This window comes from Heterodontus francisci, chromosome 24, assembly GCF_036365525.1.
Source record: "Heterodontus francisci isolate sHetFra1 chromosome 24, sHetFra1.hap1, whole genome shotgun sequence".
In the NCBI taxonomy this organism is placed as follows: domain Eukaryota; kingdom Metazoa; phylum Chordata; class Chondrichthyes; order Heterodontiformes; family Heterodontidae; genus Heterodontus; species Heterodontus francisci.
Window position 1 is genome coordinate 25851301 of NC_090394.1, and position 72089 is coordinate 25923389.

Sequence of the window (72089 nt, forward strand, 5' to 3'; positions counted from 1 at the left end):
AACGCCTTACTGAAATCCATATACACCACATCCACGGCTTTACCCTCATCCACCTGTTTGGTCACCTTCTCGAAAAACTCAATAAGGTTTGTGAGGCACGACCTACCTTTCACAAAACCGTGCTGACTATCGCAAATGAACTTATTCTTTTCAAGATGATTATAAATCCTGTCTCTTATAACCTTTTCCAACATTTTACCCACAACCGAAGTAAGGCTCACAGGTCTATAATTACCAGGGCTGTCTCTACTCCCCTTCTTGAACAAGGGGACAACATTTGCTATCCTCCAGTCCTCCGGCACTACTCCTGTCGACAATGACGACTTAAAGATCAACAACAACGGCTCTGCAATCTCCTCCCTGGCTTCCCAGAGAATCCTAGGATAAATCCCATCTGGCCCAGGGGACTTATCTATTTTCACTCTTTCCAAAATTGCTAACACCTCCTCCTTGTGAATCTCAATCCCATCTAGCCTAGTAGGCTGTATCTCAGTAATCTCCTCGGCAACATTTTCTTTCTCTACTGCAAATACTGACGAAAAATATTCATTTAACGCTTCCCCTATCTCCTCTGATTCCGCACACAACTTCCCACTACTATCCTTGATTGGCCCTGTTCTAACTCTTATCATTCGTTTATTCCTGATATACCTATAGAAAGCCTTAGGGTTTTCTTTGATCCTATCCGCCAATGACTTCTCGTGTCCTCTCCTTGCTCTTCTTAGCCCTCCCTTTAGATCCTTCCTGGCTAGCTTGTAACTCTCAAGCGCCCTAACTGAGCCTTCACGTCTCATCCTAACATAAGCCGCCCTCTTCCTCTTGACAAGCGCTTCAACTTCTTGAGTAAACCACGGCTCCCTTGCTCGACAACTTCCTCCCTGCCTGACAGGTACATACTTATCAAGGACACGCATTAGCTGCTCCTTGAATAAGCTCCACATTTCGTTTGTGCCCATCCCCTGCAGTTTCCTTCCCCATCCTACACATCCTAAATCTTGCCTAATCGCGTCATAATTTCCTTTCCCCCAGCTATAATTCTTGCCCTGCGGTATATACCTGTCCCTGCCCATCGCTAAGGTAAACCTAACCGAATTGTGATCACTATCGCCAAAGTGCTCACCTACATCTAAATCAAACACCTGGCCGGGTTCATTACCCAGTACCAAATCCAATGTGGCATCGCCCCTGGTTGGCCTGTCCACATACTGTGTCAGAAAACCCTCCTGCACACACTGGACAAAAACAGACCCATCTAAAGTACTCGAACTATAGTATTTCCAGTCAATATTTGGAAAGTTAAAGTCCCCCATAACCACTACCCTGTTACTCTCGCTCCTGTCGAGAATCATCTTCGCTATCCTTTCCTCTACATCTCTGGAACTATTCGGAGGTCTATAGAAAACTCCCAACAGGGTGACCTCTCCTCTCCTGTTTCTAACCTCGGCCCATACTACCTCAGTAGACGAGTCCTCAAACGTCCTTTCTGCCGCTGTAATACTTTCCTTGATTAACAATGCCACACCCCCCCCTCTTTTACCCTCTTCTCTGTTCTTTCTGAAACATCTAAATCCCGGAACCTGCAACATCCATTCCTGCCCCTGCTCTACCCATGTCTCCGAAATGGCCACAACATCAGGATCCCAGGTACCAACCCATGCTGCAAGCTCACCCACCTTATTCCGGATGCTCCTGGCGTTGAAGTAGACACACTTTAAACCAAGTTCTTGCTTGCCAGTGCCCTCTTGCGTCCCTGTAACCTTATCCCCTACCTCACTACTCTCAACAGCCTGTACACTGGCACTGCAATTTAGGTTCCCATTCCCCTGCTGATTTAGTTTAAACCCCCCCGAAGAGCACTAACAAATCTCCCCCCCAGGATATTGGTACCCCTCTGGTTCAGGTGAAGACCATCCTGTTTGTAGAGGTCCCACCTACCCCAGAAAGAGCCCCAATTATCCAGGAAACCAAAACCCTCCCTCCTACACCATCCCTGCAGCCACGTGTTCAACTCCTCTCTCTCCCTATTCCTCTCTTCGCTAGCACGTGGCACAGGCAACAACCCAGAGATAACAACTCTGGGGCCTACTTTACTGAGAGCCGTGGTACATGACTATTATATCACAAATGATGCTGGCAATCTGAGCAACCTAGGGTGACTGAGTGCATGAGTGTGGGCACAGCTGTATAAACTGTTAGCACTCAGCTTGTTTTCTTTCTTTGCAACATCAAAACAAGAATCATCAGTGGTACAGGGTGATTTGGCAAGTTATCACAAACTAAACCATAGGAGATACAAATGCACACTGCCAGCATTTCACAGGTTTGAATATTTAGATACAACTCCTAACTTGAGCTGTGTATTCAAGCAAAGAAGGAAGTTACAAATTTACATCTACCAAAACAAAGAATTACTGATATAATGAAACATTCTAGGAGAGATGTGTGAATTTTTCACAGTGAGTTCTAGTATGAATTTTATTTTCCTAACTGAAAGAATTTGTAACTAAGTTAAGATTATTTGAACTCTACTTCAAAAGCCCAGAGCTCCACAATTTCCATTTTCTCATTTTAATCTTATGATCATATTCTAGCTCTAGTGAGCTGTGATTAGACCAAGTTAGGGGGATGAACATGATTTCCATGGAATTTGTGTCCCAATATTGTCCCTCTCTTCCCCTCACCTCCCCCTATCCCTGCTTCCCGTCCTTCACCTTGACAACACGATAAGATTGGCAGAAAAGTAAAGGTGTTTAAATATTTAATGTAATACAATGACCACCTCCAGGCGCGTATCCATTGTCTCTCGAGATAAGGAGGCCCAAAAGAAAAGAATGCTTGTGATCTGCAAGTGATGTCAGCACATCAATGACTAGGAAGGAGTTTGAGGAAGCGTTAAAAAAATTACCTACTTTTGATCAAAATTTAAATGACATTGAAAGATGATTCTGTAATTCTTCATCTGTTTCTATAGAATCTCGAGGCATTTTTTTTTTAAAAGGTACATCTTCCAATTAATAAAGTTCATGTTGTACTTAAAGTGCTCCTACTTCAGGCAGATAGTGCGGCCTGCTCGCAGTGCGGGGTGGACCACTGCTTGTATGATGCTGAGTGTACCACAGCGCACTTGTTGGATCTCCTGAAAGAACGAAAGACTTGCATTTATATAGTGCCGTTCATGACCACTTGTTGTCCCAAAGGGCTTTGGAGCCAAAGAGGTACTTTTGAAGTGTAGTCACTGTTGTAATCTAGGAAACGTGACAGCCAATTTGCACACAGCAAGATCCCACAAAGAGCAATGTGATAATGGCCAGATAATCAACTAATGGTGATTGAGGGTTAAACATTGGCCAGGACACTGGGGATAACTCCTCTGCTCTTCTTCAAAATAATGCCATAGGATCTTTTACCTGAGAGGGCACACAGGGTCTCGGTCTAACCTCTCATCTGAAAGATGACACCTCTGACAGTACAGCTATAAAGCAAGGTCAGCTAATTAACACCATAAATCCAATGCTGCATTGGGAATGCACTGGAGTCAAAGGAGGGGCTATCTTGGGACAACAGCTTTTAAAGTGTTGCTGCTAATGTTTAAAGTGAGTGAACGATCAGTCAATATGTTTTCAGATGCAGGAAGAAAGGCTGGCTGAGGCACCGGAAGAACTCCCTACTTTTCTTTGAATATTGTAGCGGGACCATTAACATCCACTTGAACCACCAGGGTCTCTAACATTTACCTGAAGCATCAGGTCCGGACTTTTATGTCTCACCTGAAAGGCGGCAGTTGGATAATGCAGCCCTCCCTCAGTACTGCGAGGAAATCTCGGCCTAGATTCCGTGTTGAAACCCTGCTGTGGTGCTCACGTATAGAAGCTTCTGATCCAGAGTGCGGTGTGTTACCAGCTTAGCTAAATTGATGTTAAAGAAAGAATCTGAATTCATATAGCACCTTTTACAACTCAGGATATCCCAAAGTGTTTTACAGTCAATTAAGTACTTTTGAAATGCAGTCATTATTGTAATAAATGAAATGTGGCAGCCAATTTCCACACAGTAAGGTCCCACAAACAACAATTTGAGAATGATCAGATAATCTGTTTTAGTGATGCTGGTTGAGGAATAAATATTGGCCAGAACTCCAGGGATAACACCCCCTGCTCTTCTTCAAAATAGTGCCATGGGATCTTTTACATCCACCAGAGAGGGCAGATGGGGCCTCAGTTTAACAACTCATTGAAAGAGAGTGCAGCACTGGTAAGATGGGGAGGGGGATCTACAAGAAACATAAGCAACCTAAATAAACAAAACAGGGAAGAAGAGTAGAGGAAAGAATAAAGTAAGGGAGCATATTGATGGCAAGGGAATAGAGTTATAGAACAGAAGTCTAAAAAGATGGCTAAACATAAAGTGAAAAGAAATCTGATTAAAAATTAGTTAAAATGTCTGTACAGTATTGCACAAATGTTTGTAATAAAACAGCTGAGCTGGAGGCAATCATGCATTGGAAGGAACCAGACATAGTAGGGATTACTGAGACGTAGCTACAGATAAATCAGGACTGGGAATTGAACATTGTAGGGTATAACATATTTAGAAAAGATAGAGAGGGAAAAAGGGGAGGTGGAGTAGATGCACTTTTTAGGGATAACATAATGGCAGTCGAAAAAAGGGACGGATCTCTCAGCAGGTCAAAAATAGAATCCATATAAAAAAAAGAAAAGACTTAAATTTATATCGCGCTTTTCACAACCATCGAACGTCTCAAAGTGCTTTACAGCCAATGAAGTACTTTTGAAGTGTAGTTACTGTTGTAAAGTAGCAATGTGGATAGAGATAAAAGATAACAAAGGATCAATCGCATTAATTGGTGTAGTCTACAGACCACCTAATAGTGGATGGCAGGTGGAGGAAGAAATATTCAGACTGTCACACTCACGAGAAATGCAGTGATGTAAATACAGAAACAAACTGAAGAGTTTTTAAAAATTAGAACAATTTTAAATCCACATCCATGTCTACTAGAACTAAAACCTATGAACCCAGTCTATCACACATGGATGTGAGCTAGACACAAAACAAAGACAAAGGCACTTCCAGACTCTTAACGGCTGGATTTTGTTATTGCGCCACTTGGAGCAAAATGTTGGCCATCCCACCTGTGTCATTTGCGGCTGTGTCACTGCAATTACACGGCAGGCGGCCACTTAGCATAATGGCACCAGCTGTCTCCCGCAATCACGTGGTGGGGGTGGCATTGGCTGGACGGACGGGTCCACCTGTTCCAACACTGACTTCCTTTTTGTGTCCCGTGCTTTCACGGTCAGATCCATCGACACCAAGCCAGTGTTCATAGAGTCATAGAGTCTTCTCTGATCACAGCCTACTGTCACTTACAGGACGACCATCAGGCTGGCAGGGGGACATGGAAGCTAAAAGTAACACTGCTGACCCCAGAGAACACTGAGGAACTCAAAAGGGATTACAAAGGTTGGAGAACCATGAAACCCCTCTTTGAGTCTCCGGCACACTGGTGGGAAGTGATCAAGAAGAACATCAGGAGGTTCTTTATCCTCAAAGGTGTTCAGAGGGCGAGAGAGAGACAGAGGGAAATGTCCCAACTCCAGAAAAGAATGCAAAATCTGCTCCGGCTGCAGTCGATGGGGGTCGAGGTCAAGGAGGATCTCCAAGAGGTGAAGAGTCAACAGGCCTCACAATTTGCCACGGAGGCCTCAAGATCATCTTCCAGTCCAGTGTCCGCTCCATTGAGCAGAATGAGATGTGTTCGCATTTCTTCTTCCAAAAGGTACAGAGAGAGAGCTCTGTGAACAGCAGCCTGAAGGAAGAGGACGGCTTGGTAACGTCTTCGCAGTCTGACATACAAAATCAGCAAATCCTTTTATGCTGGGCTGTACGACGTGAAACACATGGACAGCATGGCCTCCCAGTCCTTCCTGTCATCTATCACGGAGGTCTTAGATGACAGTACGCGGGAGAGTCTGGTCAAACCGCTAACACTGGATGAGCTGACAAAGGCCATCAGATCCTTCAAGATGAGTAAAGCTCCAGGAAGCAACAGCTTACCGGTCGATTGTATTTGACTGTATGGGAGTGGATCGGCCGGGACCTGCTGGAAGCATACGAGAGTATGCTTCTGGCCGGCAGCATGTCAGAATCCATGAGCAAAGGCATCATCACCCTCGTCTACAAGTGGAAGGGGGAAAAACATACCCAACATCACCCTCATCCTGATGGCCACTTTTGTGTGCGGCTGCATCAAGCTGTGCATAGAACCCCAGTACGCAAACACCAAGTGTCACAACGTACTGAGGTTCTATCTGTCCCCAGTGTTGCAAAGGATGGGTCCGGCCACATTGCTGTGGAACGCTCCATCCAGTTGGACCGAGCTGTACCACCTATCCTTCATGGAAACGTTTGTGTGGAAAAACGCCTTTGACCACCAGTCCATCAGGCAGTGGTCTGCACGGAATGTCCTCAAGGCCCTATGGGAAAAGGAGATGGTGGATCCTGTCGGATAGTTCCCCGAGCAGACTGCCAAATTCATTAGGCAGAATGCCTCATCATCAGAACTTTCCAACAAGCACCAAGATGTAGCTTGGCTAGTGACGAGAAGGGCCCTCTCTGTCAGATCCTTCCTGCATGCCTGGAATCTCACCGCCTCTGCACGCTGCCCTCGAGGTGGCTGTGATGGGGAAGAGACAGTTGTCCACCTCCTTTTGGAATGTGTCTTTGCAAAGCAGATGTGGAAAGAGATGCAGTGGTTTTTGTGGAGGTTCATCCCTAGCAGCTCTGCAACACAGGAGTCTGTGCTCTACAGGCTGTTCCCAGGGACGCACACCAAGACAAACATTAACTGCTGCTGGAGGACCATCAACTTGGTGAAAGACACTCTTTGGTCTGCCCGAAACTTGCTAGAGTTCCAGTGCAAAGACTTGTCCACGACCGAGTGTTGCAGACTGGCATGTTCCAAGGTCCAGGACTACGTGCTGAGGGATGCACTAAAGCTTGGGGCAGCTGCCACAAAGGCTCAATGGAGAAAGGCCACTGTTTAAGGTCCTCCCACCATAGTGAACTGAGGGGCTGGACCCATGGGAAACCACTCAAGCTGTACGCACCAACAATGTGTCTTGCTATGTCATGCAAATATACATTGCATATAAAATGGAGTGGCAAGAGTTGTGAGGCACCTCTTGTTCTGTATAGATGGAATCTGATCTCTTGCACTTTCTGAAATGTCAATTTTGAACGGTTTTGTTCTGTATTTTTTGGACATTTTTATGAATAAAGTATATTTTTGGGAAAAAAAATGAACTGGTTGCGTCTCTATTCTCTTGAAAAAAGGCTGTGGGGTGACCTAATAGAGGCCTTTAAAATTCTGAGAGATTTTGATGGAGCGGATACAGAGAGAATGTTTCCTCTTGTGGGGAAGAGCATAACTTAGAGGCCATCAATAGAAGATAGTCACCAAGAAATCCAATTGAAAATTCAAAAGAAACCTCTTTACCCAAAGAGTGGTGAGAATGTGGAACTCACTACCACAGGGAGTGGTTGAAGCAAATAGTATAGATGCATTTAGAGGGAGACTAGACAAGCATATGAGAGAGAATAGAGGATTACGATGATAGATTTAGATGAGGAAAGATGGGACGAGCCTTGAGTGGAGCATAAACACCGGCATGGACTGGTTGGGATGTTTCTGTTTCTGTGCCATATATCCTATGTAATCACTCCCTCAGTACTGCACACACGGAGTGTCAGCCTAGATTTTGTTCTCAAGACTCCGGAGGTAGGGTTCAAATCCACACCTTCTGACTCAGAGGTGAGAGTAATACGACTCAGCCACTGCTAACAGCAACATAATGGGCTCAAATTTATGAGTGCATCGCCATTTGCGACCGCGCTCCAATATCACCAGTCTTCTCCTGCGGATGCACCATCGCTGATTCCCCGCGATATTTTGTGCGGGGCTCATTTAAATGTACGGGGCGGAGCGGCCGCCCCTAATGACTTAGAGGGAGCGGCCGCTGCATCCCCGGCAACGGCGTCTGGCGCCACTGCGCAGGCGCTGAAGCCATTTTTAAAGGTCTTCAAGCCCTTAGATGAAATTTTAATTTTTAGACAGACATTTCTATAAATTTGAATTTAAAATTTTAATAAAAGCTGGAGCCCCCACCCTTTTCTGTTTTAGGGCCACTGACCCTAAATAAACTTTATTGCCAATGTGAACTCCACCCCCGCACCCCCCCTGCCTAACCTCGTAACATTTATCCTTCAACCCCTTTCCACCATCCCCACAGCCAATAAAAAGTGTTTTCCCCGCTTCCCCCCCCCGCCCTGAAATTTTCACTGCTCCCTCCTCCCCACCAGTGTCACGCCTAGGAACTCTGAACGGAGTTACAAAGGCGGGTGAGTTGCGTCTGGCAGCCGGGACAAGGTACGTTAATTTGCATTTATTTTACTTTATTTTAATATTGAAACGAAGGCCCTGCTGCCGAGTGGTGGAGGGACCGCACCGAGGTATCGCCACTACCTTCTTGGAGTCGGGGGTCGTGGCAGGCCTCTCCCGGAAGAATTTTCCGGGACCCCCGCCTCGACTCCCGAAGCCAGAAACTTCATAAAATTCAGCCTAATATAACACTCAGAAATATAATTGTGAACCTGTTTATCTCATACAGTCTTACATCGGACCTTTGTCCCAGATATTTGAGTTTCTCTTCTTTGATTTCCAATCCTCCTTGCTTATGCGGCTGCAAGAGTAAAAAGATAAAGTGCACGGCGGTGTAATGATATGTATTATTTACATTTTCTCAGTAGGTCTTTCTTTCTAGCGATTCTTTGCCTCCGCCCCTTCTTTTGCTCCATAATTTATATTCCACTATTTAGCCTCCCTTGGAAGGTTAATTATTGGGTAGTAAAGTCTATGTTAATTAGTTATAATTTTAGTTTAATTGTAATCCTCTCTAAAGGATTTTAAATTTAGATGAACGTGTGCTGTGTTGTAATTTGGGGCTGGCAGCAATATTCAACGTTAGTCAATTCCTGGTGAAATTTTTCAACAAAAAGAATTATCTTTATTATTCCCTAGACCCAGTATCTAGTGTATCTAGTGTACACCCAACTCATGCCAACATGCCTATTTCCCAAAAGCATAAAGGGCTAAAGATCTTCAGACCCGTTGATAAGTTGGTGGTGGAAAGCAGGCTTCAGAGACTTGATGAAATTTACACAGGACACAAAATTCCCAGGTCCCCAGAAGCATTCCAACAGTCAACTTCCACTGTGGCCTGGGGCAGACTCAACTTCTGTTTGCTCCAAACACTGTCAGAGGAGGTGGGGGCCAAAGGGAGAGATTTTCGGCACTGCCGCAATTTCCCCAGCCTTGGCAAGCAACAGCCCTTTAAGAACAACTGCACAGCCAGTTTCTATACGATCAACCAACTGTGCTACAGGCCAAGATCTCTGAAGAAACTTTCCATGTGACAGCAGCCTATTCAGACTGGGGGGCAGGGTGGTGGTGGGTGAGGGAAGGAAAGGAGGTGGACTCCTATTGTAATGTTTGCTGCAATTGAGCTGCCAGTGAAAGAGAATCTGCACCCAATTTTTGACAAAATTCAGGACCTTGAGGTATTGAAACATTGGTGGGACTTTTAACCTTACCTTTCCATAAGGAAACAGACAAAATCAGGTTCAATGGTGGCTTTATAACCCACCTGATTTTGCTCTCCATTAAGCTTGATGTTCCATCTTATCCCATGGGTTTTCCACCTGACAAGTTAGATTAAAATTGCTTCCAATGGTTCCAATATTTGGACTGCACTAGGAATACTTTACAATCCACTCCAGAGAATGATGGTATTGTGTATAAAGAAGCATATGTGTTGCTATGGAAGATGATTAGCCGAAAGGCCATGGCATAGGAGAAATGGAGAAATGGCCAGTGCAGGATGAGATATGGGTTTGCCAGGCTCTGACTGAATAATTCTTTTCTTGTCATAAACCATTTGTCGGTAGTGCTGTTGATTTGGAAACTATTCACTTTCGAGCCATCTCTCAACACTCTTGAATCGTGCTCCCCATTAGCAGATCCATGCTTCTTATGGCCAGAAACAAACCTCATACGCATTTTGCCAAAGACCTTTGCCCTCACCTTGGAGCTTCCTGTTATCTCTTTCACCATCTTATACCATTTTTCCTGTCACAGCAGCAACAAAAGGAGTCCCAGATGTTTGCCTCAAAGTGACATCATTTATACAGTGCAAAGAGGAAAACAGTTAACAGATACAGTAAGAAGACATCCCATTGACCCACTTAGTGCTGCACGAGATGTTGTGGGCATTGCGTTTGGCTACTCCTATGTGGTACTCCTCTCATGATCTCGGAGGAGGTGGAGGCAGTCTACTCACTTGCCTCAGCTTGCAGTGGAGATCAATGTGGCGGTCATCCTTGTCAGGGAGTTGCCCGTTGAGGCATCTCCAGGGGCTGCTGCACTTGCATCACTGCAGGGGCAGCTTCTTTCACTTGACCCTGCCGCACAAATGGTCCCTCAGTCAGAGAAGCCAAGAAGGTTAAGGATGATGAGGGCGCCCTGTGAGGGGCGGCACACTCATCCTCCTCCGTGACATCTTCAGCCCTTGCCAGGCACTCCGGATACCTGGCGGAGGACATGGACTGGGGCACAGCTGGTATCCGCTCCAAAGATATCTGGGCCACTAGCGCCACTGACCAGTCCATGGATCCTGTGGATGTCAGTGTACAGTTCCTGCATGCAGTCCAAGTGCTGCTGCATATGGTTCTCCATGAGGTTGGCCACTCTCTCAATGGAGGAGCTCATGTGCTCAAAACCCAGTGCCATGGCGGCACACATGAGCTGGAAAAACTCCTCAATCCTCTGCCCACGACCCCGCACTGTTTCAGGGAACTCTGACATGCAGGCGCACAGCTCCTGCTGCTGTTCAAGGTGGAGCCTCCTTTCCAGTGACTCCTGAGGCCTCACACCTGTGGCCAGCTGAGCAGGGCTGTGTCTGTCCTCCCTCCTCCGAGGGGAACTGACCTCAACTTCCTCTGCCTCTGGCACCACCTCCTGCACACTAGTGTCAGGATCATCACCCTGTGCCACCATATCTATATGCGCACTAAGAGGTGAGAGCACCTGTGCTGGTGGTTAGTGCGCTCATAAGGAGTGATGGTGCTTCTTCTTCTTCATCATATTGCTCTGGACCCACAGAGGGAGGGGAAGAGTGTGTCGTGGGTTAGGCATCTGCACCTGTGGGAGACACAAGAAGAGATGATGAGAGCTAGCCTAGGAGAATAAAAGCCACAGCAATGCTGAGGCTACCCAGTGTTACTCAGTGCACAACATGCTATCAGAAGGGGTGGAGTGTAATGCACCCTGTTAATGACCACATTCCCCTCTGTAATCACCAGGTCCACCAAGAGCTCCCATTTCACCTGGCCTGACTGCCTCCTGTTCCGCCATCCTGGCTATCTCCATCGCTGCCTGCTCCATTGGGGTGTCATGCTCATGAGAAGTACAGCAATGAAAATACTAAAACAAACTGAAGTGTTAAAAAAAATTAGAACAATTTTAGAAGACTGAAATAATCAAGAGTGCCAAGCCTGCTATACTCTCAGCACTACATGAACTGCTATGCCTGTGCTGGGACGAGGGAGCAGTACCCCAGGACATGCGCGATGCCAATATCATCACCCTCTATAAAAACAAAGGTGACCGCGGTGACTGCAACAACTACCGTGGAATCTCCCTGCTCAGCATAGTGGGGAAAGTCTTTGCTCGAGTCGCTCTAAACAGGCTCCAGAAGCTGGCCGAGCGCGTATACCCTGAGGCACAGTGTGGCTTTCGTGCAGAGATATCGACCGTTGACATGTTGTTCTCCCTTCGTCAGATGCAGGAGAAATGCCGCGAACAACAGATGCCCCTCTACATTGCTTTAATTGATCTCACCAAAGCCTTTGACCTCGTCAGCAGACGTGGTCTCTTCAGACTACTAGAAAAGATTGGATGTCCACCAAATCTACTAAGTATCATCATTCCATGACAATATGAAAGGCACAATTCAACATGGTGGCTCCTCATCAGACCCCTTTCCTATCCTGAGTGGCATGAAACAGGGCTGTGTTCTCGCAACCACACTTTTTGGGATTTTCTTCTCCCTACTGCTTTCACATGCGTTCAAGTCTTCTGAAGAAGGAATTTTCCTCCACACAAGATCAGGGGGCAGGTTGTTGAACCTTGCCCGTCTAAGAGCGAAGTCCAAAGTACGGAAAGTCCTCATCAGGGAACTCCTCTTTGCTGACGATGCTGCTTTAAACATCTCACACTGAAGAGTGTCTGCAGAGACTCATCGACAGGTTTGCAGCTGCCTGCAATGAATTTGGCCTAACCATCAGCCTCAAGAAAATGAACATCATGGGGCAGGACGTCAGAAATTCTCCATCCATCAATATTGGTGACCAGGCTCTGGAAGTGGTTCAAGAGTTCACCTACCTAGGCTCAACTATCACCAGTAACCTGTCTCGAGATGCAGAAATCAACAAGCGCATGGGAAAGGCTTCCACTGCTATGTCCAGACTGGCCAAGAGAGTGTGGGAAAATGGTGCATTGACACGGAACACAAAAGTCCAAGTGTATCAAGCCTGTGTCCTCAGTACCTTGCTGTACGGCAGCGAGGCCTGGACAACGTATGTCAGCCAAGAGCAACGTCTCAATTCATTCCGTCTTCGCTGCCTCCGGAGAATACTTGGCATCAGGTGGCAGGACCGTATCTCCAACACAGAAGTCCTCGAGGCGGCCAACATCCCCAGCTTATACACACTACTGAGTCAGAGGTGCTTGAGATGGCTTGGCCATGTGAGCCACATGGAAGATGGCAGGATCCCCAAAGACACATTGTACAGCGAGCTCGCCACTGGTATCAGACCCACCGGCCATCCATGTCTCCGCTTTAAAGACGTCTGCAAACGCGACATGAAGTCCTGTGACATTGATCACAAGTCGTGGGAGTCAGTTGCCAGCGTTCGCCAGAGCTGGCGGGCAGCCATAAAGGCGGGGCTAAAGTGTGGCGAGTCGAAGAGACTTAGCAGTTGGCAGGAAAAAAGACAAAAGCGCAAGGGGAGAGCCAACTGCGTAACAGCCCCGACAATCAAATTTTTCTGCAGCACCTGTGGAAGAGCCTGTCACTTAGAATTGGCCTTTATAGCCACTCCAGGCGCTGCTCCACACACCACTGACCACCTCCAGGCGCTTACCCATTGTCTATCGAGATAAGGAGGCCAAAGAAGGTACATTTCCTATCAACAAAATGAAGGACAAGTCACATGACCCATACCACCACCTCCTCTAAAATCCACATCCATGTCGACTAGAACTGAAACCAATTAATCCCATCTGCATGGAAATGAGACAGCTTATCACACATGGATGTGATCTATACACAAAATGAACTAAGACAAAGGCAGTCCCAGTCTCTACATCTCCAGTACTCTTCACCACAATAGAGTGTGAACAGCTCATGTTATCAAAATGGGGCTATCAAAAGCTATTATAACAACCCATCAAGAACAGAAACCTAAAGTCACATGGGCGAAATGAACACTTATGAATTCACCTTTAAAGGTAATCATTTTGAAGAATAAAGGGGTCTTTCCATTTCAGACCATCAGTCATCAACATCAGTCTGGGCTCTCCAGCCACATGGTCAACATCGAAAGCCATCTTGAATTGCAGCTTCTGAGAGGATCCCACAGGTTTTTCCTGAAACAACAGACTTTTACACCTTGAACTCGTAACACGTCTTACCCTTTCCCTTCTATTTATCTTCTCTTGTGTGTGCATATGAGATTGAATGTGTGAGATTGAATGCATGCATAGGTGATGAACTTTTCAGGTGATGAATATTGTTCAATAAATATTTAATCTTCTGTTTTAAAACTATGAGAAAACCTGTCACTGTCTGTTTATTTGGCATGGCAAACAAAACACAGGGGCTGAAACACATGTAATGCAAAAGCACTGCCTGTGGTCAGTTGGGAGGTGACCAGTGGAAACCAGCCACGCCATTTCCCAACTGTCCATAACAAGGGAAATCCGGTAGAAGAACAGCCCCCTCCTCCTGTCTGGGACCTCTCCCTCGCATTATGTGCCCGTTTCTCCTGCAAGGACAAAAGAGAGCAAGAAAAGACACTGCTGTCCTCTGTGTCCAATGTTATTTGCCCCTATGCATTAGGAGCTGAATGCCTCACTGGTGATAGGTCCTCAGCAGCATTATGACTCTGAGCCAGTCTGATGACTTGGCACACAGCCCTGTCAGGTTCAGGAGGCTACTCAGGTGGTGTGTCTGCTGGACGGTGCAAGCCCCGAGACCTGCCTGGAGGGCTGGGGTTTGCACTCACCTTGCCAGAATGTATGAGGTCTTTGAACCCTTTACAGCACTGGATCTGGGTTCTTCTAGACTCGCATCTGCTGCTAACGGCGGCCGCAATCTAGACCTGAGCCTCTTTAGTTTTGGCTGGTGTCCTTATCCTGTCACCCTCTGGGAAGCGGACCCCCCTCCTCTTCCTCACGGCCTCCAACATTAGATCAAGTTCAGCATCAATGAAGTGAGAGGCAGCCCTACCCTGGATGCCAGGCCTCTGTCTCTCCTGACTCATCTCGCTTGCCTCTGGTGCAGTGGAAGGCTTTGGCACAAACCACAGATCTCTCCCTCCTGACAATCAGCAGCCTCTGTGATGTCTGCCGTGAGGAGTCTAAATCAGTCCCACACTTTACCTGACCCACCTCCATTTCAGCCCCCACTGGCTCTAATTGGACAGGGAACCATATCAATTAAGGGCTCACCCCCTGTGATAATTGGGACGTTAACCAGTTTCCCACCTAGAGGCGGGTTCCTGACCCAAAAATAGTCCCGACTCCTCTTTCCTGCCTCCGTGGTGACAATCCAGCCCTTAACTCTGTTTCTTTCTCCACAGAAGCTGCCTGGCCTGTTGAGTATTTCCAACATTTTCTGTTTTAAATTATGGCACAGCCCTTGATAATGGAGTAAAGAGAGGGAGGGATGAACAAGAGGCAGAAGTCAGAGGAAGGGAGAGTTTGATGGGGTTGTATGGCTGGAGAAAGTAACAGAGATGTATGATGCCATGGAAAAATATAAACACAAGGGTGAGAATTTAAAGCAGCCACATTTGGGGTTCCACAACATACCTGAGCTTCTGCAAAATGCCTGTGGAAAAAGAAGGGGGCAAAAATTTAGCTCCATTTAGCATGCTGCCTATACCTAAAGAGCAATCCCTCTCATCCTCCCTCTAAGGATGGAGAACTATAAAGACGGACATGAAACAGTAACCTTGAACACTGGTATGTGACCTGGAGACACAACTAACAATGTAACATTTATTTTAAACACCAGAGCAAACATTATAAAACAGCAGTCAGACAGACATCTCATTCTGATAAACCCTAGCCATAACAATAAGTACAATTGTAGTAAGTTGACCCAACTGCTTATTTTCACATTTTATGACTAAGGTATAACATTCTGAGGCTTTTACTCTGAAACAATGGGCATTAACTAATGATTACTGGCAGGCTACAGAACAAAGCTAATTTTAGGTCACTGAAGTATGTTCTAGCTGAAAAATCCCCATCAACAAAACGGCTTTTTCCGCAAAGAAAGAGAAAAAGCTATGTATAATATGTAATATTCCCACAGGGAATTCTCATGTTTAATTTCAACATCAATGTGACCCCAGTTAATGGCAGGAAAGCAGCAAAATCAATAGCATGTATCCAAGATGGCCACTAAATAAGGACACAAAGCTGGCAAGTAGGAATTTAGTTGGGTAAAGATATTCAAATTCAATCTAGAAAAAGAAGAAATGCGAGGGAGATCTACAAGGAGAAGCAACGAGGTGTTACATGTTCATCTTAGCCCACTGAAACAAGAATGTTAACAGCCTATGCAAAGGTTACTAGTGTCTGTAATGCATATGTGAAGAATACTTGGCATAAAATTTCCTGGCAGAACCCAGTGGCTGGCTTAAAAATGCAAGCAAGAAACTGAGTCTGTCACAAGTATGAAAGCAGTGTAACATTTCAACCTCCATTCTGTAGAATTCAGAGTGGAGATGTTTCAGAATGAGCATGAAGCAAAGATGTTGCTGTTCTCTGTCACTCCAGGACACTCCCTGTAAGACACTGTTGCAGTATGTCTGGATGGAGGCAAGGGAAGAGCAGTTGAGGACACGACTGCTGTTACTGCCATTGCCTGTCCAATGACAGATGTTAGCGATGGAGGGGTCTTGGCGCAGACAGCACAGCTATATCCTGGATATTGTCTGCCAGTTGATGTGCTGATGTAGGTCATGGTCACGTAGAAGCACCTTTCCCTGTAAATTTGGGTAGGGGTCTTACTGGCAGGTGGGCACAGCCTGCCTCTGGGGCCGCCTGATCTGCCTCGTATCCCTCTTACCATTGTGCCTCATCTTTCATCCCCCAACCCCCCAAAACATAAGTAAAGAAGGGTTCTCATTGTCCCAGTATTATGGACATACCGAAAAAGAATGGCACAAAGCCTCTTGACCAACTATCTGGAAACTGGTGGGGAGGGGATTGTAAACAAAGTAAAAGCAAGGAAAAAACAGAAGTGAATTCAAAATGTTGCTACAAATCTTACATTAACCTGTAACTGCAACATCCAATAACCCTGGTCGGCCATTTTATCCAGGCAGACTTATGATGGAGCATTATGCCAATGAGAATGCCAAAAAAACTGCATGGAGGGCTAAATGGCATAATCAGGGCCTAATTTACATACAATAAACTCTAATTGAGGAGTGCACCAGTCCAAAACCTGCCCAGAAAACTGGATAAGGTGCTAAATGAGTCAATTAGGTGTCACCGATCAGAAAACCTATTTTAGTGAGTTGTACAAACAGATGTATGGGCTTACTATTCCCTCTGTCAATCTGCCCAGCTGCATTTCAGGTCTGAGCCCATGTATGGTTCGACTGTAACAGTGCTTGAACACAGAATGTCAGCACAGAAACAGGCCATAGGGCCGAACTGGTCCATTTATGCTTCACAAGAGCCTCCTCCCACCACTCTTCATACAACCCTATCAGCATAACCTTCGAACCTGAGGATTCACTGGATCATGACATACCCTAGAGTGATATAAAATTTCCACTCAAGTATCCCTTGTTACCTGTATACGCACAACAGACTCCAGTCTTGGTCTCCAGAGCATTTCCAATTCAGCTTCATGTCAGCTGTTCTGCACTCACTCTGAAATGCAACCACTGGAAAGAATGCAAAAACAGGAAACAAATTAGTAAGTTGCAAGGTCTGGTCATGCACATCAATCAAACGATTGCTCAATCACTAAAATTTGCATGTTCCGCTAACTGTAAGAATATTCTGCATAAATTCTGTGTTGATTATATTGAGATGTGATTGTGTCATATCGTAAGGTCAAATTCTAAAAAAGAAGTGAGATGTGAATCAGGGAACTATAGACTAGTTGGTTAGAAATATAGAAACATAGGAAATAGGAGCAGGAGTAGGCCATTCGGCCCTTCGAGCCTGCTCCACCATTCATTATGATCATGGCTGATCATCCAACTCAGTAACCTGTTTGACAGCAGCAGTAAGTGTGAAATGCACGAGTTTTACAAGATGATATTGAGATACTTTCAAGTACCATGGAGCCTGTAAGGACAGTCAACATAGTTTTACAAGCATTAGGTCTTGGCTCATCAATCTGCTGGAATTCTTTCACAAATTTACTGAGTTAGCAGACAAAATATACCAGTGACTACAGTATATTTGGATATTCTAAAGGGTAGGTCCTAGCTAGTGTTAATGAATTGAAACCACATCAAAGATGTTACATACTGGCAAGGATGAGGATGTCTCCATTGAAATACTCTGCCATTAATCAGCTGTTTCAGAAAAATATGCCCTAATGCAAGCATCAAACCAGAACCATCTCACCAGAACTGAGCAATTGACTGGGTTCCTTATGCATGCCTTTGAATTATGCTCATAACAAACTTAATTACTCTTTGAATAACACTCTGTTAGTTGGGAACTGGTTCCTTCCTGTATCTGGAGATGAGCAAGTGGTGCTCCATTTTTGATGGGATGGTAGATGAAAGATAATAGTTTCCAGTTTACATAATTTTAGAGAAGTTCATGGAACTAACAGCTAAGGACCCCCCACCCAGTTTTCTCTACTAACTTGTTCCAGGCTGCAATTCTATTGATACCGGCAGTCCTCTGTTGTCTCCTCCATGTGTATGCTCGTCATATGTGATAGATAGTGACTTCTGGTAGGCTACTGAACCATTAGGAGCATCACAGTTGAATTCAATTCACCCTTTTCCAACAGGGATCACTGATTCTATAAAGGGCCTGGATGTGCACCTGAAGTGCTGTAACCTGCTGGGCTACAGACCAAATGCTGGAAAGTGGGATTAGGCTGGGGTTTTTCTGGCCGGTGCAGACACGATGGGCCAAGTGACCTCTTTCTGTGCCATAAACTTTCTATGATTCTTTCTAATAGCAATTAGGAATGGAAATAGTGGCTGATTTTTCACCACTACAGATCAGAGGTGTTGAGGTTAATTGTAATGCCCTAATTGCTACCCTACTTAAACTCATCAAATTCAGCACAACCTGGGGATGAAATCTAGGCCCTTCTGAGCTGTGTGGCTTAGTACCAACAACAACTTGCATTTATATATCGCCTTGAACAAAGTAAAATGTCCCAAGGCTCTTCACAGGAGCATTATTAGACAAAATATGGCACTGAGCCACATAAAGGGATAATATGACACACCAAAAGCTTGATCAAAGCAGTAAAAGAATAAAAAAGAAAGACTTGTATTTCTACAGCGCCTTTCACGACTATGGATGTCTCAAAGGGCTTTACAGCCAATGAAGTACTTTTGAAGTGCACTGTTGTAATGTAGGAAACGTGGCAGCCAATTTGCACAAAGCAGGTTTCCACAAACAGCAATGTGATAATGACCAGATAATCTGCTTCTTGTGATGTTGATTGAGGGATAAATATTGGGCAGGACACTGGGATTAATTCCCCTGCTCCTCAAAATAATGTCATGGGATCATTTACATCCACTGGAGAAGGCAGATGGAGCCTGATTTAACATCTCATCCAAAAGACGAAGTAGGCTTTAAGGAGTGAGTTAAAGGAGGTGAGGGAGGTACAGCAGTGTTGACGGTTAGAGTGGGAATTCCAGAGCCTAGCACCTACATAACTGATGGCAGGGCCAGCAATTGTGGAGTGGTGAAAATCTGGGTTGTGCAAGAATTCGAGGAATGCAGTGATCTTGGAATATTGTAGGGCTGGAGGAGATTACAGAGATACAGAGGGGTGAGGCCACGGAAGGATTTGACCACAATTGTGCACATGTTAGAATCGAGGCATTGCTCGTCTGGGAGCCAATGTAGGTCAGCAATCAGAAGGATGATGGGTGAAAGGAACTTGGTGTGAGTTAGGATACTGAATTAGTGCAAAGGATCAGGGCAGCTTCTAAGTGTAGCACAGAATTAATATAAGAGTCTCCTTTGTTCAAATGAGGCCATCACGTAAAACCACAATTAAAACTTTAGGGATTGAATCCAGTAATTGACATATCAAGCATGTCTCCACTTGCAACAGGATGAGCCTACACTTTATCAAGTACCAATGAATCATCCGGTAAAATTTCGTTTGTCTGTCTCGATAAAGATATAACTGTGAATACAGGTATAGGTTGGACATGGCCCATGGGACTGATCACTCCTGCCTGTCTTCCTCAGCCTAGTATGCACCCAGGTGATCCTGGAGAAGGAACACATGGGGCTGGATTCTATAGGCCCGCCGTTGAAATAGGCGGCGGGTGAAAAACATGGTGGCCCACACACATGGGGCGCACGTCACGGAGCAGCCGTGATTCCACGATGATGTGGAGGGGACGAGCGAGCCCTTCCTGGCAACAATGTCCGGCGCCACTGCACAGGTGTCAGCACTATTTTTAAAGGGTTTAGAGCCCCAAATGACTGTTTCAATTCTTAAAGGAACATTGCATTTTACAGTAATTGAAATTTTTTTCCATCCCCACTACCAACCCCCCCCCAATAGCCTTACATTTAATTCATTGCCCACTGAACCCCCAAAATACTTACCTTTATGATGTGACCTTCCACCCCTGAAATTCGTACACTTTAACCCTCAACCCCTTCACATCATCCCCCAACCAATCCGAGGAGTTTGACCCCACTCCCCCCCCCCCCCACCCCCGCACTGAGAAAAGTACCTTCTCCCCCAAAGGAATCGCGCGTCATTTCCCCAGATGGGGATCCGAATGCACAATGATGATTGCACAATGTTCAGCACCATTCGTGACCCCTCAGATACTGAAGCAGTCCGTGTAGAAATGCAGCAAGACCTGGACAATATCCAGGCTTGGGCTGATAAGTGGCAAGTAACATTCGCGCCACACAAGTGCCAGGCAATGACCATATCCAACAAGAGAGAATCTAACCATCTCCCCTTGACATTCAACAGCATTACCATCGTTGAATGCCCCACTATCAACATCCTAGGGGTTACCATTGACCAGAAACTGAACTGAAGTAGCCATATAAATACCGTGGCTACAAGAGCAGGTCAGAGGCTAGGAATCCTGAGGCGAGTAACTCACCTCCTGACTCCCCAAAGCCTGTCCACCATCTACAAGGCACAAGTCAGGAGTGTGATGGAATACTCTCCACTTGCCTGGATGGGTGCAGCTCCAACAACACTCAAGAAGCTCGACACCATCCAGGACAAAGCAGCCTGTTTTATTGACACCCCATCTGCAAACATTCACTCCCTCCACCACCGATGCACAGTGGCAGTAGTGTGCACCATCTACAAGGTGCACTGCAGCAATGCACCAAGGCTCCTTAGACAGCACCTTCTAAACCCGCGACCTCTACCTACTAGAAGGACAAGGGCAGCAAATACATGGAAACACCACCACCTGCAAGTTCCTCTCCAAGTCACATACCATCCTGACTTGGAACTATATCGCCGTTCCTTCACTGTCACTGGGTCAAAATCCTGGAACTCCCTTCCGAACAGCACTGTTGGTATACCTACCCCAAATGGACTGCAGTGGTTCAAGAAGGCAGTTAGGGATGGGCAATAAATGCTGGCCTGGCCAGCGTTGTCCACATCCCATGAATGAATTTAAAAAAAGTTGGATCAATTGTTAATTTTAAATCTGAGATCGACAGATGTTTTTTAAACTACAAGTATTAAGGAATATGAGGCAAAGGTGGGTATTTGGTGTTAGGTCACTGATCAGCCAAGAACTCAATGAATGGTGGAACAGACTCCTTGTTCCTATGTTCATATGTTTCTTATATGTTTTTATTGGTTTTATTTAGAAAAGGCAGCTGCGAAAATACAGCCAATTTCCTTTGTCAACTGACCACACACAATAAGAGCTGTCAAGTTTGCGTGGGATTTTTTTTTCCTTATCAGGATAAAAGCATCAATAGCAGTAGATGAGCAGGAATCAGTGAGAGGTGTTTGGAGCAGTAGTGTAGCAGGGTGCCTTTGCCTCTGCTGAAAGGCGGCGCTGGTCGCCTGACGTCAGCCGCTATATAAAAGATGCCGCGGTTGCGGGCGATTCAGCCTTGCTGGAGGAGGCTGAGCTCACAAGCACTGGGGTCTCCACTCAAACAAAGGGACTGGATACAAAGCGTGCAAAAAAAAAGTCAAGCTTAGATTGAAGACGATTTATAAACAGCACTGAAGACCAAAGCCTGCAGTCATGCCAGCCAACGACCCCAGTAACAGTCTGCAGATCCAGTTTGGACTCATCAACTGCGGTAAGAAGTACCTGACGGCTGAAGCCTTTGGCTTCAAGATCAACGCCTCAGCCACCACCATGAAGAAGAAGCAGATCTGGACGCTGGAGCAGAATGGCGACGATTCCAACGTGGTCTTCTTCAAGAGCCACCTGGGGCGGTACCTGGCCGCCGATAAGGACGGGAACGTGTGGTGTGAGAGCGAGCGGCCGGCTGCCGAATGCAGGTTCCTCATCATTGCCCACGACGACGGCCGCTGGTCGCTGCAGTCCGAGCCGCACAAGCGCTACTTCGGCGGCACCGAGGATCGCATCACCTGCTTCGCCCAGACCATCTCGGTGGCCGAGAAGTGGAGCGTCCACATTGCCATGCACCCGCAGGCCAACCTCTTCAGCCTCACCAGGAAGCGGTACGCCCACCTGAGCGCCAAGGACGAGCTGGCCATTGACCGGGACACCCCCTGGGGGGTGGATTCTCTCATCACCCTGGTCTTCCAGGATCAGAAATACAGCATCCAGACCAGTGACCATCGCTTCCTCCGCAATGATGGCCAACTGGTGGAGAAGCCCGAGAGGGGCACGGGTTACACCCTGGAGTTCAGGTCGGGTAAGGTGGCCTTTAGGGACTGTGAAGGCAAGTACCTGGCACCCTCTGGCCCCACTGGCACCATGAAGGCTGGCAAAAGCACCAAAGCGGGCAAGGATGAGCTCTTTGTCCTGGAGCAGAGCTACCCACAGGTGGTCCTGAAGGCTGCTAATGGCAGGAATGTTTCCATCCGGCAAGGTAAGGGTTAATGTCAGCACAACTGGCTTTTTTTGAGAGCAGCAACATTTTCCCTTCCTTCCTTCTCCCCCCGTCCACGTTCTCGATCTGCTCTAATATCAACTAACCATCATTAATGGTGAATAGTGTAATACAGGAATAATTGTAGATCTTTTCCAGTAAGATTTGTATGTTTTCCCTTTTTTTTAAAAAAAAGGACACGTGGTTATCTTGGGTTAAGAATTCCACTTGACATTCCCTCAAATTGGTCTGCTGGGGAATTATTTTAGGCTTGGAAGAATTTCTCCAACATGGCTTCTAGTTTCATTCAAACCATTGTATTGTAGGAATTTTTTTTAGGAAGGCGTGACCCAAGATAAATACCTCCCATATCCATCAATCCTTCCCTATCTCTCCTGGTAACGGTATTCAGTTACTTGGGACGGTATGTCAAAGGTTAACTAGCTCACCCAAGTCCCATTCTACACTCTTCCATTCTCAAATGCTTTTGATTAAAACGAGACCTTTTATTAAATGTGGGCAACAGTATAACATAGGAAGGGAGGAGCCATGAGTGCAACAGCTTTTCAGATTCTCCTTTCTGGAAAATTTGGGGAATATTTCTTTTTCAACCAGGACGCTCGGAAGGAAGGGTTTTGTTGCTTTTAAATTGTTTGCAGTAACGGTCTTTCACAGCTGTTCACAATTGCTTTGCTCCTTCATTACAGGAATGGTATAATCATTCCATTGTGTAGGGAACAATCCAACATTTCCTTCCAAGCCTCTGCCAGCAAAGCTGTTCACCCGCCTCCAAACCCTCACTTCCAAGGTTAGAAGTGGAATAAATCGAGATTGTATCCAGTCAAACCAGCGACTGCAAAATAAATTTGTAAATCTATACTCAATTTTATCTTAAAGTTGATATTGAAATCCAGTGATCCTTTTTAAGCAGATGAATAGTTGAAATCTCGTCGGGCACTTTATTTCTGAATAGTTTCATATTTAAATTTCCCCTTACTACTTTCATTTATGGGGTCATTAAATAACAAATTGGCTTCAGACACAACAAAGGAAGTGTTCTTGGGTCAACTGAGAGTGTTGAAGATACGCTCGCACTCAACAAAATGGGGTTCCAGCGCAATGCGAGTCGTTGCAGTTGCTTTTAGGCAAAGACGCAACTGTACTGATTTTTTAAATTTGAAACAAGCTGCTGTTATGGTATAAAATATAGATATTTGAAATCCTTTAGCACTGCAAAAATGCTTCAACGTGATCTCACCCGTGTCTGGAGAACAAAACCAGATGTGTGTTATTTGAGCTCTTAAAGGCAGGATTTTGCTGCAAATCTCCGGTCTGCCGACAGAAATATGATTTAGGCGCCTGGTCTGCTAGAGACAGAAAGCTCACCTATGTGAAACATTTCACTATTGCATTAAAATTAACCCTGTGTGGCAATGTAATTTGGTATCTCTATATATTTAAAAATGGGATTTGATTTTATTCCTGTGGCTTCTTAAGAATCAAATATCCTCCTGGTCACATGGAGAATTGCCATTTTTAAAAAAATTTGCTTGACTAGTTTTGCACCAATTAAATCTTGTAAGCAACAAGTATTGTGACTTAAAGGTATAGCAGCTGTAAGTAAAATTTTAATACGCATTGTCTGACAGCTAAAACAAGGGGGCAAAATTCTCATTTGCCTCCAAGAAAACTGGGAAGATCTAATTCATATTTGACATCTTGAGGTTACAAGTGTAAAAGTTTGACCATTTTTGCTGCAGTTTGAATTGCATAACGCATTTATACAGCAGCTTTAATGTAGTAAAATGACCCATAGTGCTTTGCTGGAACATTATCCAACCAGATTTAGCACCAAACCACATCATGAGAGATTAAGACCAGTCAAAGGTAGGTTTTGAGAAGCATCTTGAAGGAGGAGAAAGAGGTATAGGGGAGAGAATTACACAATTTTGAGACCTGGCTGCCAATGGTGAAGATGAAAATGGGGGATATGCAAAGATGTCAGCATTGGAGGAGATCTGAGGTGAGGCTTGTAGGGCTGGAGGAGGTCAGAGACAGGAAGGGAACAAAGCTATGCAGGGATTTGAAACCAGTATCATCTTGTGCACTGAATTCTTGAAGGGCACGCAGAAGTCTTGTAACATACACCCTATTCTAAGTGCAGACCAGCATATCACTGCCCAGTGACCCTGTCATTGACTGATTGAATCAATCCCTCAATAGAATATCCTAGCTTGGATTGTGTTCAGAAGCTACTTCATATTAGCCCCAAGAAAAACCTTGCTGTTGTCACATCTAGTGTAGAAGATGGGCACCTGATTGGCCTGAATTTGTGTAGTTTCATTTTCCTTGCTCTTTTTTGAACTGTTTTGTTGAATAAAAGGATTATTTTTGTGCAGCAGTAAAGAGGTTCAAAGAGGCTCTCATCTGTCCCAGCTGTCACTCTTGCATAGTAATATTTCCCTTGCTTTGCTTGGTTTTGCTAATTGCCTTTTGCAAAACCTTTTCTAAGTTAAAAGGGAGGGGAAAGAATTGCACAGTTCGGGCATGTTGGCATTTTTAAAGGAAAATCTCTCCCATTGGTGCTCCAGCAGTAAAAGCCACTTTTCTGGAATGGAGCCCAAAATACTTATTCACTGCACGTGTGGTATTGGGTTCCAGCCAATTTGGATTGTTTAGCCTGTGAAGCATTTTTTGTGTTGAAGTAAATTTGGACAACACCTCTACAGTAGATGCTGCCAACAGGTGGGGGTGGGTGGGGGGGGAGGTGGCGGGTGCGACGGCATGGTGTTTCTGCACTCAACTTTAGTGCCCTATTTGTGAACTGTAGTCACTTCAGTGCTGTCTCCTCCAACCTATTGGATTACATGAAGTTGTATGTATGTAAAAGAGGAAAGTATAAATTACTGATGCACTGTACTGCATTATCTTGCATTACGTAACTTAACCACTGCCCACTATGGCTGCAGTATGTATTATCTACAGGATACACTGTAGCAACTCGCCAAGGCTTCTTTGACAGCACTTCCCAAACTCGTGACCTCTGTCAGCTAGAAGGATAAGGGCAGCAGGTGCATGGGAATGCCATTGTCTCTCTGCAAATTGAACTCCCTATCCAATGACACAGTGGGAGCACCTTCACCATGTGGACTGCAGTTCAAGAGGGCAGCCTGCCACTATCTTGTCGAGAGCAACTAAGAATGATTAATAAACGCTGGCCTTGCCAGAAATGTCTATATCCCAAGATTGAATTAAAAATAAAACTCTGCCTGTGACTTGCTAGAACACCAATGGGGAATGAATGTCAGTAACAGTGTTTTGAAACACAATATTCAGTTGTTGCTGTTGGAAGTGTAAGTGAGGATGTCTGGTAGGGACAAGGTGAAGCTTGGCTATGTTACTTTCTGTAGTTGACTAGGCTGCCATGAAATTAACAGTGATGACTTGGGTGAGGAGCTGAGCACTTGTGCCACTGTATTGCCACTAAGGAGTTGAAGAGCTTGTCAAGAGGAAGAAGAAGGCTTATGTTAGGATGAGACGTGAAGGCTCAGTTAGGGCGCTTGAGAGTCACAAGCTAGCCAGGAAGGATCTAAAGAGAGAGATAAGAGCAAGGAGAGGACACGAGAAGTCATTGGCGGATAGGATCAAAGAAAACCCTAAGGCTTTCTATAGGTATATCAGGAATAAAAGAATGACTAGAGATAGGTTAGGGCCAATCAAGGATAGTAGTGGGAAGTTGTGTGTGGAATCGGAGGAGATAGGGGAAGTGTTAAATGAATATTTTTCGTCAGTATTTACAGTGGAGAAAGAAAATGTTGTCGAGGAGAATACTGAGATTCAGGCTACTAGGCTAGATGGGATTGAGGTTCACAAGGAGGAGGTGTTAGCAATTTTGGAAAGTGTGAAAATAGATAAGTCCCCTGGGCCAGATGGGATTTATCCTAGGATTCTCTGGGAAGCCAGGGAGGAGATTGCAGAGCCTTTGTCCTTGATTTTTATGTCGTCATTGTCAACAGGAATAGTGCCGGAAGACTGGAGGATAGCAAATGTTGTCCCCTTGTTCAAGAAGGGGAGTAGAGACAGCCCTGGTAATTATAGACCTGTGAGCCTTACTTCGGATGTGGGTAAAATGTTGGAAAAGGTTATAAGAGATAGGATTTATTATCATCTTGAAAAGAATAAGTTCATTAGAGATAGTCAGCATGGTTTTGTGAAGGGTAGGTCGTGCCTCACAAACCTTATTGAGTTTTTGACAAGGTGACCAAACAGGTGGATGAGGGTAAAGCCGTGGATGTGGTCTATATGGATTTCAGTAAGGCGTTTGATAAAGTTTCCCACGGTAGGCTTTTGCAGAAAATACAGAAGTATGGGATTGAAGGTGAATTAGTGCTTTGGATCAGAAATTGGCTAGCTGAAAGAAGACAGAGGGTGGTGGTTGATGGTAAATGTTCATCCTGGAGTATAGTTTCTAGTGGTGTACACGCAAGGATCTGTTTTGGGGCCACTGCTGTTTGTCATTTTTATAAATGACCTGGATGAGGGTGTAGAAGGGTGGGTTAGTAAATTTGCGGATGACACGAAGGTCGGTGGAGTTGTGGATAGTGCTGAAGGATGTTGTAGGTTACAGAGGGACATAGATAGGCTGCAGAGCTGGGCTGAGAGATGGCAAATGGAGTTTAATGCGGAAAAGTGTGAGGTGATTCACTTCGGAAGGAGTAACAGGATTGCAGAATACTGGGCTAATGGGAAGATTCTTGGTAGTGTAGATGAGCAGAGAGATCTTGGTGTCCAGGTACATAACCTGGGTGGCAACTTTCAGGGATTTAATAGAGCTGTTAAGAAGGCATATGATGTGTTAGCTTTTATTAGTAGGGGGATCGAGTTTAGGAGCCACGAGGTCATGCTGCAGCTGTACAGAACTCTGGTGTGGCCGCACCTGGAGTGTTGCGTGCAGTTCTGGTCACTGCATTATAGGAAGGATGTGGAAGCTTTGGAAAAGGTGCAGAGGAGATTTACTAGGATGTTGCCTGGTATGGAGGGAAGGTCTTACGAGGAAAGGCTGAGGGACTTGAGGTTGTTTTCGTTAGAGAGAAGGAGGAGAAGAGGTGACTTAATAGAGACATATAAGATAATCAGAGGGTTGGACAGGGTGGATAGTGAGAGCCTTTTTCCTCGGATGGTGATGGCAAACACGAGGGGACATAGCTTTAAGTTGAGGGGTGATAGATATAGGACAGATGTTAGAGGTAGTTTCTTTACACAGAGTAGTAGGGGCGTGGAACGCCCTGCCTGCAACAGTAGCAGACTTGCCAACTTTAAGGGCATTTAAGTGGTCATTGGATAGACATATGGATGAAAATGGAATAGTGTAGATCAGATGGTTTCACAGGTTGGCGCAACATCGAGGGCTGAAGGGCCTGTACTGCGCTGTAATGTTCTATGTTCTATTTTGGGAGGGAAGCCATTTCCTTCAAAATTGAAGAAAAGCCCCACTGAGTACTTTAGTTTGTGACTTTGGTACCAGTGGGTGCATTATTTGACTTTCAGGTGACCAACTGCTGTTCCAGTGGTACAATTCCAACAGCAAATGGGTCCTGTTTAGCTTGCTGCTCTTCAGCCTCAGGAATGTCAGCCTGCAGATAGGTGCTGGGATGGGGAACAGCACACAGGTGAGCCCAGGTATGCAGCATGTTTGGTTGAACTAGGAGGAGCCTTCCAGCTCCACAAAAAATCAATTAATATTTTTAAAAATTGTCTGCCCCTGATTGGATGCCAGTACACATGGGCGGAGTGTTCCTGTTGCAACCACTGCCCATGTGTCCCTTGGGATTGCAATTGGGGCCCAAGTACCTTCTTCATGGTCCCAATTTCAATGGGAAAGGCCAACCGTTAGATTCTAATGAGCCTGCCTGAAACAAACGGTTGGCCAATTGTCAAGGTTAGTAAGGCTGCTGACCCTATTTGTAAGCCCCTTACCTAAACCCAAGTTTTAAAAAAAAATCCCTTCGCATTTCACCTGGTACCTAATTCAGATCTCATTTTTAAATCGCTAGTTTTATATGTCAAGCGATACTATATTTATTTCATATTGGCAGAGTTTACAAAGAGCAAGAGGTTGTCCTGCTGCAGATACTAAACTTTATTGCCTTTTCATAAAAAGAATTCAGTTGATTGCATCTGAACCAAATGAACTGCCAACTAGCTTCCAGCCCCACATTGAGGCTTATAAATAGCGATTTAAATTTAATCTGTGATCCATAAATGTAATGGATATGATTTAGTTGAGCCCAGCAGCAACACTAGATTTTATTTTTAGACCTGAAGAAATATCTACTTTGCCAAAAAGAAGCAAGAATATTTGTCTCAAAAGTCAAGAGATCTCCCTTTTCGAAAGAAATCTTTTTTTTCCCCTTCTCTATCTCCCGGAGCTGGTCCTGGTAAGGAAGCTGTCTTAAGATTGTGTAGTAACTGATGGGAAAGAATCACTTCAGTGTGAGCCATTGAAGAATTGTTTCTTTTAAGGTTCTGACCTGGCCTTTTTAACTGAAAATTATGTCCAATCAAAGGGATAGTGAAGACCTGGTTTCAAGACTGAAATTGATAGATTTCTGTTGGGTCTGGGTATCGAGGAATGTTGAGCAATGACATGTCAATGGAGATGGGATACTGATTAGCCACTGATCTAATAAAGTGGCAGAACTGTCTGGAGGGGCTGAATGGCCCACCCCTGTTCCCACAATGTCATTTGCATGAAAGTGTGTGATTATCTGGTTTGCAGTCAGGTCATAGTTTAGAACTGGTGTAAATACAGGAAACTGGCATTCTCTGGACTTTTGCATGGGGATGGAGTCGCGTTAATCAGCTAACTGGGGGTTTCATTAAATTGTATCTTGAGCAGTGCAAATGATGAAAGAAATTTGTGTGTAATGTTGTGGCATAAAACTGGTGTAAATCAGTCATGTGTGAATTTCCTCAGGAGGTAGGAGAATGGTACCACTCCAGTCTTGCATTATACTTACACTCAAACTTTTTCCAGGAAATTTTTGTTTTTGATTTCTCTAGTTTCCCTTTGTAAGATCAAATGCAATTTCTCCCAATGCCCTTAGGAGAAATACTGAAAGTGGTTGTAAGCAGGAAATTCTTCTATTACTATCTTGCCAATGATTGGAAAAGAAAGTTCACACCATAACTGACCTATGCTGTACCTGGTGTAGGAGTAGGATGCCAGGGCATGGAAAAGTTGGGTTGACCATTGCTTCTGTTACTTGCCAGCAGTGTACAGTAAACATATTCTCTTGTACATTTCAGTAACTAGCTTGGTAACCAAAATCTAGTTTTGGATATTAATTCTCATGTTGGATACTCCACAGGCAATTCACTCATATTGTGTAAATGTTTTAATATATATTTATTTTTTTACATTGAGATACAGCACTGTAACAGGCCCTTCGGCCCACCGAGTCTGTGCTGACCAACAACCACCCATTTATACTAACCCTGCAGTAATCCCATATTCCCTACCACCTACCTACACTAGGGGCAATTTACACTGGCCAATTTACCTATCAACCTGCAAGTCTTTTGGCTGCAGGAGGAAACCGGAGCACCCGGTGAAAACCCACGCGGTCACAGGGAGAACTTGCAAACTCCGCACAGGCAGTACCCAGAATCGAACCCGGGTCCCTGGAGCTGTGAGGCTGCGGTGCTAACCACTGTGCCGCCCCAGTCTTACCCCTAGTTAGCTTGTTCTCTGCTGTTTGAAATTGTACTGAGCACAATTTCAGTTGAATATTCAGTTCATAAGCTGCCATTACTTCACAGTAATTACTTAACTGTACTTCTCAATCAAGAAAATTGATCTTCATATATGTTCGTTTATCCTGTTTTTAAACTCCTGTGGAACTCTTCTCTGAAAATAAGTGATACGAGTGCAAACCTCAGTCTCGAGCTCTACACCCAATTTCCCAAGTGATGTTTGAATGTCCCTAATAGGAGGATGCATGGCAGGAAGAATTGTGCACTGTTCTTACTTCTATATTTTATTTTTGTATTTAGTTGAAAGATTTTTGGGGCACAAATCTAGGCTGAAAACTGCCTAAATTTCAATTTGTTTAATTTCTTGCTTTAATAGAAGTACAGTTCTGAAAGTGGGTTTAGAGAATTGGTGAATTTGCCTAGTGAATCACAGCATTATGTATATGCTACTACATGGCAAGTATGCTCTAAAATGTAGATACAACAGTTATCTAGCACTTTGTGTCTTTTACTTAATTACTACTTTTAAGTGCCAGTGAATGTTGTATGACTGCAAATCTATACCATCAACATCCAACAGACCACAATTAGATGATTGCCACCCAACGAATAATTAACTGATCAATGAGCATAGGATGTGATGTAGCCCAGAACACCAACCATTCCTCCTTTTTTGTTGAATAATATCAAGGGATCTTTAACGTTCACTCTGAGCAAGCTTCCATTTAGTATCTCTTCCTAACTATTTGTATCTCCTGCAGTGCAATAATTCCTTACTGCTGGGCAGAAGTATTAACCTGGACTATGTTTAAGTGGAGCTTGAAAATGTAACCTGCCAGAGCCAACACTAATGTTTGAGCTATTGTAAACTAGCATTGTAGTGGTTGTAGATTTTCTTTCCCAATGCACAATTCCCTGGCCATGTCCTACCTTCCATTCAGCAACAGTGTCTGAAATGGAAGGAGCCCAGCCTGTCGTCTCCTTGATTTTGCTGCCTCTTCATTTTTTTTTTAAAAGAAATTTGTCCCTTACTTTGCTTTTTTTTTTTGCTGATGGTTTGCCAAGAGTGGCAAGTCTGAACTCCTTACCTATTGCAGTGCTGCACTAAGGCATTGTACCTTTTTGATCCTTGCCCTATATTTTGGGGATGAGCATTTGTAGCTAGAAGTTTTACACATGTACTTTGGAGTGAAAATACATATTCTCATTTCAGTTGAGAAATTTAATTGCATAAGTAGTTGATGTGTGGGGATTTCTTGGTGTCTCAGAGCTTGTACTAAGGAGTATCTAGGTCGATGCATGTTTTGCTTCTCTGCAGTTTGAACTTGAAGTAAATACTATTTTTTTTGTCCATCTGTAAAACAGTTGTCCAGACCTCTTGGGATGGGCTGATTTGTAAATACTGTAATGTATTGTGGATATCATGGAGTTGAGCTTGTTACATGTACATACTTGTCCTGCACCATTTTGAATAATTAGTGAATCCACACTTGCCAGAGACCAATGATCCCCTGATTAAGAAATCTCGAAGTGTCTAAACTAGTTCTGTGCTTTGTTCCAACTTAACCAATCTAGCTATATTAGTTTATCCATTCAACCCTTTCAGTCTGTACTTTCCAAAGTAAAATTTCCAGGTTGTTGAACCTATTCTGGTAACCTGCCTAGTTTTTTTTTAAAAAGTATTATCAATCTGATTTCCCTGCTTGGAAATGTTTTCTAATCTTCTCTATCCCTCACCACGTGAAAACCAAAACTGAGTGATATTCGAGGTGTGGCCTCACCAAGGCCTTGTACAAAGAGGATAGTATTGTTTTATATTCCATTTGTCCTAGAATCTCATTCCCCTATTCACTTTCATGATGGCCTCGTGGCACAGATCATAGATCTTCAATGACTATGTACTGTGAGCCCCACTGGTCCTTCTCTCACTCAGCAGCTGTGAATATGCAATCCCTGTCTGGTGCATTTGTCCTTGGGATTGCCTGAATGCAGTGCATCATGAGTATCTATCCATTCAACCTGAAGGAAGCAGTATAATTAGTCTTGTCATCACAAACAGCTGGGAAGATATTGGAAGTATATTAACAGCCAAGCTCTAAGTGGACAAATATTCATTTTAAAGAACTAATGACAGGAGTCAGATATTGAAGGATTGTTGTATGTTAGAGATGTCCCCTGTTCTAAATTAACTTTAAGTTGGAGACATGGTCCAGCATGTGCAATTACTGCTAACTCTTACTTTGTTAATGTTCTGGTACTGTCTCGCACATACTCACTGCCTTTTTTAATGTACTGACAAAAGTCCGATTGTGTTTTCTTTTAATTTGACTGGCAAACCTTCCTATTTGCTTGATTTTAGATTCGTTTCTTTTCGTAAAGCTTTGCTTTCATTGTATTTTCCTCGTCATTCAATCCACTGGCCAACTGAAGGCCTATTCATTTGTGGGTGTGAAAAGCTATGATGAACAAAAACCAATTTGGCTATCATCTGCAAGTGAACCCTTCCTGACAGGAAGGAGACACGTTGGCTGTGCTGCTGTAATTGTGCAGCATTAAATTTATGACTCATATAAATTTTTCTTACAATGTGAATGGATGCATTTGATTAGGTAACAGTCACCTAGGTCATATAGGACATTTTGCTCTCTACTGTCCCTGCTCCATGCCACTGGATGGCATCCAGGAGGTACCTTGCAGCTCATGACTCAACTTTTGACCATTGTCATCATGGCATCCATTCCCCTGGCTTGAGGTGTATGAGCACAGCAGCTTGGCTGAGCAAGTGTAATTGAATCACACACTGGCAATAGCCTGCCAAGACTAGGAGATGGGGAGAAGGAGGGGATAGTGGCTCAAAGGGGGCAAATGACCATCAGGAAATTCAGGAACTTCCTTCAAGTAAAAGGTGTTGCTATGGGGACCCACATGGGTCCTAGTTTATGCCTGTCTTTTTGTGGGATGTGTTGAATATCCCTTGTTCCAGTCCTACTCAGGCCCCCCACCCCCCAACTCTTTTTCCAGTACATTGATGACAGTATCGGTGCCGTTTCCTGCTCCCGCCCGGAACTAGAAAACCTTATCAACTGCTTCCAATTTCCACCCTTCTCTCACCTTCACATGGTCCATCTCCGACACTTCCCTTCCCTTCCTCGACGTATCTGTCTCCATCTCTGGGGATAGACTGTCTACTAATCATTATAAGCCCACTGACTCCCACAGCTATCTCGACTACACTTCAAACCCTGCCTCCTGTAAGGACTCCATTGCATTCTCCCAGTTTCTCCGTCTCTGAAGCATCTGCTCTGATATAACCTTCCACGATAGCACCTCTAACATGTCATCCTTTTTCCTCAACTAAGGACCCTCAACCGTGTCCGGCCCATTTCCCACACCTCTACCCTCATCCCTCCCCTTCCCTCCCGAACAGTGACCGGGTTCCCCTTGTCCTCACTTTCCACCCCAACAGCCTCCAGATCCAAAGGATCATCCTCTGCCACTTACACCACATCCAGCGTGATGCCACGACCAAATGTATCTTACCCTCCCTTCCCCTGTCAGCATTCCAAAGGGATCGTTCACTCCGCAACACCCTTGCCCACTCCTCCATTATCCCCATCACCTTGTCCCCTTCCCCTGCAATCGCAGGAGGTGTAATACCTGCCCATTTACATCCTCTCTCCTCACTATCCAAGGCCCCAAACACTCCTTTCAGGTGAAGCAGCAATTTACTTGTACTTCTTTCAATGTAGTATACTGTACTCGCTGCTCACTATGTGGTCTCCTTTACATTGGGAGGCCAAACGCAGATTGGGTGACCGCTTTGCAGAACACCTCCGCTCCATCCGAAAGCATGACCCCGAGCTTCTGGTTGCTGGCCATTTCAGCACAGCCCCCGTGCTCTTATGCTCACATCTGTGGCCTGGGATTGCTGCAGTGTTCCAGCAAACATCAACGCAAGCTCGGAACAGCATCTCGTTTACCGATTAGGCACACTACAGCCTGCCAGACTGAACATTCAGTTCAATAATTACAGAGCATGACCGCCCCCCCCCACCCCCCCCCTTTTATATTTAGTTGTTCGTTTTTTTTCTTTATTTGGTTATTTTATTTTGTTTTGTTTGTTTCTACTGTGCCTACCCACTGTTTTTAATGTTTGTCCTTGGAGTGTTTTGTGCTTCAGTCTATTCACACCCTCTCTATACTAACGCTTTGTCTCTTGCACACTATTAACATACCATTTGCCTTTGTTCCATGACTACCTGGTCAGTTATTCTGTGACCTTGTCCTATCAACGCCTTCTCTTTTGTTATCTCTTATCCCACCCCCGCTTTACTTGCTTAAAACCTTTTACATTTCTAATATCTGCCAGTTCTCATGAAGGGTCACTGACCTGAAACGTTAACTCTGCTTCTCTCTCCACAGATGCTGAGTATTCCCAGCATTTCTTGTTTTTATTTCAGATTTCCAGCATCTGCAGTATTTTGCTTTCATATCAGGAAATTCATGGCATCAGGCCTGCCTTGGTAGGGCAACAAGTCATGTGTAAACCATGACAACCTTGCATTTCATGCCCTTTTAAAGTCCTACATGTAAACTTTTTGGGGGAGGGTGGGTGCAATGTAACCTAGCTACAGTGAAAGGGTTAACTTTGACCTGGTGTTTTGAGTCAGTGATGAGCAATGCAAGCAGTAGTATCTGTGAAATAAGTCATGCAATTAAGGAAAACTAACTACCAGTAGTCACTTTAATAATGAAGAAACGATACAAGTTTGAAAAGAAAACTGAAATCCGTTCCAAGTGAAACCTCCTGTAAAATTGAGTTCTATTTGGTAATTGTCAGTGGAATTGGCATATACTGAAATTGGAAAAAGTATTTTTCAGCTATGAATAATGTGGATGAGAGAATTGATTGCTTCATATTTAAAGAGTGAAAAGATGATCTGTAATTTTTTTCAAAAATCCAATAACTTTTGATAATTGTAGAGCAGGGTTGCCCAACCTTTTTGCGTGAGGAGCTACATTGCAGTTTTTGTCTTGCGTATGGGGCCGTTGAGACAATTTCAGAAAGATAAAGGCATTAAAAATTTAACTTGCTGTTAATCAAGTCAGTTGTGAAATTGACTTGCGACTTTGGTTTTTAAAAAAAAACCTGACCAACCTTTTTAAAAGCTTGCTGGGAAACCCCAAATCTGTGCCAAGTTCAGAAACTACTGCTCTTGATGTCAGCACCTGTCAGCTGTGACACTGACTCAGAACTTTGTCGTCTTTCAGACCAGCTTTTTTTTTTTTAAAAAAAAAAGGAATTTCTCTTCTCCAGTCATGGACCCCTGGTGAGGATTAGGAAAGGCCCCACTACTGTTTACATCTGCAGGCGAAATAGAAACACTTTGTGGGCCGGATTCTGGCCCATGGGCCGTATGTTGGACAACCCTGTTGTAGAGCCTTTAAAAGAAATGCAATTTTTGGGTTCACGTTTTTTAATCCCATGCAGTCACTTTCATCCAAACTTGAGGTATAAGTTTGTTTTCCAGCACTGACATATCTCCCTGTTTGATCAGTTTTTTGCTGAATAAAGTAGGATGTCTACCACCAAATGAAATAGGTGCATTTATAACCACCTGTCGCACCTCAAATGTCTGATACACAGACCATTCATGACCATGAAATAAGGGCATTAGACTATTGGAATCTTTGGAATTGGGTACAGAATTAGGGCAGAAATGTAACTGGTACAGCAAGATCCCATCAACTTTGTTGAGCAGGATCAGTTATTCAGGTAATGGTTGAAGGGATAGTGTTGGGCAGGTGTTGCTCCCTGCACGTTTAGTTTATAACACTACTTTTTTTTAAAATCAATGTTCACCTGAAGCAGTGAAACAGGTAGGTGGTGTGGCCTCAAAAGAATGTAACAATTTCTCTGCACTGCACAGGAGTGTTAGGACAGATTACCTGCTGAAGTCCTGGAGTGGTTTTTAACACTCGGCACCTTTTTAACTTGGACAACAGTGCTATAAATGGAGCCAAGCAGACCCTTTGGTAATGATGCTGCTGCTCTTCATTAGCAGTGAATTGCTGTGTAGGTAAATCTCAAAGAAAAACACTGCTCCACTGAAATGACAGTCTGCCATTTTAATCTGAATGGGGGTGAAATGGTGACTCCACTATGAGGCTACATTGGCTCAGAACAGCAGCAAGATGGGTTTTTAAAACATTTTTTAGTTTTCTTTGTAGACCAGGCTGAGGCGGAGTGCTCCTCCAGGCGCCACAAGGGGACCTTGACCACCCCATCAAAAGACCTAAATGTGTTGGGCAATAACTCTTATCCTGTGCAATGTTCCCTCTAAATTGTCTTTGCACTGGCTGTCTTCAAACTCCTCTGAGTGCTTTTTTTTTTTGTCCATGGGCAGTTTACATTCTAAATAATGGCTTACATTCTATTGGCAATTTCTCTGAACAGATGAAGTTGAGAGTGGTCTGTTTATTCCCATGTGCAATACATTAGGTCGCTGTGCAGGTCGGCACACGTACATCTTCGAGGGAACATTGACCCTGAGAATGAACTTTTAAAGAATGTGATTCCACCAATGGTACAGACCAGATGATTTGCTGCTGAATCACAGACGAGGGAGACTATATTCAAATGTTGGTCTCTGCTGATTTAGCTGGTATTGGCCAAAGCAGTGTTTGGGTGATGGAGAGTCTGTCTCTTGGGTATCCGAAGACTTGGCACTGTATCCTTGCTACAACTGCATTTATAGGGTCCATGAAGACAATTAGTTTGGTTGTCTGACTGCTGGCCCTCATCTAGTTCATGAGGAAAGGCCATGTTGAGCAAGATACTGGAGGTCTTGACCACAGTAAGACAGCTTTCAGCTAATGAGGTAGACTGGGAAAATTGGAAAAGAAACTAAATTTCAAAACATTAGGTTAGTTATGGCTTCCATTTTAGATTTCTACACAATGACTCAAGCCTTGCTTTAAATAGCTTCTTGGCGATAACAGCCAAAATAAGTTGTTGCCTGTTTTTAAGCACACTTTTCCATTCTAATTGTACTTGACTCCAAAGCTACTGGTACAGCTGCTTCCTCTGTGTTGAGAACTCCAGGTATAATGGGATGAACAGAAATCTTTTGATTTCTTTTTCAACCTTTCCTCAAATTACTGCTGCCATTTAAAAAATTTCCTTCCAAATACATTGGTATTTGGGAGGTGGGACAGGAGGAGAAAAATACTTTGAAGTGGCCCATCAAAATTCCTTGTTTTAAAAAAAAAAACTGCCATGGAACATTTTTGGACATGTGCTTTATTTTAAAGAGTTAACCAATGCATAATTTTAAAACTCACTTTGCTACAGAATGGTGAGACAGCTTCTTGTTTTCAAAAATTCTTGTAATTTTCTAGCTTTAAAAAAAAAATTGTTTCAAAGCATTGCACACTAAATATAGTGACATCCCTCCTTCCACTAACCACCTCCCCAACCCCACCTTGTTCAGAGCTTTTTTTTTTAATATGGCCAGGGATTGCAGACAGATTCCAACTTGCTGCTTTGGCCTATAATCTGGTTTTGTGGCTGGGGTGGAATGTTACTCCAAAGAAGCTGCTGTCCAATTTTCCCATGTCTCCAGTTAACTGGATGAGTCAGTATTCACCACGTCTAGTTTAGAAACCTTCCACTGATGGGGCCCATTCCCTCTTGGTAACCATGCCAATTTTTTCTAACTTGGTGCTGTGGTTGAGCTGCTTTTAATTCTTTCCCTTCACACCCCAGTTACTGAGATTTCAAAAGTATAAATATATGTTGCGTCTTCTATTTAAACTTGGGTCTCCGAAGTCCAAAGCTTTTGGACCCTTTGGCTGGAATTTCACATTGGATGGGAGGCTCCCCCCCCCCACCCCCCCACCCACCCACTGGCCAAAAGGTTGGGGGTGAGCCTATCTCCACCAAGCCTGGGGAGCCATGCTAGGATTGTACGCACCCCAGGCCCTTAATTGGACTTGGGTGATACTGCCACCTCTGAGGCAGGAAGTCCTGCCTCCAAGAGCTGCCTGCCAATCAGCGAGCCAGCAGCTCAGTCCCAGCAGTGCCCCTAGGAGTGGTGGCCACTGCTGGGTCTGCATCCAGCCAACAGCAAGATCGTGGCGTCTGCCCTGGAAGAGAGCTGAGGTTTGGGGCTTCGCCAGGGACAATTGGTTAGGCTCCAATGAGGCAAGGGGAGTCTGTTGGGAGTGAGTGGGAGCTTTATTTCCGTGAAGGTGGTTGGGGCTTTGGTGGGGGTGGGGGTGGGGGGGGGGTTGGGGGGACCTCTGTGGGGCACAAGGTGACTGATCAGGAGTGTGCCCCCTCCACCTGGTGGCCTTCTGTAGGGCCTAACGCGCCCACCGGCTGCTGGTAAAATACCACTGGTGGCAGGAGGAGACCCTCAAGTGGCAGTAAATTTGCCACTTAAGGGCCTTGATTGGCCTCGGGCAGGCCGTTTCTCACTGCTGCCACTCCTGGTAAAATTGCAAGGGCAGGAAGCCATCGGGAATGGCACCCCCCTGCCTCCCACTCAATTTTGCAACCCCTCCCCACCACCAGCCTGCTCCTCTGGGCAGTGGTGGTGGGGGGGGGGTGGTGGTGGGGTGTAAAATTCTGGCCTTTGTATGAAATGAAATGCTGAACTGTCTTGCTGGCTAATGTGGTCATCCTTTTTCAAAACTACAAAAAAGTGACTTGCCTGTAGCAGTCACTTCCACTTCTACTTTTCTTAATGTTAGAGGACAAAATTTAAAACTTTTTGGATCCTCCATAGGGGCTGATTGTATTTTATTTGTGTCTTTGGTCTTTTGTGAAATGGATTATTATTAGTTTAAACACCCCACAGGAGATTGAACCGATTCTTTGTTGCCATTGAGAATTGCTATCATTTACACAAGTTTTGGACATATAAATGTATTTATAGATCCCAGTTAGTACAACTATTTGGATTTGGTTACCATTTGCCCGTGCATTCCAAGGCTTTGGGTTTTTTTTTTTTTACCCCGTGTTTCTGGACAACTCTTTCCTCTGTTCAATTAACTAACTTGAGCTGAAACACTGGATTCAGATTCTTTGGAATAGAAGTGTGTCTAGGGTGGTAAATAGACAGAATCCCATTTGGCTGCCCGTTTATACACACTGCCTGATATCGAGTTGTATGACGGGTGCCTGATAGGATACTGCCCAAGACAAGTTTCTACCTCTTTGTGTTCCCAATGTCTGTAACGTTAGCATATGTAGAGCAAAATTGGCACTAAAAGGTGGTTGTGTATATCTGGTATCTGGGTTCAGCCTGACTGCAGCAAAACAGTGATTTGGTCTGATTGGTGTTCTCTTTGTTACTCCAAGTGGAACAGAGTGATTGCATTCAGCTTTGAATACTAATGTATGATTTGTTCCCAAAAGGTATGGACCTGTCTGCTAACCAGGATGAAGAAAGTGACCAGGAAACCTTTCAATTAGAAATCAACAAAGAAACCAAAAAGTGTGCTTTCCGAACCTGCACTGGGAAATACTGGACTCTGACTGCCAATGGAGGGGTACAGTCTACTGCTTCTACAAAGTAAGTGAACAAAAATCCACATGCATTAATAAGCCATGGACTGCAAGGATATAATTCAGCAAAGGCTTGGTTTAGAGGCATCGGCCATCATTGTCATATCTAATGACACTGTGGTTGCTTTATGAAAACCACAAGCATCCAACTGGGCCGTGTCTGTGTGTGCGTGTATACACAGATACAGCTTTAGCCTGAGAAAACTGCCCCTTTGGCCACTTTTTTTGTTGCTGAAATATGATTAGCGCAATCCTGGTGACTGAATATTTGTTTAAACCTGAATGCATTATTGTTCCTACTCCTGCCCCCTGATTGGCTGGTACTTCCCGAAAATGAGACTTTCTGCCTTTAGAGGGGCAGAAGTCTCTCCCAAGGGCCTGGGCCACATAAAATCTCTGCGTGGCTCCCAGGCCCAGCAGAGGTGGGCTCGCCCCTGACTTCTAAGCCAGTGGGCAGGGCCCCTGGCCTGACATAAAATTCTGGCCAAAGAACATTTTAAACTTGACTGCTGTATGATGTGAGCACTTAGTGTAAATTACCTTATTGAAATCTATTCAGTGGGTATAGCTGATCAGCTGCTGAAGAATTTCAGGCGAATGCTGCAATAAGACACTTGCTGCAAAGACAAAGGTGAGGATATAGTGTGAGTGATTGTGTTGTCTGTTTAGTTCTTGCATTCAGTGCCATAGAGCAGGGATTGGTTTGGGCATGAGGCCCAATCTGTGTCATGTTGAGTAGAGGCAGCAACTTATCCTTGTAAAAGGGAGAAAGTGGGAGAATTTTCATGAGCTGTCCATGGTGACTGGAAGCCAGGCACTGTCCAGCTTCACTACAAATGTATCTGATCAGAAGGACAAAGAAAGGGCTAAACTATTTAAAAAGTCCAAAATGCCTCAATTTTTTTTTAAATGTTGATACCTTTGTTGCAGCTATTTGGATAGTTGTATCCAAACCTGGGTAGTTATAACTGTTTTTTTTTGTTTTAAAAGAATATTATAAAATTCAAATTGTATAGCATTAGTCCAATTACACATCAATCTTTAAACTCTCTTGAAAATGAGGCAAAGATTAACATTCCAAAAGTTGGGTACCCAGCAGTTTGTGGCAGGTCCCTTTGTATAAAATGAGCTGAAGCTGGTAGAAGAATAAACTGAGGCAGATTGCTAACACCAGCCAATGCTGGTTAAGGGTTAAATTATTAAACCATTGTTTATGGTTGCTGTGCAGCAACTTCATGTCTTCACTGAAAAATTAAATGGCCTTTAATCTTCTTTCATTTTGTTTTGCAGAAATGGTAATTGCTATTTTGAAATTGAATGGCGCGAGAAGAGGATTGTTCTGAAGGCTGTCAATGGAAAATATGTGGCAGCTAAAAAGAATGGGCAGCTTTGTGCCAGCATAGAAACACCAGGTAAGTTCAGTCTCCCAAACTATGGGTAGGCATATCAACAGACATTTTGTATCTCTTGTTTCTAGCTTCTCTTTGCCTTCCATCCTTGCCCCCTAGTATTGTATTCTGTTGCAAACTAGCCTGATTTGGGCAGTGTTTGGCGTATATGGTGCCAATCTATGGTTACCTATTTTATTCCTTTTATCTTCTTGAAGAGTGCTTTTTGGCTACTCTGCTGTCCCACAGCATACTTTCCACGTTTAAGAAGAAATTGGGGAAATGTGCCATTTTACTGTTTAGGAATATATTTACTTTGCATTCTACACATTTTATTTTGGAAGATTTTCCACTGCTGATTCATTGATCTGTCTGTTAACATTTCTGCCAAGTTACTTTGGGATGGATGAAGTCACCTTTGCCTCTCCAGTCCAGCATCCTTTTCTTTTTGATTCTTAATTTCCTTTTCTATTCTTGCATTGAATCTAGCCATGTTATGATCACTCATTTCCATTATTTTCCTCATCTCAACAGAGCTAAATCAAGCAATGCTTGCTCCCACCCTACCTTTTTTAGATGAGGTCTATTTAGCTAGGAATGGCTTAAAATCACCAATATTATTGACCTATTCATGTACATCTCTGCACTGCCTGTAGATCTCCACCTCTTTACTACCACTGTTTGGCCTGTAATACAGGTCAAAAAAGTACCACTTCCCTTCCTACAAATTAACATAGATAGTTATCTTATCCCTTGGAGCAAAAGGGATCAAAGGATATGGGTGGGGGGGGTGGGAAGCGGGAACAGATTACCGAGTTGGATGATCAGCCATGATCATGATGAATGGCAGAGCAGGCTCAAAGGTCCAAATTGCCTACTTCTGCTCCTATTTTCTATGTTATTGCACCATAACAGATATCCTTACACTTCCTAGTACTGAAAAAATCCTTCTCTAATGCTACCAACTTCTCCTTCCTGCCCCCCTCACCTCTGCTGAAAATGTTAGGACTGAATAATATGTTTATCTGAGCTTAAGCCATATCTCTAGACACTAAAATAAAAATAAAACACTGCAGATGCTGGAAATCTGAAATAAAAACAAGAAATGCTGGAAACACTCAGCAGGTCTGGCAGCATCTGTAGAGAGAGAAGCAGAGTTAATGTTTCAGGTCAGTGACCCTTCAGAACTGGCAAATATTAGAAATGTGAAAGGTTTTAAGCAAATAAAGTGGGGGTGGGGCAAGAGATAACAAAGGAGAAGATGTAATAGGACAAGGTCACAGAATAGTTGACCAGCAGGTCATGGAGCAAAGGCAAACAATATGTTGGCCTTCCTAATTTTCCTCTCCTTAACCTGTCTGGTGTGTGGCACAAGAAGCATTTCCAGGATAATGATCCTGGATCTTGGCTTCTCAATTGTGCCTAACTCCTTTTTTTTTTAAAACTCTCTCTACAAGAACTCGGTGACATCTGTCTTATTGTCAGAGGTTCCAATGTGGACCTTTCTGCTTTGAGACACTTGCTGTCCCTTTCTGGAAGCATTACACTAAATTTAAAAGTTGCATACAAACTCTTTTTACTAAATATTTAACCACTTTTTTAAAATAGTGCGTTTAGTGTAGTAAGTCCCAAGGTGCTTCGCAAGAGTGTTATAGGACACTGAGCCTCAGATGACCAAAAGCTTGGCCAAAGAGGTAGGTTTGAAGAAGTGCCTTAAAGGACGAAAGAGGTGGAGAGCTGTAGGGAGGGTAGTCCAGAGCCTTGCAGACTAGGCAACTGAAGGCACAGCCATCAATGATGGAGCGATTAAAATCTGGGAAGCGCAAGAAGCCAGAATTAGAGTGCAGATATGAGGGTTGTGGGGTGTTTTTTTTTTAAACTCATTAATGGGATGTGAGCGTCGCTGGCTAGGCCAGCATTTTATTGCCCATCCCTAATTGCCATTGAGAAGGTGATGGTGAACTGCCTTCTTGAAATGCTGCAGTCCATGTGGGGTAGGTACACCCACAGTGCTGTTAGGAAGGGAGTTCCAGGATTTTGACCCAGCGACAGTGAAGGAACGGTGATATAGTTCCAAGTCAGGATGGTGTGTGACTTGGAGGGGAACTTGCAGGTGGTGGTGTTCCCATGCATTTGCTGCCCTTGTTCTTCTAGTTCGTAGAAGTCGCGGATTTGGAAGGTGCTGTCAACGGAGCCTTGGTGCGTTGCTGCAGTGCATCTTGTAGATGGTACACACTGCTGCCACTGTGTGTCGGTGGTGGAGGGAGTGAATGTTGTGCATGGGGTGCCAATTAAGCAGGCTGCTTTGTCCTGGATGGTGTCGAGCTTCTTGAGTGTTGTTGGAGCTGCACCCATCCAGGCAAGTGGAGAGTATTCCATCACACTCCTGACTTGTGCCTTGTAGATGGTGGACAGGCTTTGGGGAGTCAGACAAGTTACTTTCCCCCAGATTCCTAGCCTCTGACCTGCTCTTGTAGTCATGGTATTTATATGGCTACTCCAGTTCAGTTTCTGGTCAATGGTAACCCATAGGATGTTGATGGTGGGGGATTCAGTGATGGTAATGCCATTGAATGTCAGAGGGAGCTGGTTAGATTCTCTATGGAGATGGTCATTGCCCACCACTTGTGTGGCACAAATGTTACTTGCCACTTATCGGCCCAAGCCTGCATATTGTCCAGGTCTTGCTGCATTTCTACATGGACTGCTTCAGTATCTGAGGAGTCGTGAATGGTGCTGAACATTGTGCAATCATCAGCGAACATTCCCACTTCTGACCTTATAATTGAAGGAAGGTCATTGAAGCAGCTGAAAATGTTTGGGCCTAGGACACTACCCTGAGGAACTCCTGCAGTGATGTCCTGGGACTGAGATGATTGACCTCCAACAACCACAACCATCTTCCTTTGCATTAGGTATGACTCCAACCAGTGGAGAGTTTTCCCCCCGATTCCCATTGACTTCAGTTTTGCTAGGGCTCCTTGATGCCATACTCGGTCAAATGCTGCTTTGATGTCAAGGGTAATCGCTCTCACCTCACCTCTTGAGTTCAGCTCTTTTGTCCACGTTTGAACCAAGGCTGTAATGAGGTCAGGAGCTAAATGGCCCTGGTGGAACCCAAACTGAGCATCACTGAGCAGGTTATTGCTAAGCAAGTGCCGTTTGCTAGCACTGTTGATGACACCTTCCATCACTTTTTACTGATGATTGAGAGTAGACTGATGGGGCAGTAATTGGCCAGGTTGGATGTGTCCTGCTTTGTGTACAGGACATACCTGGGCAATTTTCCACATTGCAGGGTAGATGCCAGTGTTGTAGCTGTACTGGAACAGCTTGGCTAGGGGCCCAGCAAGTTCTGGAGCACAGGTCTTCAGTACTATTGCCGAAATATTGTCAGGGCCCATAGCCTTTGCAGTATCCAGTGCCTTCGGTCGTTCCTTGATATCACGTGGAGTGAATCGAATTGGCTGAAGACTGGCATCTGTGATGCTGGGGACTTCAGGCGGAGGCCAAGATGGATCATCAACTCGGCACTTCTGGCTGAAGATTGTTGCAAATACTTCTGCATTATCTTTTTAGTACTTATGTGCTGGGCTCCCCCATCATTGAGGATGGGGATATTTATGGAGCCACCTCCTCTAGTTAATTGTTTAATTGTCCACCACCATTCACAGCTGGATGTGGCAGGACTGCAAAACTTATATCTGATCTGTTGGTTGTGGGATTGCTTAGCTCTGTCTATTGTATGCTGCTTACGCAGTTTGGCACGCAAGTAGTCCTCTGTTGTAGCTTCACCAGGTTGACCCCTCATTTTGAGGTATGCCTGGTACTGCTCCTGGCATGCCCTCATGCACTCTTCATTGAACCAGGATTGGTCTCCTGGCTTGATGGTAATGGTAGAGTGGGGGATATGCCAGGCCATGAGGTTACAGATTGTGGTTGAGTACAATTCTGCTGCTGCTGATGGCCCACAGCGCCTCATGGATGCCCAGTTTTGCATTGCTAGATTTGTTCGAAATCTATCCCATTTAGCACAATGGTAGTGCCACACAACACGATGGAGGGTCGCCTCAATGTGAAGTTGGGACTTTGTCTCCACAAGGGCTGTGGTGGTCACTCCTACCAATACTGTCATGGGCAGAGGCATCTGCGGTAGGCAGATTGGTGAGGAGGAGGTCAAGTATGTTTTTTCCCTCTTGGTTCGCTCACCATCTGCTGCAGACCCAGTCTAGCAGCTATGTCCTTTAGGGCTTGGTCAGTAGTGGTGCTACCAAGCCACTCTTGGTGATGGACATTGAAGTCCCCCACCCAGAATGCATTCTGCGCCCTTGCCACCCTCAGTGCTTCCTCCAAGTGGTGTTCAACATGGAGGAGTACTGACTCATCAGCTGAGGGAGGGCAGTCAGTGGTTATCACCAGGAGGTGGGACAGGACATACTCTGGGATAGTGATGCCAGTGTTTGGTACAATGTCTGTAAGGTATGATTCTGTAAGTATGGCTATGTCAGGCTGTTCCTTGACTAGTCTGTGGGACACACAAGCCCCCAGATGTTAGTAAGAAGGACTTTGCAGGGCCCACAGGGCTGGGTTTGCTGTAGTCGTTTCCGGTGCCTAGGTCGTCCGTCTGGTTTCATTTTTTTTATTGACGTCATAGAAGTTAGATACAACTGAGTGGCTTGCGAGGGCGTGTAAGAGTCAGCCACATTGCTGTGGGTCTGGAGTCACATGTAGGCCAGACCAGGTAAGGACAGCAGATTTCCTTCCCTGAAGGACATTAGTGAACCAGATGGGTTTTTACAACAATTGACGATGGTTTCACGGCCATCATTAGACTAGATTATAAATTCCAGATTTTTAGTTAATTGAATTCAAATTCCACCTTTTGCTGTGGTGGGATTCGAACCCATGACCCCAGAGGCAGCTTGAGGAGATTGAAGTAAGGGAGGGATGAGGCCATGGAGAGATTTGAAAGGAAGGATGAGAATTTTAAAATTAAGACATTGCTTGAACGGGAGCCAATGTCGGTCAGTGAGCACAGGGGTGATAAAGTTATAGACCCTCATATTGGAAATGTGACTGGAAATTCATTGCTCCTTTTTAAAATCTAAATCAACAAATGTCAGGTGTTCTACGCCTTAGCCAGAAAATTTTGACCAGATGCTCCTTTTCTGTTTTGACCCAGTCCAGAACTTTATGAAGTCTCTTTCCAATCTTCCAAGAATTGGTGTTCCATCATATTTGGTGCCAAAGTAGGAAGCTGCTTGTTCCAGTATTTTTGCAAATTGCAAAGTAATATATAGTAACATGGAATTCTTCTGTTTAACATCGGCAAAGAGAAATTGCTGCTGACAAACCAACTTTTCAATATTGTAAATGTTGTGTTCTAACTCCCCAGGGAATTTGATGTTTTTTATTCTCCCCTCCACCCCTTCTGTGAATCAAGTCATTTGATTATCATTGTATCATGTGACTACCAGGATAGTAGGCAAACTAGATGGACCTTGGTCTTTTTTCATTCAGCAATTCCTAATAACTGTGCACTTGTCAGGTGCTGTGTATTGGCAATAAGCCCTGACCTTTTTGAAGAGTTATGAATCAAAATGATTTGCTGCCACAAGTCCCATCTGCCAAACCTACTGCATTGAACAGTTTTTCTGAGCTCGTGCACATCTCATTCTGTTTCTCCTAGTAATTGCTTTAGTTAAAATACCTTCTCCAGTGCAGTTGAACAGAAACCTTGTTTACTGCACTTTCTGATGGACTTCCATCTCATCTGAAGTGGTTCCATACTTCTGCATAACTGAATCCACTCTGATTTTCTTGCCTCCCACATCCACCCTTCCCCTGACTATTCCGAATGGCTGTGGGACCTAACATAGCTCATTTTCTTTCCCATGCACCCCCATCACCTCCAACCACCCCCCTCTCCCACCACAGCCCCAGTTTTCTTTCCTTTTCTGAATGTGTTGACCCCTTGCTGGGGCATATTTCCAAAGGGTGAATGCCCTCTGGTTTTTGTTAATTTGCTGCTGCCATTATCACCTCCTGAATTGCTGAAATATTCCCCTGTTCCTTCTCATTTTCAAGCGGAGACTGAGGAATTTGTAATGAAACTCATCAACAGGCCTATTATAGCTCTTCGTGGAGAGCATGGCTTTATCGGATGCCGAAAAGTGACTGGAACCCTAGACTCAAACAGATCTTCATATGACGTCTTCCAGCTGGAGCTTAATGATGGTGCTTACAGACTCAAAGGTACATAATCCCACTTGTGTTTAATGTTTGCAAGTTTCTCTCCTGAAGGCATGGGCAGGATAAGGTATTTGTACTGGTATCTCATCCTTTTTAAGTTTGAGTCTGTATAGTATATGTAGATGGACTAATTTACTGTGAAGGGCATCATATTTGAAATCCATTCCTGTTCTTCATTGACCTATATAATGTGCACACTACAACAGGACTCAAGTGTAAAATGCTGTTTTTTATTCCCTACCACCAATCCGCCCTGCCTACAGTAGCACAGAGATGAATTGCCCCGAGTTCTCATGCAGATAGGGGATTGAGCTTGTGCCATATCAGGCAGTGATTCAGCTAGTGGTGTGAGGTGAGAGAGGGAGAGAATTGAAGCTATTTTGAACCTGTTTACTACTGCGTCCCCTGAGCCACTTTCAAACTTCAGCCAGTTCAATGGCATTCCCAGAGGTTAGAAATAAATTACCTGCCTGCTTGCTATACACCCGGGTTACTAATTTTATTTTTATTAATAAAAGCCATCAGCCAAACCTTTCTGCAAATATAGCATATGCTATAAAAGTGCTACAATAATTACATAATGTTTGCTCTAGGGCAGGGATATAGGCAGAATACTGTAACTTAAATGGTGTATGTATTCAGTATATTATTTAGCTTTGATACAATGTTGCTTTTCCAGGTCTGGACTGGTTCTCAATGTGTTATACTCATTTTGCAGATTCCACTGGGAAGTACTGGATGGTTGGAAGTGACTCTTCTGTCACCAGCAGCAGCGATCAGCCTGTGGATTTCTTGTTCCAATTCTGTGATTATAACAAAGTTGCAATTAAAATAGATGGGAAGTATTTGAAGGGGGACCATGCAGGTGTACTGAAGGCATCTGCTGATAGCATTGACTCCTCGACCCTCTGGGAGTATTAAATGCACTTTATATAATGTGGCTTTCCAGCATTATTTTTTTTTTTTGCAGTAGTCCTACCATGGGTTGCAATGCCTGCCTGCCTTTCATAACCTATTGCAGCAATTTTTTAAGGTAGATTTTGTATATTCATCTTGGCAGTCGTTGCTATTAAGGAAGATGATTTCTCTAGATCTATGCAGGCTGTATAATTCAATACTACATGACATTCCCTTTAACATTCCCTTTTTTGTGTTGGTGTTTTCCTGGATATCTGTAACTTTGTCAGTGCCAAAGTTATGGTTGAGACTGGCTTCATGTGCGTATGGCCATGGATTGCAGCTGCTGTACTAACCGATGCTCTGATATTGCTAGCCATACTTACAAGTGCTTTGGTCTTGCCAGACAGGGAGTTTAATGGCCACTCGCTACCTCCCCTTGTGAAGAGAGAGGAGGCTGCAACTGATTGTGGGGGGGGGGGGAAGCTCCATGTGCTGACTCAATACTGGATCTCATTGGCCACTGTGGAAGCCAATCCTTTCAGCAGAAGGTAGTTTAGTTCTCTGGACTTGTCCACAAACTGGAAGCTCATCCTCTCAGTGGATTGAGTAGTTTTACTGCCTATAGCATTTAAAAGATAACTGCATTTTCTTATATTGAACAGTTTAAACTCAGTTACCATAACTATTAGTCGCCTTTGTAGCTAAAGATGTTGCTATAGAAGTTATATCCACTGGTTCTAGGAATCTTCAGATAATAAATAAAACTGGTAAAAGAGAATGATGTAGGGACCTATCAGACTTCTCGCTGGGTAACATTTTAAAATGTCATCTCTCAAAATAAAATTGTGTGGATATGGAATGACATAAGCTGGTCTTGTGTTGTGCATTTCTATTGTTTATCCATTCTGTAGTTCAGCAAGTTAGTTTGATGATGCAGAATTGTACTAGAGAGAGAACATGCCATGTGTTGATCATGATTTTGTATCTCACTGGAGCCACCAGACCATAAGTCACTGATTTTATTTCTATAATATGTTTGTATGTTTCAAGTTTGAACTTATTTGATGCCATTTCTTCCATATATCCTTCAAGGGTTAATGCCCCACAATGTTTCTTAACTACTCAGATTGGGCAAAATGCTGAAACACTGACTGCCATCTTGCTGAAACTGGAGACAGGGATGTGGTCTCATTACCACTTGCCCCAATGATCAATGGCTACTGGAATATTTTTAGTATTTTTATGGGGTTATTTCTGGAATGTATAAAGCCTTATCTCTCCTAGAACTGGAAAATCAGGAGCCCTGCCTCAAATCATGCCTAAATTCCCATGTGCCAATATAGTAGACTAAACTGGAAACTCCAATAAGAATTGCAAACCAATTCAATCAAGGATCCTCAAACTGGAGCAGTCATTGGGAAAGAACCCTACCCTGGCCAAAACTGCTTTTTTCGTTAACTGCTTTGAGGTGGATTCAAGATCTGGCAAATTTCAATTTGAGCTACCCAATCAATTGTAGCAATCTGGTTCTGGATAGAATATATTTCTAAAAAGAATTGGAACTTTAAAGGCAGCTTTTAAAAAAAATAAAATAAAATGTCATGCATTTGCTGGTTGAGTGAAAGATGGACAGGCATTTAAACCATAAGCTACTACTTTTAGTGGTCCATGGTAGGATCTCTTAATGCAGTGTTGCATCACTGAGCAATGTACTTTATGGAGAATGTATGTGGTCTTGTAACTTGTTGTGGAGGGAAATAATTGCCAAAACCCACTTCTCTTTTTTTAATGTGGAACCTCTTGAGTATTGTTCTAGAAGCGGATCCAATTGAGATGAGGAAACTATCGTGGTTTACTTTGCTTATAGCCTTCCTGTTTATCCTTATCTTAAAGTCTACCTATTAAAAAAAAAAATTACACTCCAGAAAGTAAAAAGTATCAAGTGTTTGTTACACTATACTGTGTAGGAAGTTCAGGAATTGCTTGATCCAAAACTCTGCTTCTTACAAATATTCTTATGAAAGGTCAAGAAAACTCTCAACCCTTATTTATCAGGACATTGAAAATGGTGCCAGCTTAAAGATTTCACCTCTCAAATGTTGAATGATTCCACCCAAATGTATCTTGTAGAAGTAACACTGTATTCCACTTTATTTTGGACTTTTTTCTTTTTTGTACATGCCATTTGTATACTCTGAGGAATGTCATGTCAAATAAAACAAATGTTGCATATGCCAAAAATCCACACTTCTGCAGTATTTATCAACTGAGTGATTTCTGAATTGTGCCTTTTGACAACGCATAACAAACTTTTACAGTACAGACACTGGCCATTCAGCCCAAATGGTTCCATATGAGTAGCAGAAGGGTCTTAGTTTCTCTCCCTGCCCCTAAAAATAATGTCTTGAGCAACTTTCATCCTATCAGTAGTTCTGTCACTCTCTTGCAGCTTTTAGAGCAATGACTGGTTTCTACCTTCTCAAGTAACTGCAGGAGAGGCAATCCTGTTGCTCAGTTGTTTTTCAATTTTTCTTAGGGTGCTGACACTTAAGATGTACTTTTCATGGGCTGCCCTCCAGTACCTCATCCAATTGCTATAAATGTGTAGGCCTAAGCCATAGATATCACAGCCTATTTGATCATGCAATGCATCAAAACTGAGCCCCATCGTTTTGTTCTCCCTGATAACATTTCCACTAGGGTTCATCACCTCAACAGTGATGAAAATCAGGGATCTTGGCTGGTCTCAGAAATTGAATCAAAAACAAGAAATGCTGGATTCACTCAGCAGGTCTGGCAGCATCTGTGGAAAGAGAAGCAGAGTTAACGTTTCGGGTCAGTGACCCTTCTTCGGAACTCCTCTTCGGGTCACTGACCCGAAACGTTAACTCTGCTTCTCTTTCCACAGATGCTGCCAGACCTGCTGAGTGAATCCAGCATTTCTTGTTTTTGTTTCAGATTTCCAGCATCCGCAGTATTTTGCTTTTATCTCAGAAATTGAATGATGTGATGACAGAATTGGGATTGGCTGTAACGCACCCCATGATCAAACAGCGACTGTTTAAACTTGTGTGGAAAAATTTCCTCTACAGTATTGAAGGGTGCAGCTGAGTGTAGGATGAAGCAGAAAGGGTGTATGGCCAATGAGGACTTGATTGCACAAGGCAAATCAAAGAAAAATGAGGTTTAAATGGAAATAGGTAATGCAAGAATAGATTGGCAGCTAAAATAAAGCTATCAAAACGTATTCTACAGACATATATTAATAGTAAAAGGGAGCAGTGGCACTGATTAGGGACCAAAATGGAGATCTATTAGAGGTAGAATGCATAGCTGAGGTACTAGATGCGTAATCTGCTTTGACGTTTATCAAGGAAGATGACTTTGCCAAAGCTATAGTAAGCAAGGAGGTTGTCAGGATACTGGCTGAGATAAAAAGGATAAAAGTGGATAAGCCACCTGGTTTGGATGAGATGCATCCTAGGTTGCTGAGGAAAGTAAGGGCACAAATTGTGAAGATGCTGGTCACAAATATCCAATCCTCCTTTAGACGCTGGGGTGGTGCCAGAAGACTGGAGGATTGCAAATATATTACGCTGTTTCTCAATAAAGGAGAGAAGGATAAACCTGGCAAATACAGGCCAGTCACTTTAATGTCAGTGGTGGGAAAGCTTTTGAAAAAATCTGGAGGGGGACAAAATATCATTTGGATAAGTATAGACTAATAAAGGAGAATCAGCATGGATTTGTTGAGAAAAGAGTTTTATTAGCCTTTTTTGTGATGAGGGTGGATGAGGAATGCAGTTGATGTGCATATGGATAAAGTCCCACATATGCTCATTAGCAAAATTCAAGTTCATGAAATAAAAGGGGCAGTAGTAGCATTGATATGAAATTGGCTCAGATAAAAAAAACCTTTGTGGTGAATGGCTAATTCAAAACAAAGCACTACAGATGCTTGAAATCTGGACTAAAAGAAACTGGAAATGCTCAGGAGGCCAAGCATCTTCGGTGGAGAGAGAATCAAAGTAACGTTTTAGGCCAATAACAGTTTGCTAAAGTTTTGATGAAAGGTTATTGACCTAAAACATTAACCTCTGTTTCTGCTTGTATAGAGGCTGCTAGACCTGCTGAGTGTTTCCCATATTTTACTTTGTGAAAGGCTGGCTGTTTTTCTGACCAGAGGGAGGTATACAGTGATGTTCCCCAGGGTTCAATACTAGGACCACTGCTGCTTTTGATATTAATGTCTTGCACTTTAGCACAGGGCACAATTTTGAAGTTTGCAGATGACCCAAAACTTGGGTGTAAACAAGGAGGAACATCATAATAGACTTCAAAAGGTGGAATGGGCTGTCACATGGCAGACAAAATTCAATGCAGAAAAGTGAGGTGATAAATGTTGATGGAAAGAATGAGGAAATAACACAAGCTAAATGGTACAATTTTAAGGGGGTGCACGAAGAGAGATCTGGGGTGTTTGTGCACAAGTCTTTGAAGGTGGCAGGACAGGTTAACAAAGCAGTTAGTAAAGTATATGGGATCCTGGTGTTTATAAATAGAGGAAGGAGCACAAAGGCCAGGAGCTATTTTAAAACTACATAAAAACACTAGTTCAGCCCCAGCTGGAGTATTGTGTCCAATTTGGGGCATCACACTTTATGAAGGATGTGAAGACTTTGGAGAGAGTACAGAAGGAATTTGGTAAAGTAGCAGGGATGAGGGATTACAGTTACATGGACAGATTGGAGAAGCTGTGGTTCTCGTTGAGCAGAGAAAGCGAAGAGGCGATTTGATGGTGTTTAAAATCGTGAAGGGTTTAGGTAGAGTAAATAGAGGTTTCAGTGGCTGAAGGGTCAATAACCAGAGGGCACAGATTTAAGGTGATTGGCAAAAGAACCAGAGGCAACATGAGGAAAAATGTTTTTTATGCAATGAGTGGTTAAGGTTTGAAATACACTACCTGATGGATGAATATAGATTCAATAGTAACTTTCAAAAAGGAATTGGATAAATACTTGACGATTGCAAAGATGTGGGGAAAGAGTGGAGGATTGGCACTAACTGGATTGCTCTTTTGAAAGTGCTGGCACAGACATGGGCAGAATGGCCTGTGCTGTACTTTTTGATGATTCTATGGTTGGGGCTTAATATTGGTTAATACTTACAGCCAACAACATTGGGAATATATCTATTGCATGATCCATGGAATACTGTTAATATGTTGAAAGTTAATGAAAACTGTCTGGTTTAACTATTACCCATATTCAAATCTGTTGATCCAGTTCTGTTCATCTGTTGATAACTGTTCTATCCAGTTTGGTGTTTGGCCTTCACTAAAATTAGAAATGATAAAAAACCCTTCTACTACGTAGACTCCATAATCCTCCCAAAACAACCCACTACAGTCCTAATATGGTAAGACAATATTCAATAAAAGGAATTTACATATCTTTCTATTTTTTCAAATTTTCCATATCCTATATGAGAGTGTTGCATTTATTTTGATCCCCTGAGGTTTGGAAAATCAATTAAGATCACGAGATCTGTTACTGGAAAGGTATGCCAGGGTTCAGAGTTTCTTTGGAAAAGAACTACCACTTTCTGTTGGGACCTCATAGTGATTAATTCCCCTTCGAGTTAACATGGTGAAGGTATAGAAATTCCCTGCCTATTGGATTCCACTGTCAAGATAAGGCGAGCTAGTTTTAGCAAGGTAAAGGTGGTGAATGCCAGTCTCTGAACTGCAGAAACATTAACTGTAAATGGAGCTGTGACTTTACCTCTGCTGAGGTACTGGAGCTGATTACCCACACAACATGGGGGTAGCAGAACTTAACAATTGCACTAAAAGTCTCACCATGGACTGTAATGTCAGAGTTCACTGAGGTGTATTACTTGTACATGCGAGGTCTGACCTTACATTTATAGGGTGCCTTTAATAAAACATCCCAAGGTCACTAGATTATCATCCAATAATATTTAACACTGAACCATGTAAGGAAATATTAGGAGAGGTTGGTCAACATGGTAGGTTTTAAGAGGCACAGCTGCTAAAGGACTGATTAAAAATCGGGGATGCGCATGAGGCCCGAATTGGGAAATTTGAGGGCTGCAGGAGGTTTCAGAGATATGGAATGATTGAAAACAAAGATGAGCGTTTTAAATTTGAGAACCGATAATGCATTATTACACTTGGCAATTTCAAACTGAGTAGGTTTGATTTGTAATTTATTCAGAAGCATTTACCTTATATAAGCCATACTCTATTGCTTTTAAATGAGATCTATTTGCATTTTACAGCAGTTAATGTCTAGACTCCTTTGAAAACTATGTAGGGAGACCATATGCTATCACATTTCCAAATTGTGGGCCCACAGTGTGTGGAAAGGAGCAACAAAAAAAACCTGTAACCAGTGTTCGCATTCTAATTTCTTCTTTGTGTTTATACAGTAAATCTATCCTCTCAACACAAAGACAGGAATGTTTCTTTCTTTCTTTTCTTTCTTTTGGGCCTCCTTATCTCGAGAGACAATGGATACGCGCCTGGAGGTGGTCAGTGGTTTGTGAAGCAGCGCCTGGAGTGGCTATAAAGGCCAATTCTGGAGTAACAGGCTCTTCCACAGGTGCTGCAGAGAAATTTGTTTGTTGGGGCTGTTGCACAGTTGGCTCTCCCCTTGCGCCTCTGTCTTTTTTCCTGCCAACTACTAAGTCTCTTCGACTCGCCACAATTTAGCCCTGTCTTTATGGCTGCCCGCCAGCTCTGGCGAATGCTGGCAACTGACTCCCACGACTTGTGATCAATGTCACACGATTTCATGTCGCGTTTGCAGACGTCTTTATAACGGAGACATGGACGGCCAGTGGGTCTGATACCAGTGGCGAGCTCGCTGTACAATGTGTCTTTGGGGATCCTGCCATCTTCCATGCGGCTCACATGGCCAAGCCATCTCAAGCGCCGCTGACTCAGTAGTGTGTATAAGCTGGGGATGTTGGCCGCTTCAAGGACTTCTGTGTTGGAGATATAGTCCTGCCACCTGATGCCAAGTATTCTCCGAAGGCAGCGAAGATGGAATGAATTGAGACGTCGCTCTTGGCTGGCATACGTTGTCCAGGCCTCGCTGCCGTAGAGCAAGGTGCTGAGGACACAGGCCTGATACACTCGGACTTTTGTGTTCCGTGTCAGTGCGCCATTTTCCCACACTCTCTTGGCCAGTCTGAACATAGCAGTGGAAGCCTTGCCCATGCGCTTGTTGATTTCTGCATCTAGAGACAGGTTACTGGTGATAGTTGAGCCTAGGTAGGTGAACTCTTGAACCACTTCCAGAGCGTGGTCGCCAATATTGATGGATGGAGCATTTCTGACATCCTGCCCCATGATGTTCGTTTTCTTGAGGCTGATGGTTAGGCCAAATTCATTGCAGGCAGACGCAAACCTGTCGATGAGACTCTGCAGGCATTCTTCAGTGTGAGATGTTAAAGCAGCATCGTCAGCAAAGAGGAGTTCTCTGATGAGGACTTTCCGTACTTTGGACTTCGCTCTTAGACGGGCAAGGTTGAACAACCTGCCCCCTGATCTTGTGTGGAGGAAAATTCCTTCTTCAGAGGATTTGAACGCATGTGAAAGCAGCAGGGAGAAGAAAATCCCAAAAAGTGTGGGTGCGAGAACACAGCCCTGTTTCACACCACTCAGGATAGGAAAGGGCTCTGATGAGGAGCCACCATGTTGAATTGTGCCTTTCATATTGTCATGGAATGAGGTGATGATACTTAGTAGCTTTGGTGGACATCCGATCTTTTCTAGTAGTCTGAAGAGACCACGTCTGCTGACGAGGTCAAAGGCTTTGGTGAGATCAATGAAAGCAATGTAGAGGGGCATCTGTTGTTCACGGCATTTCTCCTGTATCTGACGAAGGGAGAACAGCATGTCAATAGTCGATCTCTCTGCACGAAAGCCACACTGTGCCTCAGGGTAGACGCGCTCGGCCAGCTTCTGGAGCCTGTTCAGAGCGACTCGAGCAAAGACTTTCCCCACTATGCTGAGCAGGGAGATTCCACGGTAGTTGTTGCAGTCACCGCGGTCACCGGTGAGAGTTATTAAACTACACTTGAAAATCTGTTCCTTACTGAGTGCCAACCAACCTTACTGGGAGTCTCGTCTGTCGCTCCTGAAAGTTCCTTTGTTCTCTTTTGTTGTTTCAGAGGATCGTGTCCACAGCAGATCTGAACCGTCAAGCTTTTAATTGTTTGAAGACCTGTTTGTTTTCTGTCTAATCTGGCATGTTTCACTCCACATAACCCAGATTAATAGGGATTACTGTGGTGGAGCGGGGCAGTAAGCAGTCCTCAATGACTTCATGGAAATAAAAATCGTGAGAGAAAAAAATCTGGAAGCCAATTTGCTATTACCCATTTTACACTACTGCAGAGTTAAAATTACCCCCAAATATGCTGAAGACTCATGGAGAGGAAGGACAGGTTAAAGATAGGCAGTGGTTTATGTGTTTCACAGGATTGAGTGTAGTTTAGCTGGAGTTTTTTTTATTCTTTCATGGAATGTGGTTGTCACTGGCAAGGTCAGCATTTGTTGTCCATCCCTATTTGCCCTTGACAACTGAGTGGTTGCTCGGCCATTTCAGAGGACAGTTAAGAGTCACCCATATTGTTGTGGGTCTGGAGTCACATGTAGGCCAGACCAGGTAAGAATGGCAGATTTCCTTCCCTAAAGGTGAACAAGATGGGTTTTTGTGACAATCGATAGTTTCAAGGCATCATTACTGAGACTAGCTTTCAATTCCAGATTGTTATTAATTAATTGAATTTATTGGGGTGATGCAACCTGTTTTAAACATGACAGTAAGACCCCTGGTTCTGTGGGGTTCAGTCACATCTGGTGGTCCATCAAGACACCTCAAACTCTGCTTTTATGGAGAATAAAAGTAGGTTTGATTTTAAACATTGACACGAGGGCCATTGGGATTTCTCAATCGTCCATTATTTTCGTGAATCGTCTGCAAGACAATTTGAAGAAATCCGACCCCATGCAGTCTCTGTGTTATTTCATAAGCCAAGATATCCACGTTTCATTTTCTTCAATTGCTTGCATTATTGTGCTGCACATAATCTTTTCTCTTCCAACTCTGTTCAACTGTGTTTCCTCCTCCCATCACTGTTAACATCAATGACAAGAGCCTGCAGCACACTGGGACTGTCTTCCAAAAACGCTCTGGTCTGCCACACCTCTCTTCTTTAAAAGCCCCTTCAACCACGCACGCCTCCTTCCACTCAGCCAGAACAGCAACTTGCATCTATAGTGTGCTTTTAATAGAGTAAAGCATCCCAAGTTGCTTCACAGGAGCATTTGGAATCAAAATTTGACACTGATCCACATAGGAGATATTAGAATAGAGGTAGATTTAAATGAGCACTTTAAAGGAGTTGGAGGGGTTTATGGAGGGAACTCCAGTACTTAGGGCCTAGACAGCTGAAAGCAGGACTGCTAATAGTGTAAGGATGAAAATCAGGGAGGTGCAAAAGGCCAGAACTAGAGGAGCTCAAATATCTCAAAAGACTTGTAGGGCTGGAGGAGGTCACAGAGGGCGGGGTGAGCTCATAAAGAGATTTGAAAACAAGGATGAGACTTTTTAAATTGAGGCCTTGTGGGACCGGGAGCCAATGTAGATCAGTGAGCTCTGGGGTGATGTTTGGTTACAGAGCCTCCAGCCCCTGCACTCTGGGATTCTTTTCCAAAAGCTCTGTGTCTTGCCACATCTCTCATCTTTAAAAGCTGCTTCAACCACGCTTTCAGTTAATTCCTGTAACTCCTATCCCTATTCCAGTTTGGGTCCAACCCCCACTTTGTGAAGGTGTCAACCAAGGCTCAGTGGTAGCATTCTTGGCTCTGAGTCAAAAGGTTGTGGTTCATGCCTTGAACATTAGTACGTAGTTTAAGCTGACACTCCAGAGCAGTACTGAGGGACAGCTGCACTGTAGGAGATGCCATCTTTCAGATGAGGCATTGAATTGAGGCCCTGTCTGCCCTCTCAGGTGGTCGTAAAAGCGATCCAAGGAAGAGCAGGAAAACTCACCCCAGTGTCCTGTCTTATATTTATCCCTCATTCGACATCACTAAAAAAAGCTGATTGTCTCATTTCTGGGAGCTTGCCATGTGCAAATTGGCAATTGTGTTTCCTGCATTACTCTGTGACAACACTTCAAAGTACCTCATTGGCTGTAAAGCACTTTTGGACATTGTGATGCTGGGAAAGCTGCTAGTGTTGCTTGTTGGGGCATTTGGCTACATTCTAGGTGCTATATACTTGCAGATTCTTTTGAATATTAAAACATCTCCAGAATCAGGTATGAACCAGTGGACATTCCCTTTCTATCACTCACAACACGGCAATAAATCAAGAAAATGAAAACTGGAGGTGCACTGGCAGGATTAGGGTGGGGGAGGGACAATGTTGTTATGCTAAAATCCCATGTCCCACCCGTGATAACAGCCCTGATGCTGGCTTTCTGAGCCTTTGAGTAAAATTCTCATTCGCCAAATCATAGGATGGCCCCACTCTGCCAGAACAATAATTTCCAACTACATAAACCACTGCAGATAAATTGGTTATTTCTGAGTTTGTCTGCTTATCATAACATAAGATGATTGAGTCTGAAATCATCAGTCAAATGGCACAGGCATTTATCTGCAGTAGCTGTTTCCTTGGTAACAGAATGAAAGAATGCAGCATGTGGAGGAGCTCGGTTTTCTGTTTCTCCTGTGTGGGTGGGAGCCTGTGAAGATGGATCAGATTTTATCAAGAGTACTATATAACAATATTACATTACACTTACAGTTAGGGAATTTATTGCATTTTCTATCAGTGGACTGTAATGGGCAGTTACATGTTTTCCAGTGCCCAGGTATATGATTCCAACATAATAAAAACAAGAAATGCTGGAACCACTCAGCAGGTCTGGCAGCATCTGTGGAAAGAGAAGCAGAGTTAACGTTTCGGGTCACTGACCCGAAACGTTAACTCTGCTTCTCTTTCCACAGATGCTGCCAGACCTGCTGAGTGGTTCCAGCATTTCTTGTTTTTATTTCAGATTTCCAGCATCCGCAGTATTTTGCTTTTATATGATTCCAACAACTGCTGATTAGGTATGTACTTGGCATTTTTGACACAAAAGACCTTCCAATAATTAAAGTGCTTCAAAACACTGTGGTCACGTGTTTAATACATCTTCACCCCGACCAACAGTCCCAACATCAGTAAATGGGGTGATTAATTGGGTAGTTCACCTACCTCTGAGTCAGAGGGTTGTGGGTTCAAGTCCTACTCCAGGGAATGGAATCCCAGAATCTAAGCTGACACTCCAGTGCAGTACTGAAGGAGCACTGTGTTGTTGGAGGTGCAGTCTTTCAGATGAGAGCATTAAACTGTAGCCCTGTCTGCTTTCTCAGGTGGACAAAAATGATCCAATGGGACTATTTTGGAAAAGTGCAGGGGAGATCTAAACCAACAAATCCCTCAACCAACAAATCAGATGATGTGGCCATTTATCACATTGGAGTTTGTGGGACCCTGCTGAATGTAAATTGGTTGCTGTCTTTTCTATGTGACAATATTTCCTGGGTAATTCATTGCTGCTGCAGCATTGGGCACCACTTTTATCATTATAGGTGGGTACTCAGACCATTAGGGTTGCCACCCCTCCAAGATTGTCCTCGAACCCCCAGGAATTCGATCTCCAGGGCACTGCTGTGAGCAATCCAGAAGCAAAATCACCGGGGCGTTAAAAATTGTTTTCTTTTCTGTTTTCTTTGAACACTTTTGTTTATTAGTTATAACAATATTGGAGATGGTGGACAAGGCTGTTTTACTGGGCAAGGCTATTGGTGGGAATGGTAGCATTGTAGCATTAAAGAGCCAGAGACATGAGTTTAGGTCCAACCACAACAGCTGGGGAATTTAAATTCAATTAATTAAATAAATCTGAAATAAAAAGCTAGTAACAATAATTATGACCATGTAACTGCTGGATTGTTGTAAAAACCCATCTGGTTCACTTTCCCTTAGGAAAGAAAGGAAATCTGCTGTCTTTATCCAATCTGGCCTATATGTGACTCAAAGCCCAAAGTAATGTGGTTGACCCTTAACTGCCCTCTGAAATGGCTGAGCAAGCCATTTAGTTGCCAAAAAGTGATTTACCACCATCTTTTCAAGGGCAATTAGAGATGGGCAATAATATTGGCCCACATGTCAGCAAGGCCCACATCCTGAGAGTGAATAAAAAGAAGAGGTCATGTGATGAAACCTCCAGGAATACACCTAACCAGAGTTGACAACCCCTATGAGTCCAAATAGGGCCGGGCGTGTTGTTTCTCCATTGTTGGCCTGCTCAGATACTCTTCAACCATAAGAGACCGGTTGGGTGTCAAGAAATAAAGTCAGGACTTTTAAAATACTGTTTGAAATATTTTTTTTTGTCTCTCTGTTGCTGCGGTTGCAATATAATCGCTATCAACAAGCTTTAACATCCCAAGGCACTTTCCAGGAGCTTTATCAAACAAAATTTGACACCAAGCCAATTATGCAGTTATTAGGATCAATGGCCAAAATTTTAGTCAAACAGTAGGTTTTAAGGAACATCTTACATTTGAGAGGTGGAGAGATTTAGGTCCCAGCATAGGGCCTAGGCAGCTGGAGGCATGGAGGGTTGTTGGGCTGAAGGAGATTGCAGAGATAGAGAAGGGTGAGGCCATGAAGGGACTTGAAAATGGGTATGAACATTTTAAAATTGCCACAGCACAATCGAAATCTGGCAGACTCTGCAGAACTTGGAGCTCCAGCCTACGACAGAGTCTGTTCTGCCAAAAATGCAATAAGCTTGATTAATGATCAGCTTTATATGGAGACAATGGGTGAGGGGCAGAAGAGGAGGAATTTTTTCCTGTCTTTCAGCAGCTACGCTGGTGCATCATTTAATGGCATTTGCACTTGTAAAAGGTTCCACAGCTATCACCATTTATGCAACCTGCTATTTGAAAGGATGTGTGTAATAGGCACAGCTAGCTTAGACAATCAGAGCAGCCAAGCGTAAACAACATTTCCAATCACTTCTTAACAAAAAACAAAAGGCAGCAGAGACTGTGGTGCTGATACAATGGGGCCTAACATCAGTTGATTTGAATTCCAAATCAATACATTTGCAAGTATCTATACTGTAACCTCACCAATTCTATAACCCTCCAAGACCCTGGCACTCTTCCAATCCTGGCCTCTTGCTCATCCATGATTTTCATTGCTCCACCATTGGTGACTATGCCTTCTGCTCCCTAGGCCCTGAAACTCTGGACTTTCCTTCCTAAAGCTCTTGAAAGAAAGAAAGGACTTGCATTCCATAATGCCTCTCACAACCTCAGCATCTCCCAAAATGCAAAACAGCAAATTAAGTATTTTTGCTGCAGCTTTACTTTTACGCTATATGTAGGAAACATAATAGTCAATTTGCACATAGCAAGCTCCTACAAACAGCAATGAGATCCTGACTGGTTAATCTGTTTTAGTGATGTTGATTGAGGGATAAATATTGACCCACACAATGAGGATAACTCCCCTGCTCTTTTTCACCTGAGAGGGCAGACACGGCCTCAATTTAGCTTTTCATCTGAAAGGCACCTCCAACAGTGTAGCACTCCCTCAGTACTACACTGGAATGACAGCCTAGATCTTTGTAATCAACTCACTGGAGTTGGATTTTATCCCACAACTTCTGACACAGGGGTGAGAGTGCTACCACTTGAACTATTGCTGGCAATATCACTCTCTCTCTCTCTTTAAGTCGCTACTTAAAACCTGAAATAAAAACAGAAAGTGCTGGAAATAATCAGCAGATCTGGCAGCATCTGTGAAGAGAGAAATAGAATTAATGTTTCCGATTCTGTGAAAAATACCTCTTGACCTGTCCTACTATCTCATTATGTGGCTCGGTGTCAAATTATGTTTGACAACACTCCTGTGAAGCACCTTAAGGTGTTTCACTACATTAAAGGCACTATATAAATGCTAGTAGTTGCTGTTGTTTTTGTACCTCCAATCTCTTAATGACCTCTACCTCCTGCTTGTTGTGTTTCATAACTGACAGTCTTTATATTTGTTTCTTTCCATATGCACTCTAACTCAAGTGTATTTTTCTCTCTGACTGCTTGCACCTCCCTCGCTCCACTCTTCCCACTCAGTCACATCAGGACGCATGCTTAAATCTGCCAGGTTGCTTGGTTACTTGCAGAGCCAGTTAGGGAAAAGGGATCCACAGCCAGTTAAAACAGTTCATGCTCCAGATATGCCAGAATTAATCTTTTTCAACAGGGGATAAATAAATAAAAGAGGTTAAACCGGAGAAGAAAGGATAGAAAAAGGAGAGGTGAATATGGAAGTAAATAAGACAATGGCAAAGGATTGGAAAACATAAAGCAAGATGGGTTATATGTGTTTAAAGATCATTTTTAGTCACATCATTTGGCTGTGTCAGTCATGGCTCAATTGCTAACACTCTTGCCTGTGAGTAAGTAAGTTGTAAAGTCCCACTTCAGGACTTAAGCACAAAAATCAAGGCTGACACTACAGTGCAGTACTGAGGGAATGCTGTGCCGTTGGAAGTGCTGTCTTTGGGATGAGACGTTAAACTGAAGCTTTGTCTGCCTCTCGGGTGACGTAAAAGCTCCCATAGCACTGTTTTAAAGAAGAGCAGGGGTTTTGTCTCCAATATCCTGGGCAATATTTATCTCTTAACCACCATCACTCAAACAGAATATCTGGCCACTATTACATTGCTGTTTGTGGGTATTTGCTATGTGCAAATTGGCTGCTATGTTTCCTACATTACAGCAATGATTACAGTTCAAAAGTACCTCATTGGCTGTAAAGCCCTTTGAGATGGCTGGTGTTTGTGAAAGTGCTATAGAAATGCAATTCTTTCTTTTTCAGTATTCTTCCCTGCACACCTTCCAATGGTTCCTTTAGTAAGCGCTCTCACCAATGTGTGACTGAAGCTATCCTTATTTTGGGTTTGGTTCGAAACTATTGCTACCAAGTGTGCACAATTCCCAAACACACAACCGCTACCACCTAGAAGAACAAGGGCAGCAAATGCATGGGAACACCATCACCTGCAAGTTCCCCTCCAAGTCACACACCATCCTGACTTGGAACTATATCGCCAGTCCGTCATTGTCGTTGGGTCAAAATCCTGGAATTCCTTCCCTAACAGCACTGTGGGAGTACCTGCACCACATGGACTGCAGCGGGTGAAGAGAAAGGTCCATCACCACTTTCCCTAGGGGAACTAGGGATGGACAATAAATGCCCATCTTGCTAGCTATTCCTCCAAACCCAAAATGATATTTGGTAAACTGCTAGAATCCCCAAGGTATGTTTTCTGGACTTGCTACGACAGGTCACTGGGAATATTCTGGGATTCAGTGGTGTCAGTCACTCCTGTAAGTGATCTGAGCATCCTACTTTAATAGGAGGTGACACACACTGTTATATCTCCACAAATAATTGTGTAATGCAGGGATGTAACTATGGCATCCCATTGTGATCTGGACTGGATATTCATGCCTTTTGTTTGAAAGCTTCTTTGAAAGGCAGACTGATCAAATACCTGGTCAGACAAGGCCTGATACAAAACAATAAGCTGCTTTATTAAACAGCTAGATGAACATACAGTCGCGTACTTCAATCCATTCAGCTTATTTTTATGTAATAATGCAGAATAAAGAGCCCATCATGCTCGCCTACACAAAGGGTTGTCTTATTTAAAATGGTATCTAGCTATCCTCTTGCATTTCCAAACACTTCACCTGAGCAGAAGCCGTTATAGTTATACCATAAACAGACCTGACTTCTCTTATAGCCTCCCTCTTTCAAAAAGCATGTCAGCTCATGTTCCTGTTTCTCTCTCTTCATAGACTGGTAGAGATCAAGGGACATTCCAACCCAAAGGTTGTGAATGTGTTTTGTTTAATTACCCAGACAAACTTACTTTTGACCTCTAAGGAAAACAACTTCCATAACCATCTCTCATTTAGGTGCGGAAAATGGTCAAAAAACATAGGTCTATACTCTAGAAAAACTACTGACTCATTCAAAGATGTGGGGCCATGTCAGCAAGAATTCACTGCATTTTAATCTCATTCTTATGTTCAAATTCCTCCATGGCCTCACCCCCTCTGTAATCTCCGCTAGCCTTACAGCCTTCTGAGATATCCGTGCTCATCTAATTCTTGCACATTCCCAATTTCATTTGCTCTACCGTTGGCAACCATGCCTTCAGCTGCCTAGGCCCTAAACTCTGGAAATCCTTCCCTAAACATCTCCTCCACTCTACCTCTCTTACCTCCTCTTTAAAACCTACCTCATTGATCCAGATTTTGGTCACCCGTCCTAAGATCCCTTTGGTTTCAAATTTTATCTGATATCACGCATGTGAAGGGCCTTGGGACATTTTTACTACATTATAGGTACTATATAAATGCAAATTGTTATTGTTATTAGTTATTCAACATGTTACTGTTATTAAAGGAAACTCCTGTGAAATTTTTTCTTTTAAGTAAGGAATATTGATGTTATAAAATGGTGGCAGACTCCATCAACCACTGCTGGCTTTGCTCTAACTTGATGTGTAGTTATATCAGCAACTAGCTCCAGACACTCAGCTGTGTTTGTCGGATGACGACGCATCCTAAACAGACAATACATAGTCTGTAAAGCAGCAAATCAAATGAAAGTTCAGCACATCTTCAATCATCTCCAATTATCAACTTGTGAAAAAGATCCAGGCACAAAAAAAGCAGAACATCCAGGTCAGAACTGGAGCAACCCACAGTCATATATTTCTGACCATCTGAACTACTGATGCTGATTCATGACTTACAACATCTATACATACCACAGCCTCAGAATTCATAACCATCCATCACAACTGTATGGTTTTCTATGAAAGGCAGCAACAATGGATAGAGGAAGACAGAAAATGAATGATAAGAAAATGGGCAAGCTAAAAACAGGCAGCAGAGAGGAATGAAAGGAGAGAACCATCCCATAATGACAGTGAGAGATAATTGTGGTGGTGAAAGGGTACCCCCTCCCCATGTGATTTATTGTTTATATTCAATTAGATGTCAACAACACTGTGATATATGTAGGTGCATTCTATCTTTGTAAAACAGAGAATTATTTTTCAGGATCACTTTTGGTCCCCATTGTTATTTGTGTTAACGCATTAATTAGATATTCTCCACTGGGTCAATCTGTACTGGCTACAGAGAAGGTCTGCAGCTGCTATCTGCTCCATAAGTGACCATCTTTATCTTCAATATCAAAAATAGCCAACGTGTATGGTTAAAGATGCGTAAGTTGCTCATCTTTGTAGACTTGTTGCTTGCATTCAAAGACTTTATGAACACTGATGTAATGGCTGCACACAAAGTCCTATAGAAAATTCAGGAGTGCTGTTGGGATACTGGAAGGAAACCTAAGGGGCTTAGAAAAGAAAATGGGAGATTAGCTGGGAGTTCAGCATTCTGCCAGCACCTCATGCATATTTAACCCTGATCAGCACTAGAAGAGATTCAATGTGATTTTAATATTTAATAAGCTAGTACAATGTCATCATTGCTTTGCTCTAATTATCAGAACAGCTGCTCTCACTTAACCTTTGAACTTTCCCATGTGATTAAAACCATTAGTGCACATCAGTTACAATATGGAATCAAGAGATCACAGAACATTCTGGATTAATGGCAAAGATTGGTAAATGGGGTCTATTCCCTAATAGTGAACTCATCACTATCAACTACAATCCCAATGCAGCATTGCTAATGTGTTCAACAATTTCATTTTTTGGTCATGTTGAAATAAAACAATTAATCACAGACACTTCATTAAGAATTCTTGATTCTTCAAAGTGAAAGGCTTTTAGTTTTGGCAAAACTCTTGACTAATATACAAGTTGAAGAAAAAGAAAGTTCAGGGAGCATGTCACTGAAAGCACAGCACATAGTTAGAAATCCTAATAACTGCTTCAAATCCAGATGTAAATGTGCCCCCAGTATGAAGGTTAAGTAACCGCAGTGGAGCTTTTTAATTGCAGTTTGATACTTTACACTGTCATGCTAGACCCCCACCTGCCAAGAATGAGGCATATTAATGTTGTCATATGAACATGATTTGAATACTGTTGCTGAAGTGAGGAAAGGACTTATTCACAAAAATCGTCAGGCCCCTGGCTGGAAAGACATATTAACAGACAGTTATGGAGACGACGGGGTTACTTCCTTTATCCAATTTAACCCACAATGGACTTTGAGCACCAGGTATTGTGTGTAAGAGACATTACAGGGGAGGCTAAGACCAGAGTTTCCACAAACAGACATGGTCAGACCAGCTGGTCACGTGACTAGCCTGCTTGGCAACCTGTTTTTTTATGAATTGTGCAAACAGTTTAAACTGACAGTGTCTGTTTGCTCCTGGACTGAAAAGACCTCTCCTGGCTGGCTCATTAAATCTTTCTCATGGAACTCCAAATCCACTGAAGACACATGAACCCCAACATAGAAAAGTCTCCTACAGTGAACAAGGTTTAAGAAGAATACTGGGCCCCAACGAAAAGCAAGAACTACCTACAATCAAGGAGTCCACAGTAAGCTCGAAGAACTGTAACAAAAACCCTCTTCAGAGATTGCCTCAAGCTTTTTCATTTTATTTTTCTTCTGCTCTTTTCTGTCTCTATCTGCACGTGTGTATCACATATGCATGCCAACGTGGGCTCATCATGTATATAGGCATTAACCGAATTAGAGTTTAAGTTTTAGTTTAATAAATTTCAACCTTTCTTCTTTAAACCTAAGAAAGCCTGTTTGTGCTGGTTTCTTTGCCTTATAATTGGAAAGCGGTGAACAAGGATTCACCAAGGAGGAGATAAAAACACGATGTGTTTAAAAATAAAACCCTGTTACAGTAAGACCAGGTGAAGGCAGAAAGGGAACCCTAGACCCCCTTCTCACCTGGTCATAACAACACTTTATGGGCTTTGGGCTAATTGTTCGAATGCCATCTCTTCATGTCCTATCAACATATGAAGTGCATAACAGCAAATCAGTTAACTTTGGGGTGGGTCTTTTCAGAATGCCATCCTTTCAACATCTCCCAGGATTATCTCAACCAGTGGACCTGCCTTACGGCTAAATGACTATTTGAAGGATAACCAATGAAAATAACTTTGCAATTTGCTTAATTGTTTTCAGACTGATTTATGGGTAAGGATTGAGCACAGTGCTGGTGTTAGGACAGGGTTGATAGGAACATAGGTAGTTCATTCAGTCCCTCGCACCTATTCTGTCACTCAGTTAGATTGTGGCTGATATATATCCTAACTCCATTTACCCACATTGGTTCCACATTGGGCGGCACAGTGGCGCAGTGGTTAGCACCGCAGCCTCACAGCTCCAGGGACCCGGGTTCGATTCCAGGTACTGCCTGTGTGGAGTTTGCAAGTTCTCCCTGTGTCTGCGTGGGTTTTCTCCGGGTGCTCCGGTTTCCTCCCACAAACCAAAAGACTTGCAGGTTGATAGGTAAATTGGCCATTATAAATTGTCACTAGTGTAGGTAGGTGGTAGGGAAATATAGGGACAGGTGGGGATGTTTGGTAGCAATATGGGATTAGTGTAGGATTAGTATAAATGGGTGGTTGATGTTCGGCACAGGCTCGGTGGGCCGAAGGGCCTGTTTCAGTGCTGTATCTCTAATCTAAAAAACCCTTGATACCCTCGTTGAACAAAAATCTATTAATCTCCGTTTTGAAATTTCCAGTTGACCCCCTAGCCTCAACAGCTTTTGGGAGAGAGTTCCATATTTCCACTCCCCACTGTGTGAAGAAATACTTCCCGACATCACTTCTGAATGGCCTAGCTCTAATTTTAAGGTTATGCCCCCTTGTTCTGGACTCCCACACACCAAAGGAAATTGTTCCTCTCTATCTATCGATCTTGTCAACTCTTTTAATCATTTTAAACATCTCAGTTAGATCACCTCTTAATTTTCTATACCCAAGGGCATGTAAGCCTAGTCTATGCAACTTATCTTTATAATTTAACCCTATTAGCCCCGGTATCATTCTTGTGAATCTGTGCGCATCTCCTCAAGGCTAATATATCTTTCTTGAGGTGTGGTGCCTGTAAGGGTAGCAGAAGCAGATTCAATACTAACTTTCAAAAGGAAATTGGATATATACTTAAAGCATAAAATTTGCAGGCCTACGAGGAAACAGCAGGGGAATGGGACTAATTCGATAGTTCTTTCAAAGAACCAGCACAGCCATGATGGGCCAAATGGCCTTGTTCTGTTCTGTGATAATATATATATATTTCCTCCTGATGTCTAAAAATAAAATGATTTTTGTGACTTCAATTGGTCAGTTAGTACAAGAGTAGGAGTGTTAGAAATAGCTTCCAATGTTTATTCCTGGGCCTCCCCTGTACTGTAAATAGTGTAAAAGAACAGCCAGGATTCCAATTCCTGATAGTTATTATCATTATCAGCTGCAAGGGGCATAAAAGCAAAGGGTGGCAATATACAGGGAATGTGAGGATAAAAGCATATGGAACAGCGAAAGGTTTTCTCTTGGTCGAGAAAAATAGTTCAGCAGTAACCCAACAACAGCTCGGGAAATGGCTTGCACAGATTTGTTTTGATTAATAAACTATTGTAATTCATGTCACTGAAATCTTTGTATTTTACAGAACAAAAAGGCTGAAATATTTTAATCAGCTTTTGGTAGACGCTCCTTAAAACAGATCTCTTTGACCAAGCTTTTAGTCACCTAATCTCTCCTTATGTGGCTCAGTGTCAAATTTTGTTTGATAACGCTCCTGTGATGTGTCTTGGGATGTGTTACAGCATTAAAGGTGCTTATATAAGTTGTTGTTGGAGATACTGAGAAACTAAACTGAGGTAAATGCAATAACGTTTGAGTAAATGTGGGCAATATCACATAAACAAACATCTCACATGATCAATCATCACATAATCAAATGACATGTGATCAAACTTCAAGGTTATCCTACTAATGTGGGCCAGATACAAACTGCACAACATGGCCAAATGCATACTTGTGATAAATTTTGAAGTGGAGTTGCTTTTCAAAGATTCTGAATTCCCTGCCCCACTCCTTGGTGTCTTGATGTTTCCACATAGAACAGTGGTTCATGTTAGATGAGGGCCCTTCACAACTTTTGCAGGAGATTGACCCCCAAACTGCTGAAACTTGAGCTTTGCAACGGATCCTCTGATATTTTGACCTTCTTGTGCTTTGCTTTCACAGCCGCACTTACTCAACATTTTATTACGGCTGGGACAGGATCTGGGCTCAAGATTTGTAGTTCCAAGCATTGTCAAGTTAAAAAGTCATGTTTTCTGTCTTTTGGAGTGCATCATTCATGACTAAACTCAAAGGCCCTATTACTCCCAGATTATGTTATTTCCTGCTGATTTTTTAACATACTGAACACAATGAGAATTTCATCTTTCATTTTCTTTCTTCACATAAGAACATTGACACTTTCAGATCAATGGAAAGCAATGATGGGCGATTGAAAGTGGCAGAGATAGAAAGATCATGCATTTATGTACTGCCTCATCACTGCCCTCAGAAACATCCCAAAGGACCTGACATACAATGAATTATTTCAAGGCGCAGTGACTCTTGTCATGTGGGGGAATGCGGCAGCCATTTTGTACACAGCAAGGTGCCACAAACAGCGATTGGGCGAATGACCAGTTGATCTGATTTTGGTGGTGTTGGTTCCGTATTTGGCAGAACACACCCGGAGAACAACATGCTTTTGTTTGGATAGTGGCTGTGAGATCTTTGATTGGCACTTTAAATTGAGGCCCAGTTTTGTCTGTTCCAATCTTCAGCTGGATATTAAAGTGCCAATCAATGTTAGCATAACTTGAGAATCAAATTCCGATCTGATTATCGACAATACTAAAGACAAGTTATGTGAAGTCCCCTCTGTAAGGCTAATTCTCACTACTTTGAGTTTGCAATAAATGTAGAATATCTCCAATAAAACTACAATGCATCTACAGCCTGGTGCAAAGAAGTATTTAAATAGTGCCCAGGCAGACTGCTGGATTTCCCGAAGAGGTTTGAAAAGTAAATTTAGAACCTTTTTAAAATTAGAAAAAACAGAGGCTCCCACCTGCACTGTTTAAATAACCTTGCACACCTTTCTCACTGACTTCAGGATGCTCTAGGTTAATGCACAGATGGCACTGTAACTACAGTCTGTCAGCTGTAGTTTGCACTAAGGAGGTACTGGCCTCAGATCAGTAGCTGGAATATTACGGCAGCTTTAGAGTGCCAAGGTTTGGACTCGACAGAATCACATTTTGGAGTGGCCTGTCCAAATATTTTTAACTTAGACAGAGTTTGCTAAAATGGAAGTCCAGTTTTGCATAATTATGTCTGTGCTTCATTAGTTAAAATGTCTTGAATTCCATGCCCTTTAGGAAATTACAGAGTTTAAAGTGGGATTTGCAAGAATAATGTGTTCCACTGGTGCAGCCGATAAGAAAGTGGCCTGAAGGTTTAGTTTCTGGAGGCACCTGGACAATCCTGGAGGGTTGACAACAATAAAGGGCTGAGTATCCACTCATAAAGAAAGAACTTGCATTTATATAGCACCTTTCATGACCTCGGGATGTTCCAAAGTGCTTTACAGCTACTGAAGTACTTCTGAAGTGTAATTATTGTTGTAATGTAGATAACGTGGCAGCCGATTTGCGCACAGCAAGTTCCCAAAAACAGGCATCCCATAATGAGCAGATAATCTGTTTTAATCATTTTGGTTGAGGGATAAATGTTGGTCAGGACACCAGGGATAACCTAACTGCTCTGCTTCAAAATGGTGCCAAGAAATCTTTTACATCCCCCAAGAGAATTTAATTCCGTTTTAAAGATGGCACCAATGACAGTGCAGCACTCACTCAATACTGCACTGAAGTAACCGTCTTGATTTTTCTGCTCAAGTCTCTAATGTAAGATTTGAACCCTCAACTTTCTAAGTCAGAGGGGAAAATGCTACCAACTGAGCGACAGTTGACACCAGGACTTCAGTACCAGCTCTAGTTGTAGAACTGAGATCTACTGATAGACTGACATCACCATATTAGCATCTTTCATGAGTTTAATCAGTTTCAGTGAGGGCAAACCAGCACTAACATTGGCCCAGTTTTTAGATAAATATGTTAACAGATGGTGGAACCTAGACCAAGTGGAACCAATCAGAGTGGATGCAATAACTCATAAGCTGTTAGATGGCCTTTACTTATCAACTGTTATCAACTGTTATCAACTTATCAATTGCACACTTTTGACAATTGATCCGAGGGAAGTCAGACCTAATTGCAGGCAAACAAGAACACGTAAGGAGTGACTTTCCCCAGATGTTTTAGGCACTAAAGAGTTAAAGAAGTGA

At 43.4% G+C, this 72089-nt stretch overlaps 1 protein-coding gene across 1 annotated transcript; it reads left to right on the forward strand.

Moving 5' to 3' along the window:
* The first annotated feature begins 21694 nt into the window (after positions 1-21694).
* LOC137383253 (fascin-like) lies at positions 21695-50785 on the forward strand. The gene is made up of 5 exons (XM_068055780.1): positions 21695-22675; positions 39855-40011; positions 41295-41416; positions 47480-47647; positions 48363-50785. Exons 1-5 carry the CDS (start codon positions 21856-21858, stop codon positions 48563-48565), a joined length of 1470 nt encoding a protein of 489 aa, XP_067911881.1. The 5' UTR covers positions 21695-21855; the 3' UTR covers positions 48566-50785.
* Positions 50786-72089: the final 21304 nt, after the last annotated feature.

What these genes read in the sequence shown, in the direction of transcription:
- LOC137383253 (XM_068055780.1), top strand. Translation starts at nt 21,856, where the DNA reads ATGCCAGCCAACGACCCCAGTAACAGTCTGCAGATCCAGTTTGGACTC. An exon ending in GAATGTTTCCATCCGGCAAG is followed by an intron (nt 22,676 to 39,854) that starts GTAAGGGTTAAT and finishes TGTTCCCAAAAG; the next exon opens with GTATGGACCTGTCTGCTAAC. An exon ending in CAGTCTACTGCTTCTACAAA is followed by an intron (nt 40,012 to 41,294) that starts GTAAGTGAACAA and finishes TTTGTTTTGCAG; the next exon opens with AAATGGTAATTGCTATTTTG.